At 43.9% G+C, this 70,985-nt stretch overlaps 4 protein-coding genes across 4 annotated transcripts; all 4 read left to right on the forward strand.

Annotated features, from left to right (window-relative positions):
* Positions 1–1,941: 1,941 nt before the first annotated feature.
* LOC134496818 (vomeronasal type-2 receptor 26-like) lies at positions 1,942–15,531 on the forward strand. The gene is made up of 6 exons (XM_063302531.1): positions 1,942–2,180; positions 3,214–3,511; positions 4,582–4,725; positions 9,894–10,121; positions 14,102–14,228; positions 14,630–15,531. Exons 1-6 carry the CDS (start codon positions 1,942–1,944, stop codon positions 15,529–15,531), a joined length of 1,938 nt encoding a protein of 645 aa, XP_063158601.1.
* A 3,802-nt stretch (positions 15,532–19,333) lies between these two features.
* On the forward strand, positions 19,334–32,904 carry LOC134496819 (vomeronasal type-2 receptor 26-like). The gene is made up of 7 exons (XM_063302532.1): positions 19,334–19,578; positions 20,614–20,911; positions 21,977–22,184; positions 22,617–22,822; positions 27,273–27,500; positions 31,475–31,601; positions 32,003–32,904. The coding sequence occupies exons 1-7, from the start codon at positions 19,334–19,336 to the stop codon at positions 32,902–32,904; spliced, it is 2,214 nt and encodes a 737-aa protein (XP_063158602.1).
* A 3,805-nt stretch (positions 32,905–36,709) lies between these two features.
* LOC134496821 (vomeronasal type-2 receptor 26-like) lies at positions 36,710–50,287 on the forward strand. Its single transcript, XM_063302533.1, has 6 exons — positions 36,710–36,954; positions 37,990–38,287; positions 39,336–39,479; positions 44,647–44,874; positions 48,858–48,984; positions 49,386–50,287. The coding sequence occupies exons 1-6, from the start codon at positions 36,710–36,712 to the stop codon at positions 50,285–50,287; spliced, it is 1,944 nt and encodes a 647-aa protein (XP_063158603.1).
* Positions 50,288–54,089: 3,802 nt separating this feature from the next.
* On the forward strand, positions 54,090–67,653 carry LOC134496822 (vomeronasal type-2 receptor 26-like). Its single transcript, XM_063302534.1, has 5 exons — positions 54,090–54,334; positions 55,370–55,667; positions 62,014–62,241; positions 66,224–66,350; positions 66,752–67,653. Exons 1-5 carry the CDS (start codon positions 54,090–54,092, stop codon positions 67,651–67,653), a joined length of 1,800 nt encoding a protein of 599 aa, XP_063158604.1.
* The last annotated feature ends 3,332 nt before the right edge of the window (positions 67,654–70,985 follow it).

A 70,985-nucleotide genomic window follows, 5' to 3' on the forward strand; every position in this document is an offset into this window, starting at 1 on the left:
CAATTAGACTGAAGGAGAAAAATCTATGTAATTCTCATGCCAGCTCTATCCTATTTCCATTGTCACTACCCAAAACAGATACTGAGAGACTGATAGAGGGTTTCAAATCTTCTAAAAGGCACTTCACAGTGTGCTTGTCTGATGTTTCCATTCCTTTACCTAATAGGGGTAAAATCAAATCGGTCTGAATGCCCCTGTAAACTCTGAAGGAGAGTGGTTCATGGCTGATGGTCTCTCTCTCATGAGTGCCACCGGGTGGGCCCCCTCCGTTGCTGTAATTTCACCCAAATTAACTAACCACCAAGGGGAAACATTTGACAGTCATGGAGATATTTTCTGTTTGGCCTCTGCTGCTGGCTTACTGGGCTTCCTATTGCTTACTAAGTTCCACATAACAAATCAACCTACGAGTGGGGGAAAAAAGGCTGTTAGCCGGCTCTTAAGGTCTTATCTTAAATCTCAAACCAGGTAGGTCGTGTGTACTGTACAATTCGATCTAGTTGGTTGGGTATGCTGTGGGTCCCGTCAGCCAGGGAGTGTCAGCTGGTGAGAACTAGAAGGTGGGCCTTCTCTTCCATAGCGCCTACCCTTGGAACATCCTCCCTCCAGAAACTACGATGTCCCCGACCCTGCTGGCCTTCCGTAAGGCCGTGAAGACCTGGCTTTGTGCCCGGGCCTGGGGCCTCGAGCGTGTGTATGGTCCCATCTCATGCCTGTATTGATATCCATGCATTGCTTACTTGGCAGCCATGTATATTTGTTTTGTATTTATTTTATATTTTAACTGTTTTAATTGTAATTGTTTTCATTGTTTTATAGTTTTATTGTTGTAAGCCGCCCAGAGTCACTCGCTGAGATGGGTGGCTATAGAAATCTAATAAATAAATATAAATAAATAAATAAATTCCACTGAATAACAAGGATTGACATATTAGTAGGGAGAGAAATGAACACAAGATTCTCAGTAACATCTCACCTCTGGTTTACCTTTTATTTTGGGTGCCAGGCACTTTTGTGTGGAAAAAAGGTTGCCTAACTCCCCTCTGCTTTTTTTATAAGATTTTTTCTTGGGGTCAGCAAAGGGTAAGATTTTTTCTTGGATATGAAATATGATGTCTGAAAATTTACTGTCCCTGCTCTCATATCCGAGTGAAGAGAGTTTTGGGGGAAGGGCGTGGAGTCCCCCTGTCCTGGGACTGATACTCTCCAGCCTCTGACGTCAGTGAAGATGGAGAAGAAACCAGATTCCTGATGGAAATATTAAGATAAAAAATATGAGGAGTAAAGGGAAATGACTCAGATGAGAGGAATGACATACAGAGTGCCCTTGACAGAGCGGAAAACGGGGCTGACACCAACAAATGGCTGACCAGTTGGCATCGCAGTGAGGGGTTGGAGTCGATCAATGGTGCTAACCTCACTCTCAAGAGCTAAACTTCCTGAGTCTTTTGCGAATATAAGGATGGGGCAAAAAAGAAGAAGAAGAAGGATTGCAAGGCAACAAAAAGGAATTTACACTTCCTATAGCACACCGACTATAACCCTTGCACTAGCCACATTCAGATGTCACACAAACTTCGTTTCTCTAGATCATCAGGGACTAGAGAGTTGGGAGAAGGTTGTTATTTGCTTTATAATTAGCAAAATGACTGTGTTCCATTTGTGTTTCTTTGGCAGAATCACAGCTGCACAAGGGCTGCTGGGGGAAATATGGTCAGAAGTGCTACACTTTGAAAAGAGCCCTCACAATTCCCCTTGTGCCACTGAAATCTCCGAGATTAGCAATAACAGGGAAAGGGTTGCCATTGGGCTGTCTTGACAGTTTATCCTTGTTTTTTGACCTGCGTTTTAACCAACTTCCTCCTTTTCAGGGCACATTCCCTCTAAGGTCTGTTCAAGAAGAAAAGGTCCTTGCCTTTACCATAGCTCTTTCTGTCGACCATGTACATGAGCAGATGGGATGGTGGCTCAAGACTGCTGGCCTTCAAAACACTTCTGCTCTTCCTTCCAGAGAGGGTCAGTGAGGGTTTGGAATCCATGAGCAGTCAACTCACCAACGCTCCAGCAAAACCTGCCACCTCCAGAGGGGAAATGATACTTGGGGGATTTGTTTCCCTTCTAAATATTGACGAAACCTTACAGAGTTTCACCAAAGAGCCAGAGATTTACTTATTTGGAAAGTAAGTGCATCTTTCTTCTTTGAATTATGTGCATTGCATCTTCAGAGAAAGCTGATAGAATCAAGGCAAGGGGTAGATAATGCAGGTTCAGATCCTGCACCTATCCCTTGGCTGCCACATTCAGCGGAACTAGGAATTTTGAACATGGCTCCCAGAGAGGTGCCTTTAAGTAAACATCCAGAAAACATAAAACTTGGATCGGCTTCTAAATTAATGGACCATCTTTGAGATTTATCAAACATACATTTAGCATACATTCTCAGAATACTGAGTTTCCAAGGCATACTCAAACATTTCTCCTCCACCCATCCCAAGAATCAAAGTCTCATAGAGCTCATTTAAAATAGGGCCATTGGACTCTCCATCTTTTTCCAATAGAAGAAATACTGGGGCTTTCCGCGTTTTCTCTGACTGGAAAGCAGAATTCAGAAATTGAAACGCAGGATAGTGTAATTATTTACAGGAACCCATTAGGAGCAGTATTTTAAAGGGAATAAAATTCCAAGAGAATTACTTCTGAGAAATTCACTGGAGGCACCCCTCATCAAATGGTTTATTAACTAATTCCAGTGGATGAAGACAATATTTGGAAAAGATTAAAAGATTTGAAAGTAGAGTGTGAAGATGTATCTCCATATTGAGTGTTCACATATATTGATTTAAGACTAGCTGGATGTGAATTTTTACACAGTACTAGTACCAGAAGCAGATAAAGAGATGAAAGAGTTCATCTTTCCACAGAAAGAAAGAAGGAAGTTGCAAAACATCATACAATGGGTGAACTAAAGGTTTATTTTTTATACGTGAGCATATAATTCACATATATCCCCCCAAAGTTGACTTGAAAAGTTGATATGCTGCTGAATGTGGATTTCCTGTTCACATGAAAAGTAAATCTGATTCTTGGTTTACAGTCTTTGGAAAATCCAAAATTACTCCCCTCTGCACAAATTGCTGGAATTCCCTACCTTATTAAAACTAGTTTGCTTCTATGGCTGGTATAACTATATGTCCTTGTGCACTCTCCTTTCAGCATGATGCCAAAAAACTACCAGCACATTCTTTCCATGTATTTTGCCATTCGTGAGATCAACCAGGACCTCCAGCTGTTACCCAACACCACACTAGGATTGGAGGTTTATGAAAACAGTTTCAGTGTCAGGCTGGCCAGTAAGCACCTTCTAGATCTTCTCTTTTTGAAACAAAGGAATCCCATCAACTACAACTGTGTCAGAAGGAGGAGGAGGAACCTCTTGGCTATCATTGGTGGCCTCACCTCCCCAAACTCCATCCACATGGCCCACGTCCTGAATACCTACAAGATTCCACAGGTATGAGCATTTTCCACAGATCAAGATGGAGTTTCAGAAAGAGTCTGCACAGAATAGGAAATGATGAAAAAGACAGAATGAGAATATACAATGAAGAAACAGGAAAATAATTTCTATTTTGAAAAAATGAATAGTGTCTATCAAAATAATCCAGGAAAATAGATATTGGGTAAAAATAAATGGGGGGGGGGCAAAAAAAGGATTTTATTTGGCAGAGGGAAAAAGCACACCAAATGTTGCATACAGGTACATTTGAGGAATAGGCATTTGGTATACACATTGCCATATCTGGAGGTGTATGACAGCATCTCTGACTTTACTATTTTGCCCAAAGTAGTGACATTTTTCCCTTGGTCTCCTCACAGGCTAAAATTATCCTTCCTAGATGTAACCTTACAACTGCCCAATTCCAGGAGGATTTGTAAGGAAGTGTTAAGACTATCCTGCCCTCCAACAGCTTTTGTGCCATCTTTATAGGAAAAAGTCTCCTAGGGAGTTTTCAGACAAGAAAAACTTGGTCATTGCTAAGGAAGGTTGCATCTTTATATTGAGGGAAGTGTATCTGCCCTTCCCCGTTTTATTGTAAACCTCCCTGAAGTGGAGATGGGTGGTGAATACACTTAAATAAATAAATAAATAAATAAATAAATAAATAAATAAATAAATAAATCTTAATGGTGCAAAAAAGGGTGGGCTGAAAATTATTCATAAATCATTTATTACCAGTCAAAACCTACATTAGCAGCAGTGATCTAAGAAGATCTCCGCTTCTTGCTGAATTTGAGTACCCATCAGTTTCAGCCAGTACATCCAGTGATCAGGAATGACGGAAACTGAAGTCTTCACCCTTCCCAGTTGTGAATGGGAGCCCACATTCTCAGGGTCTCATGTTGTGAACATTATGATCTTCTTCCATGTAAATCTTGATGGTAATGCTTGGTTATGTGCAATTCACTCGTAATGTTTAAGTAGAATCCAATGTTCTGGGGAGAATGGAAAAGCTTTATGTTCCTCAAGAGAAAAGGATGCACTTGTCAATTTAATTTTCAATGCCTCTTTCTCCTAAAAAGCTCAGTTATGGCTCCTCTGACCCAGTCCTGAGTGATAAAAGGCAGTTCCCTTCCTTCTTCAGCATGGTTCCCAATGAAAACTTACAGTATGAGGGGATTGTTCAGCTACTGAAGCATTTTGGATGGAACTGGATTGGCCTTTTGGTATCTGAGGATGAGAATGGGGAAACCTTTCTCCAAAATCTCCAGCCAAAGCTCTTCCAGAATGATATTTGCATTGCTTGGATGCAGTTGATCCCACTTCTGATAAATTTGAGATTAAATAAACAGTCTCTTCTTGCGACACTACACGAAATAGGAGATGCCCTCTTAGAGAAGAAAATCAATGTGTTCCTTGTCTCTGGGAGTGCCCAATCCATGGAGGGTCTACAATGGGTTCTACATTCTTCTGAATTTGTTGATATGACCCCAGTAGATCACAGAGTCTGGATCACAACATCCCAGTGGGATTTCACTGCTGTTTTATTCTCAGGGGGGAGTTTCCCAGCACAAACCTTCAATGGGTCCTTATACTTCTCACTCCACACAAATCGGGTGCCAAGATTTCAGGAGTTTCTTGAGAGCATAAACCCTTTTTCAAATCGCTTTCCTGACATGACTTGGTTCTGGGAGTCTGCATTTCGCTGTTCATTCCGCCCAGATCGCAAAGGAGCAAATCGCTGCACTGGGAGAGAAAAACTGGGGAGTCTTCCTGGCTCTGTCTTTGAAATGACCATGTCTGGAGAGAGCTACAACATCTACAATGGGGTTTACTCTGCAGCACATGCTTTGCAAGCAATGCGTTCAAGAAGAGCAAAGGCAGCTTCCCTGAGGAATCAGGATGGGGCAAATCTTTGGGAGGTTCAGCCATGGCAGGTATGTCATCAGTCACACAAATACACAGATGCTGCCAAAGATCACAAAATTTGAGCGCACAGAACTAAAATTGCTGTGGTTTGTCTCCTCAGTCTTTGTTATGGGGCCTGTCCCATTCTCATTTGGGAAACAACGTATATGTTCCTGCTAAGTAGCCCTGCTGCTCTTGCTGCAGGATTATTTATACACACATGCGTAGAGAAAAGGTTTACAGATATGCCATCATACACTTCAGCATCTGCTGCGGTAGTCATGAAGAAAGATGGTGGGCACGTGCTGTGACTGATTGAAGGGTATGTGCTGCTTGAGTAGAAAAGAAAATGAATGGTTTCACAAAATCAAAAGTTGCACCTATTATAAGTTATATATTCTCAGCAAGTTCATCACCCTGCCCGGCTTATGTGGCCTCAGAAATCAGCAGGGTTGGGCCCAGAATATACGTGGAGGAGCAACCATAAGCAAATATTATTTATTAATTTCTTAATCAAATTTATCACCACCCATCTCCCAAAAGGGACTCTGGGCAGTTTACAATAAAACATAAATAAGAAAAATATAAAACTGTGAAATACTATATAATATAGTGAAATAAATATGATAAAAACGCCAATGGCTGAAAGTTCTCTGTAATTTGCAAGCAGAGCAGGGTCCTTCTAAGAAACTAACCATCCCCAGGAATGGCTACTCTCTTTCCCGCCCCAGGCATGATAACAGAACCAGGTCTTTAGTTGTTTCCTAAAGTCCAGGAGGGAGGGAGCCAATCTCACTTCCGGGGGAAGGATATTCCAAAGGGCAGGGGCTGTTGCAGAGAAGGCCTGCCTCCTGGACCCTGCCAGATGGAATCCTAATATTGACAGGCTCCATAGCATGCCCCCTCTGCATGACCAGGAGGGACGGGTTGATCTGATGGGGAAGAGACGGTCCCATAGCTAACCTGGACCCTTGCCATGTAGGCCTTTAAAGGTGATAGCCAACACCTTGAATTGGACCCAGAAGCATCCTGGCAACCAATGCAGCTCGCAGAGCAAAGGGGTGACATGTGCTGATCTTGGGAAACTCAAGATCACCTGTGCAGCTGCCTTTTGCACCAGCTGTAGCTTCCAGCTACTCTTCAAGGGTAGCCCCATGTAGAGTGCATTGCAGTAGTCTATATGGGAGATAATCAGGGCATGAGTGACCGTTCGAAGGGCCTCTTGCTCCAGGAAGGGGCGTAACTGGCGCACAACATGAAGTTGCACAAAGGCCCTCCTAGCCACGGCTGCCACCTGCTCTTCGAGCAGGAGCCGTGAGTCCAGGAGGACACCCAAGTTATGCACTGGGTCTGTCTGGGGTAGTGCAACCCCATCCAGAACTAAAGATGACAATTTCCCAGAGATCAAGGAGACATTAATCCATAGCCACTCCATCATCCCCCGGTTCAGCTGCAACCTGTTGTCCCCCATCCAGGCCCCCCCAGCCCCCAGGCACTCAGAAAGGAGGGCCACGGCATCACTTACTTCACCCAGGATGGAGATGTATAATTGGGTATCATCTGCATATTGATGATACCTAACCCCGTAGTGACGGATGATCTCACCCAGTGGTTTCATGTAGATGTTAAAAAGGAGGGAGAGAGTACCAAACCCTGTGGCACCCCACAAAGTAGGGGCCGTGGGCCGGATCTCTCACTCCCTATCAACACTGACTGGGACCAACCCTGGAGGAAGGAGGTGAACCAGCGCAGAACCACACCACCCACCCCCAACTCCCTAAGTCGGTAGAGAAGGATACCATGGTCGATGGTATTGAAAGCCACTGAGACATCAAGAAGAGCAAGGATGGATGCGCTGCCTCCATCCCGCTCCCGCCAGAGGTCATCCATAAGTGCAACCAATGCCATTTCCGTCCCATAACCAGACCTGAAACCTGACTGAACGGGGTCTAGATAATCCGTTTCCTCCAGGACCCCCTGGAACTGCAAAGCCACCACTTTCTCAACCACCTTCCCCAATAAGGGGAGGTGGGAGACTGGGCAAAAAATTGTCCAGTATAGTAGGGTCCAGCAATGTTTTCTTGAAAAGGGGGCACACCAGCGCTTCTTTAAAGGCTGCTGGGAACACCCCCTCCCTCAAGGATGTATTTATCATCACCTGGACCCAGCCACATGTCACCTCCCGAGCTGCTTTCACCAGCCAGGAGGGGCATGGGTCTAATTGGCATGTGGTAGTCCAAAGGACCCTGTCCACTTCCTCAGGTTCAACAGGATCGAACTGGTCCCAGATAACCTGGTAAGTATGTTCCCTGGGTATCTCTTCTGACTCTGTCTCATGCTCGGAATCCAACTCAGTCCGGATCTAAGCGATCTTATCCTGCAGGTGCCCCGAAAATTACTCAGCATAGCCCTGTAGGTGGATTTCTGACTACCCTTTCCCCAAAAGGGATCGGATAACCTTAAACAGGGCCACTGGGTGGCATTCTGCAGACACAATAAGAGTCGAGAAGTACTGGCACTTTGCGGCTCTAAATGCCACAAGGTAGGACTTAATCACCGCTCTAGCTTGTGTTCGGTTGGGTTCGGCTTTTGTCTTCCTCCAGTGGCGCTCTAGGCATCTCTTAACCCTCTTCAAAACCCGCAGCTCCTCTGTAAACCACGGGGAGTGCCGGGTTTGGGTGGGCAAGTGAGGCTGCACAGGTGCAATCCTGTCCAAGGCTCCGGCCGCCTCCCTATTCCAGGCAGCAGCCAGGGCCTCCGCTGGACCATGCAGGAGAGACTTGGGTATAACCCCCAGCTCCCTCTGAAACCCAGCCGGGTCCATCAGTTATCAGGGGCAGACCAATTGAATGGGTCCTGCCTCCCTGCAGAAGGGTGTGGCATGAGAGAATCTCAAGGCCACCAGGGCATGATCTGACCATGACAAAGGGGAAAGATGTAATTCTCCCCTCAGATCAACTTGCCACTGCTCCGACAAGAAAACTAGGTCCAGGGTGAGGCCACTGTCTTGAGTCAGGTCCTGAATAATCTGAAACAGGCCCATGGCTGCCATGGTAGCCATGAACTCCCAGGCTACTTCCAAGGCCTGCCCCAGGGATGGCAGATTGAAGTCCCCCAATACCATAAGCCTGGGGAATTCCACCGCCAGCCCCGAGACGGCCTCGAGCAGCTCAGGCAGGGAGGTTGCTATGCAGCAGGGAGGCTGGTACAATAGCAACACTCCCGACTGTTTTCAGGAACCCAGCTTGAAAAATAGGGTCTCATACCCGGCCACTTGTGGATCAGGACCCCTGACAGCCACTAGGGATTCTCAGATGACAACAGCCACCTCTCCTCCCGTGCTCTGAGGTCACAGCTGATGCCAGACTCGAAACCCAGCTGGAAATATCTCCAAAAGAGCAACATCTCCTTCCATGCCCAGCCAGGTTTCCGTAATACATGCCAGGTCTGCCCCCTCTTCTGTGATCAAGTCACATATGAGGGGGGCCTTGTTGTTTATTGACCTGGCATTACAAAGAAGCAGCCAAAAGTCAGGACAACCACAAGTCTGCTATCCAGGACCAGGGAACATGCCACAGGTAACAAACACTGGGGTTGTCAGCCTCTATGATGACCCACGCTCTGGCTCCTGTCATATCATCCCTACCCGTCACCACCTCAATCACCTGCCCTGCCCTACAACAAGCAGAATCTTGAGATCCATTAGTCCCCACTCCGGGACACCTGAGATCACTGGTTAAGGATAGGGACCCCTCCATTCGTTCACACAACCACAGTTCAACTCAATCACAGGGCGATGAAGGCCCCCCACCCCAGTGCACCAGCTGATGGTCTCGGCACTAGTAGAGCCCAACCACCACCCACACTCACACACTGTGCCTCCCCTCGGCTATCACCGAAATATCACCTCTTGGTTCGACTAGCAATTTAAAAAAAGTAAGACGAGGCAATAAGAAACCATTTCAGGACTCTTGGAAAGGTACCTACATGATTGTTTAGTCCCCAGAAGATCATCTCAACTGGATGGTGCACTTACCTCTTGATATATAAAATTTCCCCTTCCAATTGGTAGGATGTATTTCCATTGTAACATTCCAGATGCATTATACGCATTATAACAGTCCGGACATATGTCACAAGAAGGATTGGAATGAGGAAGGGAAGCTTCCATGATATCCAAGAATATAAATAATAATTATTGGAGAACGTTAGGAAGCCAGATTCAATAGAAGTTCAACAATGCTGTGATTCAGGAAGAGGGGCTATATAGAGAAGCAGTGTTCCATGTCCCCTTGTGATTACCACCATATATAACAATCTGCTTGCTCCCTCCCACTTCTGGGTGGGATGGCATGTTTCCCCCTGTTCTTTAGTTTTCCAACAACTGCTGTTTTGCCCTGCTTATGTGAGAACCCTATCTTCTACTGAGAATGCTTTCTGATCTTGTTTTCTGATCTGTTCTACTTTTCTTCTCCCTCAAATCCAGCTTCATTACTTTTTGGGAAACACCCATTTTAATAACGGTGCAGGAGATGAAATCATTTTTGATGAGAAGGGGGACTTTGACCCTGGATATGACATCTTCAACATGGTCACATTCCACAACAAATCTTTCCAGAGAATTCAGATTGGAAGGATGGTCTCCAAAGCCCCCGATGGGAAGACGTTCATCATCAGTGAAAGTGCCATTCTGTGGAATCACAAGTTTCAGCAGGTGGGAAATTTGGGGGTTCCTTAATTAGTTCAGATATAAAATTATAATTTTATAATTCATAATTTTGTTGTTGTTTATTCATTCATTCACTTCCGACTCTTCGTGACATCATGGACCAGCCCACGCCAGAGCTTCCAGTCGGTCGTCAACACCCCCAATTCCCCCAGGGACAAGCCCGTCACCTCTAGGATATCATCTATCCATCTTGCCCTTGCTCGGCCCCTTTTCCTTTTGCCTTCCACTCTCCCTAGCATCAGCACCTTCTCCAGGGTGTCCTGTCTTCTCATGATGTGGCCAAAGTATTTCAATTTTGCCTTTAATATCATTCCCTCAAGTGAGCAGTCTGGCTTTATTTCCTGGAGGATGGACTGGTTGGATCTTCTTGCAGTCCAAGGCACTCTCAGAATTTTCCTCCAACACCACAGTTCAGAAGCATCTATCTCCCTTCTCTCCGCCTTCCTTATGGTCCAGCTCTTGCAGCCATATGTTACTATGGGGAACACCATTGCTTTAACTATGCGGACCTTTGTCAGTGTGATGTCTCTGCTCTTAACTATTTTATTGAGATTTGTCATTGCTCTTCTCCCAAGGATTAAGCGTCTTCTGATTTCCTGACTGCAGTCAGCATCTGCAGGAATCTTTGCACCTAGAAATACAAAGTCTTTCACTGCGTCTACATTTTCTCCCTCTATTTGCCAGTTATCAATCAAGCTGGTTGCCATAATCTTGGGTTTTTTGGAGGTTTAGCTGCAAGCCAGCTTTTGCACTTTCTTCTTTCACCTTCATCATCAGACTCCTCAGTTCCTCTTCGCTTTCAGCCATTAAAGTGGTATCATCTGCATATCTGAGATTGTTAATGTTTCTTCCAGTGATTTTAACTCCAGCCTGGGATTCCTAAAGCCCAGCATGTTGCATGATGTGTTCTGCGTACAAATTGAATTGGTAGGGTGAGAGTATACAACCCTGCCATACTCCTTTCCCAATCTTAAACCAGTCTGTTGTTCCATGTTCTGTTCTTACTGTTCCTTCTTGGTCGTTATACAGATTCTTCAGGAGGCAGACAAGATGACTTGGTATCCCCATACCGCTAAGAACTTGCCACAATTTGTTATGGTCGACACAGTCAAAGGCTTTGGAATAGTCAATAAGACAGAAATAGATGTTTTTTATTGAAACACCCTGGCTTTTTCCATTATCCAGTGGATTTGGTCCCTAGTTCCTCTGCCTTTTCTAAACCCAGCTTGAACATCTGGCAATTCTCGCTCCATGAATTGCTGAAGTCTGCCTTGCAGGATCTTGAGCATTACCTTACTGGCATGTGAAATGAGTGCCACTGTTCAATAGTTTGAACATTCTTTAGTGTTTCCCATTTTTGGTATGGGGATATAAGTTGATTTTTTCCAATCTGATGGCCATTCTTGTGTTTTCCAAATTTGCTGGCATATAGCATGCATCAAGCATGCTTGACAGCATCATCTTGCAAGATTTTGAACAGTTCAGCTGGGATGCCGTCGTCTCCTGCTGCCTTGTTATTAGCAATGCTTCTTAAGGCCCATTCAACCTCACTCTTCAGGATGTCTGGCTCTAGCTCACTGACCACACCGTCAAAGCTATCCCCGATATTGTTATCCTTCCTATACAGGTCTTCCGTATATTCTTGCCACCTTTTCTTGATCTCTTCTTCTTCTGTTAGGTCCTTGCCATCTTTGTTTTTGATCTTACCCATTTTTGCCTGGAATTTACCTCTGATGTTTCTAATTTTCTGGAAGAGGTCTCTTGTCCTTCCTATTCTATTGTCTTCTTCCACCTCCACGCATTGCTTGTTTAAAAATAATTCCTTATCTCTTCTGGCTAGCCTCTGGAATTTTGCATTGAATTGGGCATATCTCCCCCTATCGCTCTTGCCTTTTGCTTTCCTTCTTTCTTGGGCTACTTCTAGTGTCTCGGCAGACAGCCATTTTGCCTTCTTGGTTTTCTCTTTCTTTGGGATGTATTTTGTTGCTGCCTCCTGAACAATGTTGCAAACTTCTGTCCATAGTTCTTCCAGGACCCTCTCTACCAAGTCCAGTCCCTTAAATCGATTCTTCACCTCCACTGCATATTCCTTAGGAATATTAGTGAGCTCATATCTAGCTGATCTGTGGGTCTTCCCTAATCTCTTTAGTCTGATCCTAAATTGTGCAAGAAGAAGTTCATGATCTGAACTACAGTCAGCTGCAGGTCTTATTTTTACCGACTGTATAGATGTCCACCACCTTTGGCTGGAAAGGATGTAGTCAATCTGATTTCGGTGTTGTCCATCTGGTGGAGTCCATTTATAAAGGCGTCTCTTAGGTTGTTGAAAGAGAGTGTTTGTTATGCACATTGAGTTGTCTTGGCAAAATTCTATTAGCCTGCGTGCTGCTTCATTTTGTTTTCCCAGGCCATGCTTACCTGTAATTCCAGGTGTCATCTGACTGCCCACCTTAGCATCCCAGTCTCCTGTGATGAAAATAACATCTCTTTTAGGCGTGTTGTCCAGTAGATGCTGCAGATCCTCATAGAACTCATCTACTTCAGCTTCTTCAGCATCTGTGGTTGGGGTATATATTTGGATCACTTTGAAGTTAGATGGCTTGCCCTGAATTTGAATTGAGATCATTCTATTGTTTTTTGGATTGTATCCAAGCACTGCTTTAGCCACTTTACTATTAATTTTGAAGGCTACTCCATTTCTTCTGTGGTTCTCTTGTCCACAGTAGTAGATCTGGTGGTCATTTGATGTGAAGTAGCCCATTCCAGTCCATTTCAGTTCACTGATGCCCAAAATGTCTATCTTTAATCTTGACATCTCACCAATAACCACATCCAATTTGCCCTGGCTCATAGATCTTACATTCCAGGTTCCAATGGTGTGTTGATCCTTAGAACATCGGATTCACCGTTCACCACCAGCACTGGCGGCTGCTAGCCGTCCTTTCGGTTTTGAGCTAGCTGTGTCATGACGTCTGGGGCTAGTTGAACTCATAATTCATAATATCCTTGGTTAAAGACGTGAAAATCCAAGTAGAGCATAGTCATAATGTCCTGGAGTCTAGTCATTTTGCTGGATGTTTGTGTTTCTCGTCATGAAAATATTTACAAAGAGAATTTGGTTTCCTATCCTGAGTTGCATCCTGGAATGTTTTATGATATAAGGATATTTGTGTGAATCAGTGTTTTAAAATTCCTTAATATGCTACTAACTTTAAGAAGTTGTTATGGAATTTTTAAAAGAAAATTACAGAATAAATGTAAGGAGCAAATTGCTTTTAAAATGTGATGAAACTTCATAGTAAATATCTCCTATGTATAGAGAATATATATGAGTGGGATATTATTTCTCCATTCTTATAGGAAAGAATAAGCAGGCATGTGGAAAAACTGAGTGAAAGTGCTGAGGCTGGACAAAACAATACAACAATTTTTTTCAAGTGAATATTTCCCTCTTTCTCACAAAACGGAAAACTTATTTGAGAATTTCCTCTCATTTTTAAAATCTACAATATTATTTCCTTGTATAGTTTCCCCCATTTAAATTTCTTCTTAGCTTTCTTGTGGATGCAAAATTATGTCTTCTGCAACAAAGGAAGTAAAATGAGCACACTTTCTGAAAAGAAACAAGGGTTGCTACTGGTGGATGCGCTCTATGTGGCTATGACACAAAGAAACTACACATATACTCCAAATAGCAGAGGCTACCATGCTATCGCCTTTTGTGGTTGTACAATACCAAATAAGTAGGACATGGTATCGTGCAATAGAGGATGGTTGCTACAAAGGTAGAACACTTCCAACGACTATTTATATCATGGGATGTCTTGTGCTCAAAAGGGGTTGCACCCTCCTTCAATTTCGCAAACCAGTTCCCTTTCTAATTTCACTGTTTCCAAATGAAGCGGAGAATATCCAGATGTGGTTGGTGAATGCTACCCATAAACCTTACTGTTGATCATTTTCAGGTACCTCCTCTTGCCAGATGTGTGCAGAGATGCCGCCAGGGGTACAGCAAGGCTGTTCAGGAAGGGAAACAAGCTTGTTGCTACAATTGTACCAAATGCCCCGAAGGAAGAATTTCAGCTGAAATTGGCAAGTGGAAGACAAAAGAAAGAAAAGAATTATAAAGGAGGAACATCCAGAATTTTCAAGTGCATTCTTATTTCATTTTTTCCAATTTTGCTATAGTACCTAGTGAAATATTAAACTTCAGGAACATTTGTTAGCTTACATTCTGTATAAATTGATGTCCTTCACCATGTTGAGAGATGCAGTTCTTTTAAGAAAGAAACAGTGGAAAGTAGCATGGAAACACAGAAATTGAACTTTTGCATTCATGATAGCACAGAATCTTTTGCGAAAGGTTGAGAAAGGATAATTGTGTGAGTGGACTGGGGAGGGTGAATGGCATCACCAGGAGTGTTTTCTCTAAGTTAGTTGTGTACAATGTTCTGCATGTTTGGAAATGACAAGGCCTTCTTCATGTATTTCAGATGCAGACCAATGTGGGAGATGCTCAGAAGACCACTATTCCAATGCAGAAAAAGACCAGTGCCTTCCCAAAGGTTTCAGCTATTTATCCTATGGCGAACCCTTGGGAGTCGCTCTGACTTCCTTGATTCTTTTCTTTTCAGCAACCCTCATTTTAGTGGCAGTGATCTTTCTTCTGCACTGGGACACCCCCATTGTCAAAGCCAACAACAGGAACATCACATGCATCCTTCTCTCCTCTCTCCTCCTCTGCTTTCTCTGCTCCCTGTTCTTTATTGGCTGGCCTGGGGAAGTGACCTGCTTTCTCAGGCAAACTCTGTTTGGCACCATTTTCTCCATCTCGGTTTCCTGTGTCTTGGCCAAAACCATCACGGTAGTTCTGGCCTTCTTGGCCACCAAGCCAGGAAAACGGATGAGGAAGTGGCTAGGGAGAAGACTGGCAGCATCTGTCATTGTCCTTTGCTCCTTTATCCAAGCTGTTATCTGTGCAGCATGGTTGATCACCTCTCCTCCCTTCCCAGAGTTGGACATGCATTCCCTGACTGATGAGATCATTGTGCAATGTAATGAAGGCTCGGATTCCATGTTCTATGTTGTCCTGGGCTATTTGGGGCTGCTGGCCAGCATCAGTTTCACTGTGGCTTTCTTTGCAAGAAAATTGCCAGATACTTTCAATGAAGCCAAGCTGATCACCTTCAGCATGCTTGTGTTTTGCAGCGTTTGGCTGTCCTTCATTCCAGCCTATCTGAGCACCAAAGGAAAACATATGGTGGCTGTGGAGATCTTCTCCATCTTGGCCTCTACCACAGGTCTCCTGGGCTGCATCTTTCTCCCCAAGTGCTACATCATGTTGTTGAGCCCACATCTAAACACAAAAGGACATTTGAACAGGAGGATAGTATAATGACTACTCACAACATTCTATTTTCTGCATATATCAGTGACTAGAAATATCTTTAGGGGAGAGCCCAAAAGTTCTAGATGGCAGACATGGCAAAGCAACTGAAGTCCTTCCTTTTTTTCATGTTCTGGATGTATTTTCCATGGAGTAAAGGAGAAGGGTTTTGATAGCTCAGTATCCACTCTTTGTTTGACACTTTGAAAGCCCACCCCTCTCCAATGCTGCTGCTGGTGATTAAACCCCTTTTATTCTATGTTTTCTCTTCTTATTGCTGACGTACATATTTTATTATATCTCTTTCTCCATGGTTTGATTGATATATAAGTCTTGGTGATAACACTTCATGGTTATTCAGAAAAGGTCTTACTGATTCTTTATTTTCTAACATCCAAACTGTCGCACACATTTATACTGGCATGGTTTTATCATCAAACCCATCTGAGCATGTCATCATGAGAAAACAAACGAGGCTTGCACAGACACACTTACATGAGTCAGTTATAACTTGGACAAGAGACAACTGAATTTTAGCTTTGATCTTGAGCCATAGTTAATGCCTCCTCCCCACTCCTGCTCTCCAAACACAGCCCAGGCTACCCTTTCCCATGTGCTTGATCAGCACAGCCTGGCTGAAAATGCTACTAGTTTTTATTCAGGCTATTTGAGTTTTTACCTGGGCAGAATTTGCCAGGTTTCTAATTCAACAGAGAAACGGCTGGATGGTCATCAGGGAAGGAAGGGTTTTTTCAGGGATGCAGCCCCCATTAGGACATTGTCTCCCGAAGAAGACCTCTCTATCTGGACTCCAAATATTGTTTTTCCTCTGTTGTTATAGCTTTAGGTCTTCCTCTAATCCTTGTTGGGAATGCTTCTATTATGTTTCAGTAGCTGTGACTCACAAAGAGATGGTAGCTGTGAGCCACAAAAAGTTGAGTCTGTAAGATAAATAAATAATTACTGACTAAATGTTATCTTACTACCATGACAGAGAAAAAGCTAATCATAAATCTCTCATCCATGAAAGTCTTTGCCTTGCTTTGAATGTCATTCAGCCTTGAGTCAGGTGCTCCTCAACCCTGCCTATTCTAAAATGCTTCCATGGTCTCTTCTGAGAATGTGCTCCTGCTGACCTTCTCAGCATAATCAATGCTTTATTGGTTTTAGTTTTGGTGTAACTGGAGGATCCAGATTAAGTCCTCATAGAAGGACAATGGACCTTTTGATCCAGGACTTTCGAAGCCTTTTCTCCTTCATTTGGTAGATGTCCATTGGCTGGTTCTAAGGCACCGGAGGGACCAGAGCTCCTTAGGTCACAACCTCCCATCCCACTATTGGAGCTTCTTTCACTTGCAGACAGAGACCCTCCATGAAGAGGTTCTTCCAGCCACAGCAGCTGGGACTTGGGTCTAACTTTTAGTCAGATCCCATGGCCATCCACCAAAAGGTCCAAAGGGCTTCCCAGTGTGACAATGATTTATGGATTGGGATCTCCCAAGAATCAGGATGATGTAGCTTGCCATTTTAGAGAAAAGGAAAAAGTATCCAAGGAGTTTTAATTGAATAGAGCAGACAGTTCTACTTAATGGCTCTGGATGATAATTAATTACATCCAATTAATTCAAAGAAGGGAGGCCGCAGGCTCAGGCCAGTTCACCTCACAGGGACGCTACTCTTCTCCATCCTACATAATGGTGAAATGCCCTATGGTTTTTGTAATTGCCTCCTACGTTTCAGGACTAAAGGCTTGCCCTGGTGACATCTCTAATTAACTCTTTTTCCTCTCCTATACAGATTCCTGAAACTCAAAAAGGTAATATTTTAACAATAGAGCTATTATCCATAAAGTTACAGCACAATTAGACTGAAGGAAAAAAATCTATGTAATTCTCGTCCCAGCTCTATCTTATTTCCATTGTCACTACCCAAAACAGCTACTGAGAGAGTGACAGAGGGCTTCAAATCTTCTAAAAGGAACTTCACAGTGTGCTTGTCTGATGTTTCCATTTCTTTACCTAATAGGGGTAAAATCAAATCAGTCTGAATGTCCCTGTAAACTTTGAAGGAGAGTGGTGTATGGCTGATGGTCTCTCTCTCATGACCGCCACCGGGTGGGCCCCCTCCATTGCTGTAATTTCACCCAAATTAACTAACCACCAAGGGGAAACATTTGACAGTCATGGAGATATTTTCTGTTTGGCCTCTGCTGCTGGCTTACTGGGCTTCCTATTGCTTACTAAGTTCCACATAACAAATCAACCTACGAGTGGGGAAAAAAAGGCTGTTAGCCGGCTCTTAAGGTCTTATCTTAAATCTCAAACCAGGTAGGTCGTGTGTACTGTACATTTCGATCTAGTTGGTTGGGTATGCTGTGGGTCCCATCAGCCAGGGAGTGTCAGCTGGTGGGAACTAGAAGGCGGGCCTTCTCTTCAATAGCGCCTGCGCTCTGGAACATCCTCCCTCCAGAAACTAGGATGTCCCCGACCCTGCTGGCCATTCGTCAGCCATGAAGACCTGGCTTTGTGCCTGGGTCTGGGGCCTTGAGTGTGTGGATGGTCCCATCTCATGGCTGTATTAATATCCATGCATTGCTTACTTGGCAGCCATGAATGTTTTCTTTTGTATTTATTTTATATTTTAACTGTTTTAATTGTAATTGTTTTAATTGTTTTAATTGTTTTATAGTTTTATTGTTGTAAGTGCCCAGAGTCACTCACTGAGATGGGTGGCTATAGAAATCAAATAAATATAAATAAATAAATAAATGAATGAATAAATTCCACTGAATAACAAGGATTGACATAATAGTAGGGAGAGAAATGAACACAAGATTCTCAGTCACATCTCACCTCTGGTTTACCTTTTATTTTGGGTGCCAGGTACTTTTGTGTGGAAAAAAGGTTGCCTAAATCCCCTCTGCCTTTTTTATAAGATTTTTTCTTGGGCTCAGCAAAGGGTAAGATTTTTTCTTGGATATGAAATATGATGTCTGAAAGTTTACTGTCCCAGCTCTCATATCCGAGTGAAGAGAGTTTTGGGGGAAGGGCGTTGAGTCCCCCTGTCCTGGGACTGATACTCTCCAGCCTCTGACGTCAGTGAAGATGGAGAAGAAACCGGATTCCTGATGGAAATATTAAGATAAAAAATATGAGGAGTAAAGGGAAATGACTCAGATGAGAGGAATAACATACAGAGTGCCCTTGACAGAGCGGAAAACGGGGCTGACACCAACAAATGGCTGACCAGTTGGCATCGCAGTGAGGGGTTGGAGTCGATCAGTGGTGCTAACCTCACTCTCAAGAGCTAAACTTCCTGAATCTTTTGCGAATATAAGGATGAGGCAAAAAAAAAAAGAAGGATTGCAAGGCAACAAAAAGCAATTTACACTTCCTATAGCACACCGACTATAACCCTTGCACTAGCCACATTCAGATGTCACACAAACTTCGTTTCTCTAGATCATCAGGGACTAGAGAGTTGGGAGAAGGTTGTTATTTGCTTTATAATTAGCAAAATGACTGTGTTCCATTTGTGTTTCTTTGGCAGAATCACAGCTGCACAAGGGCTGCTGGGGGAAATATGGTCAGAAGTGCTACACTTTGAAAAGAGCCCTCACAATTCCCCTTGTGCCACTGAAATCTCCGAGATTAGCAATAACAGGGAAAGGGTTGCCATTGGGCTGTTTTGACAGTTTATCCTTGTATTGACCTGTGTTTTAACCAACTTCCTCCTTTTCAGGGTGCATTCCCTCTAAGGTCTGTTCAAGAAGAAAAGGTCCTTGCCTTTACCATTGCTCTTTCTGTCGACCATGTACATGAGCAGATGGGATGGTGGCTCAAGACTGCTGGCCTTCAAAACACTTCTGCTCTTCTTCATCCTTCCAGAGAGGGTCAGTGAGGGTTTGGAATCCATGAGCAGTCAACTCACCAACGCTCCAGCAAAACCTGCCACCTCCAGAGGGGAAATGATACTTGGGGGATTTGTTTCCCTTCTAAATATTGACGAAACCTTACAGAGTTTCACCAAAGAGCCAGAGATTTACTTATTTGGAAAGTAAGTGCATCTTTCTTCTTTGAATTATGTGCAATGCATCATCAGAGAAAGCTGATAGAATCAAGGCAAGGGGTAGATAATGCAGGTTCAGATCCTGCACCTATCCCTTGGCTGCCACATTCAGCGGAACTAGACATTTTGAACATGGCCCCCAGAGAGGTGCCTTTAAGTAAACATCCAGAAAACATAAAACTTGGATCGGCTTCTAAATTAATGGGCCATCTCTGAGATTTATCAAACATACATTTAGCATACATTCTCAGAATACTGAGTTTCCAAGGCATACTCAAACATTTCTCCTCCACCCATTCCAGGAATGAAAGTCTCATAGAGCTCATTTAAAACAGGGCCGTTGGACTCTCCATCTTTTTCCAATAGAAGAAATACTGGGGCTTTCCGCGTTTTCTCTGACTGGAAAGCAGAATTCAGAAATTGAAAGGCAGGATAGTGTAATTATTTACAGGAACCCATTAGGAGCAGTATTTTAAAGGGAATAAAATTCCAAGAGACTCACTTCTGAGAAATTCACTGGAGACACCCCTCATCAAATGGTTTATTAGCTAATTCCAGTGGATGAAGAGAATATTTGGAAAAGATTAAAAGATTTGAAAGTAGAGTGTGAAGATTTATCTCGATATTGAGCGTTCACATATATTGATTTAAGACTAGCTGGATGTGAATTTTTACACAGTACTAGTACCAGAAGCAGATAAAGAGATGAAAGAGTTCATCTTTCCACAAGAAAGAAAGAAGGAAGTTGCAAAACGTCACACAATGGGTGAACTAAAAGTTTATTTTTTATACGTGAGCATATAATTCACATATATCCCCCCAAAGTTGACTTGAAAAGTTGATATGCTGCTGAATGTGGATTTCCTGTTCACATGAAAAGTAAATCTGATTCTTGGTTTACAATCTTTGGAAAATCCAAAATTACTCCCCTCTGCACAAATTGCTGGAATTCCCTACATTATTTAAAACTAGTTTGCTTCTATGGCTGGTATAACGATATGTCCTTGTGCACTCTCCTTTCAGCATGATGCCAAAAAACTACCAGCACATTCTTTCCATGTATTTTGCTGTTCGTGAGATCAACCAGGACCTCCAGCTGTTACCCAACACCACACTAGGATTGGAGGTTTATGAAAACTGTTTCAGTGTCAGGCTGGCCAGTAAGCACCTCCTAGATCTTCTCTTCTTGAAACAAGGGAATCCCATCAACTACAACTGTGTCAGAAGGAGGAGGAGGAACCTCTTGGCTATCATTGGTGGCCTCACCTCCCCAAACTCCATCCACATGGCCCACGTCCTGAATACCTACAAGATTCCACAGGTATGAGCATTTTCCACAGATCAAGATGGAGTTTCAGAAAGAGTCTGCACAGAATAGGAAATGATGAAAAAGACAGAATGAGAATATACAATGAAGAAACAGGAAAATAATTTCTATTTTGAAAAAATGAATAGGGTCTATCAAAATAATCCAGGAAAATAGATATTGGGTAAAAATAAATGGGGGGGGGGGGGCAAAAAAAGGATTTTATTTGGCAGAGGGGAAAAAAACACCAAATGTTGCATACAGGTACATTTGAGGAATAGGCATTTGGTATACACATTGCCATATCTGGAGGTGTATGACAGCCTCTCTGACTTTACTATTTTGCCCACAGTAGTGACATTTTTCCCTTGGTCTCCTCACAGGCTAAAATTATCCTTCCTAGATGTAACCTTACAACTGCCCAATTCCAGGAGGATTTGTAAGGAAGTGTTAAGACTATCCTGCCCTCCAACAGCTTTTGTGCCATCTTTATAGGAAAAAGTCTCCTAGGGAGTTTTCAGACAAGAAAAACTTGGTCATTGCTAAGGAAGGTTGCATCTTTATATTGAGGGAAGTGTATCTGCCCTTCCCCGTTTTATTGTAAACCTCCCTGAAGTGGAGATGGGTGGTGAATACACTTAAATAAATAAATAAATAAATAAATAAATAAATAAATAAATCTTAATGGTGCAAAAAAGGGTGGGCTGAAAATTATTCATAAATCATTTATTACCAGTCAAAACCTGCATTAGCAGCAGTGATCTAAGAAGATCTCCGCTTCTTGCTAAATTGGAGTTCCCATCAGATTTCACCAGTACATCCAGTGATCAGGAATGACGGAAACCGAAGTCCTCACCTTTCCCAGTTGTGAATGGGAGCCCACATTCTCAGGGTCTCATGTTGTGAACATTATGATCTTCTTCCATGTAAATCTTGATGGTAATGCTTGGTTATGTGCAATTCACTCGTAATGTTTAAGTAGAATCCAATGTTCTGGGGAGAATGGAAAAGCTTTATGTTCCTCAAGAGAAAAGGATGCACTTGTCAATTTAATTTTCAATGCCTCTTTCTCCTAAAAAGCTCAGTTATGGCTCCTCTGACCCAGTCCTGAGTGATAAAAGGCAGTTCCCTTCCTTCTTCAGCATGGTTCCCAATGAAAACTTACAGTATGAGGGGATTGTTCAGCTACTGAAGCATTTTGGATGGAACTGGATTGGCCTTTTGGTATCTGAGGATGAGAATGGGGAAACCTTTCTCCAAAATCTCCAGCCAAAGCTCTTCCAGAATGGTATTTGCATTGCTTGGATGCAGTTGATCCCACTTCTGATAAATTTGAGATTAAATAAACAGTCTCTTCTTGCAACACTACACAAAATAGGAGATGCCCTCTTAGAGAAGAAAATCAATGTGTTCCTTGTCTCTGGGAGTGCCCAATCCATGGAGGGTCTACAATGGGTTCTACATTCTTCTGAATTTTTTGATATGACCCCAGTAGATCACAGAGTCTGGATCACAACATCCCAGTGGGATTTCACTGCTGTTTTATTCTCAGGGGGGAGTTTCCCAGCACAAACCTTCAATGGGTCCTTATACTTCTCACTCCACACAAATCGGGTGCCAAGATTTCAGGAGTTTCTTGAGAGCATAAACCCTTTTTCAAATCCCTTTCCTTACTTGAATTGGTTCTGGGAGTCTGCATTTCGTTGTTCATTCCGCCCAGATCGCAAAGGAGCAAATCGCTGCACTGGGAGAGAAAAACTGGGGAGTCTCCCCGGCTCTGTCTTTGAAATGACCATGTCTGGAGAGAGCTACAACATCTACAATGGGGTCTACTCTTCAGCACGTGCTTTGCAAGCAATGCGTTCAAGAAGAGCAAAGGCAGCTTCCCTGAGGAATCAGGACAGAGCAATTGTTCAGCCATGGCAGGTATGTCATCAGTCACACAAATACACAGATGCTGCCAAAGATCACAAAATTTGAGTGCACAGAACTAAAATTGCTGTGGTTTGTCTCCTCAGTCTTTGTTATGGGGCCTGTCCCATTCTCATTTGGGAAACAACGTATGTGTTCCTGCTAAGTAGCCCTGCTGCTCTTGCTGCAGGATTATTTATACACAGATGCGTAGAGAAAAGGTTTACAGATATGCCATCATACACTTCAGCATCTGCTGTGGTAGTCATGAAGAAAGATGGTGGGCACGTGCTGTGACTGATTGAAGGGGATGTGCTGCTTGAGTAGAAAAGAAAACGAATGGTTTCACAAAATCAAAAGTTGCACCTATTATAAGTTATATATTCTCAGCAAGTTCATCACCCTGCCCGGCTTATGTGGCCTCAGAAATCAGCAGGGTTGGGCCCAGAATATACGTGGAGGAGCAACCATAAGCAAATATTATTTATTAATTTCTTAATCAAATTTATCACCACCCATCTCCCAAAAGGGACTCTGGGCAGTTTACAATAAAACATAAATAAGAAAAATATAAAACTGTAAAATACTATAATATATAATGAAATAAATATGATAAAAACGCCAATGGCTGAAAGTTCTCTGTAATTTGCAAGCAGAGCAGGGTCCTTCTAAGAAACTAACCGTCCCCAGGAGTGGCTACTCTCTTTCCCGCCCCAGGCATGATAACAGAACCAGGTCTTTAGTTGTTTCCTAAAGTCCAGGAAGGAGGGAGCCAATCTCACTTCCGGGGGAAGGATATTCCAAAGGGCAGGGGCTGTTGCAGAGAAGGTCTGCCTCCTGGACCCTGCCAGATGGAATCCTCATATTGACAGGGTCCGTAGCATGCCCCCTCTGCATGACCAGGAGGGACGGGTTGATCTGATGGGGAAGAGATGGTCCCATAGCTAACCTGGACCCTTGCCATGTAGGCCTTTAAAGGTGATAGCCAACACCTTGAATTGGACCAGGAAGCATTCTGGCAACCAATGCAGCTCGCAGAGCAAAGGGGTGACATGTGCTGATCTTGGGAAACTCAAGATCACCTGTGCAGCTGCATTTTGCACCAGCTGTAGCTTCCAGCTACTCTTCAAGGGTAGCCCCATGTAGAGTGCATTGCAGTAGTCTATATGGGAGATAATCAGGGCATGAGTGACCGTTCGAAGGGCCTCTTGCTCCAGGAAGGGGCGTAACTGGCGCACAACATGAAGTTGCACAAAGGCCCTCCTAGCCACGGCTGCCACCTGCTCTTCGAGCAGGAGCCGTGAGTCCAGGAGGACACCCAAGTTATGCACTGGGTCTGTCTGGGGCAGTGCAACCCCATCCAGAACTAAAGATGACAATTTCCCAGAGATCAAGGAGACATTAATCCATAGCCACTCCATCATCCCCCGGTTCAGCTGTTGTCCCCCATCCAGGCCCCCACAGCCCCCAGGCACTCAGAAAGGAGGGCCACGGCATCACTTACTTCACCCAGGATGGAGATGTATAATTGGGTATCATCTGCATATTGATGATACCTAACCCCGTAGTGACGGATGATCTCACCCAGTGGTTTCATGTAGATGTTAAAAAGGAGGGAGAGAGTACCAAACCCTGTGGCACCCCACAAAGTAGGGGCCGTGGGCCGGATCTCTCACTCCCTATCAACACTGACTGGGACCAACCCTGGAGGAAGGAGGTGAACCAGCGCAGAACCACACCACCCACCCCCAACTCCCTAAGTCGGTAGAGAAGGATACCATGGTCGATGGTATTGAAAGCCACTGAGACATCAAGAAGACCAAGGATGGATGCGCTGCCTCCATCCCGCTCCCGCCAGAGGTCATCCATAAGTGCAACCAATGCCGTTTCCGTCCCATAACCAGACCTGAAACCTGACTGAAAGGGGTCTAGATAATCCGTTTCCTCCAGGACCCCCTGGAACTGCAAAGCCACCACTTTCTCAACCACCTTCCCCAATAAGGGGAGGTGGGAGACTGGGCAAAAATTGTCCAGTATAGTAGGGTCCAGCAATGTTTTCTTGAAAAGGGGGCACACCAGCGCTTCTTTAAAGGCTGCTGGGAACACCCCCTCCCTCAAGGATGTATTTATCATCACCTGGACCCAGCCACATGTCACCTCCCGAGCTGCTTTCACCAGCCAGGAGGGGCATGGGTCTAATTGGCATGTGGTAGTCCGAAGGACCCTGTCCACTTCCTCAGGTTCAACAGGATCGAACTGGTCCCAGATAACCTGGTAAGTATGTTCCCTGGGTATCTCTTCTGACTCTGTCTCATGCTTGGAATCCAACTCAGTCCGGATCTAAGCGATCTTATCCTGCAGGTGCCCTGAAAATTACTCAGCACAGCCCTGTAGGTGGATTTCTGACTACCCTTTCCCCAAAAGGGATCGGATAACCTTAAACAGGGCCACTGGGTGGCATTCTGCAGACACAATAAGAGTCGAGAAGTACTGGCACTTTGCGGCTCTAAACGCCACAAGGTAGGCCTTAATCACCGCTCTAGCTTGTGTTCTGTTTGGGTTCGGCTTTTGTCTTCCTCCAGTGGCACTCTAGGCATCTCTTAACCCTCTTCAAAACCCGCAGCTCCTCCGTAAACCACGGGGAGTGCCGGGTTTGGGTGGGCAAGTGAGGCTGCACAGGCGCGATCCTGTCCAAGGCTCCGGCCGCCTCCCTATTCCAGGCAGCAGCCAGGGCCTCCGCTGGACCATGCAGGAGAGACACGGGTATAACCCCCAGCTCCCTCTGAAACCCAGCCGGGTCCATCAGTTATCAGGGGCAGACCAATTGAATGGGTCCTGCCTCCCTGCAGAGGGGGGTGGCATGAGAGAATCTCAAGGCCACCAGGGCATGATCTGACCATGACAAAGGGGAAAGATGTAATTCTCCCCTCAGATCAACTTGCCACTGCTCCAACAAGAAAACTAGGTCCAGGGTGAGGCCACTGTCTTGAGTCAGGTCCTGAATAATCTGAAACAGGCCCATGGCTGCCATGGTAGCCATGAACTCCCAGGCTACTTCCAAGGCCTGCCCCAGGGATGGCAGATTGAAGTCCCCCAATACCATAAGCCTGGGGAATTCCACCGCCAGCCCCGAGACGGCCTCGAGCAGCTCAGGCAGGGAGGTTGCTATGCAGCAGGGAGGCTGGTACAATAGCAACACTCCCAACTGTTTTCAGGAACCCAGCTTGAAAAATAGGGTCTCATACCCGGCCACTTGTGGATCAGGACCCCTGACAGCCACTAGGGATTCTCAGATGACAACAGCCACCTCTCCTCCCCTGCCCTGAGGTCACAGCTGATGCCAGACTCGAAACCCAGCCGGAAATATCTCCAAAAGAGCAACATCTCCTTCCATGCCCAGCCAGGTTTCCGTAATACATGCCAGGTCTGCCCCCTCTTCTGTGATCAAGTCACATATGAGGGGGGCCTTGTTGTTTATTGACCTGGCATTACAAAGAAGCAGCCAAAAGTCAGGACAACCACAAGTCTGCTATCCAGGACCAGGGAACATGCCACAGGTAACAAACACTGGGGGTGTCTTCCTCTATGATGACCCACGCTCTGGCTCCTGTCATATCATCCCTACCCATAACCACCTCAATCACCTGCCCTGCCCTACAACAAGCAGAATCTTGAGATCCATTAGCCCCCACTCCGGGACTCCTGAGATCAGTGGTTAAGGATAGGGACCCCTCCATTCGTTCACACAACCACAGTTCAACTCAATCACAGGGCGATGAAGGCCCCCCACCCCAGTGCACCAGCTGATGGTCTCGGCACTAGTAGAGCCCAACCACCACCCACACTCACACACTGTGCCTCCCCTCGGCTATCACCGAAATATCACCTCTTGGTTCGACTAGCAATTTAAAAAAAGTAAGACGAGGCAATAAGAAACCATTTCAGGACTCTTGGAAAGGTACCTACATGATTGTTTAGTCCCCAGAAGATCATCTCAACTGGATGGTGCACTTACCTCTTGATATATAAAATTTCCCCTTCCAATTGGTAGGATGTATTTCCATTGTAACATTCCAGATGCATTATACGCATTATAACAGTCCGGACATATGTCACAAGAAGGATTGGAATGAGGAAGGGAAGCTTCCATGATATCCAAGAATATAAATAATAATTATTGGAGAACGTTAGGAAGCCAGATTCAATAGAAGTTCAACAATGCTGTGATTCAGGAAGAGGGGCTATATAGAGAAGCAGTGTTCCATGTCCCCTTGTGATTACCACCATATATAACAATCTGCTTGCTCCCTCCCACTTCTGGGTGGGATGGCATGTTTCCCCCTGTTCTTTAGTTTTCCAACAACTGCTGTTTTGCCCTGCTTATGTGAGAACCCTATCTTCTACTGAGAATGCTTTCTGATCTTGCTTTCTCATCTGTTCTACTTTTCTTCTCCCTCAAATCCAGCTTCATTACTTTTTGGGAAACACCCATTTTAATAACGGTGCAGGAGATGAAATCATTTTTGATGAGAAGGGGGACTTTGACCCTGGATATGACATCTTCAACATGGTCACATTCCACAACAAATCTTTCCAGAGAATTCAGATTGGAAGGATGGTCTCCAAAGCCCCCGATGGGAAGACGTTCATCATCAGTGAAAGTGCCATTCTGTGGAATCACAAGTTTCAGCAGGTGGGAAATTTGGGGGTTCTTTAATTAGTTCAGATATAAAATTATAATTTTATAATTCATAATTTTGTTGTTGTTTATTCATTCATTCACTTCCGACTCTTCGTGACATCATGGACCAGCCCACGCCAGAGCTTCCAGTCGGTCGTCAACACCCCCAATTCCCCCAGGGACAAGCCCGTCACCTCTAGGATATCATCTATCCATCTTGCCCCTTTTCCTTTTGCCTTCCACTCTCCCTAGCATCAGCACCTTCTCCAGGGTGTCCTGTCTTCTCATGATGTGGCCAAAGTATTTCAATTTTGCCTTTAATATCATTCCCTCAAGTGAGCAGTCTGGCTTTATTTCCTGGAGGATGGACTGGTTGGATCTTCTTGCAGTCCAAGGCACTCTCAGGATTTTCCTCCAACACCACAGTTCAGAAGCATCTATCTCCCTTCTCTCCGCCTTCCTTATGGTCCAGCTCTCGCAGCCATATGTTACTACTGGAAATACCACTGCTTTAATTATGCAGACCTTTGTTGTCAGTGTGATGTCTCTGCTCTTCACTATTTTATCGAGATTTGTCATTGCTCTTCTCCCAAGGATTAAGTGTCTTCTGATTTCCTGACTGCAGTCAGCATCTGCAGGAATCTTTGCACCTAGAAATACAAAGTCTTTCACTGCGTCTACATTTTCTCCCTCTATTGGCCAGTTATCAATCAAGCTGGTTGCCATAATCTTGGGTTTTTTTGGAGGTTTAGCTGCAAGCCAGCTTTTGCACTTTCTTCTTTCACCTTCATCATCAGACTCCTCAGTTCCTCTTCACTTTCAGCCATCAAAGTGGTATCATCTGCATATCTGAGATTGTTAATGTTTCTTCCAGTGATTTTAACTCCAGCCTGGGATTCCTCAAGCCCAGCATGTCGCATGATGTGTTCTGCGTACAAGTTGAATTGGTAGGGTGAGAGTATACAGCCCTGCCATACTCCTTTCCCAATCTTAAACCAGTCCGTTGTTCCATGTTCTGTTCTTACTGATCCTACTTGGTCGTTATACAGATTCTTCAGGAGGCAGACAAGATGACTTGGTATTCCCATACCGCTAAGAACTTGCCACAATTTGTTATGGTCGACACAGTCAAAGGCTTTGGAATAGTCAATAAGACAGAAATAGATGTTTTTTTCTGAAACACCCTGGCTTTTTCCATTATCCAGTGGATTTGGTCCCTAGTTCCTCTGCCTTTTCTAAACCCAGCTTGAACATCTGGCAATTCTCGCTCCATGAATTGCTGAAGTCTGCCTTGCAGGATCTTGAGCATTACCTTACTGGCATGTGAAATGAATGCCACTGTACAATAGTTTGAACATTCTTTAGTGTTTCCCATTTTTGGTATGGGGATATAAGTTGATTTTTTCCAATCTGATGGCCATTCTTGTGTTTTCCAAATTTGCTGGCATATAGCATGCATCAAGCATGCTTGACAGCATCATCTTGCAAGATTTTGAACAGTTCAGCTGGGATGCCGTCGTCTCCTGCTGCCTTGTTATTAGCAATGCTTCTTAAGGCCCATTCAACCTCACTCTTTCAGGATGTCTGGCTCTAGCTCACTGACCACACTGTCAAAGCTATCCCCAATATTGTTATCCTTCCTATACAGGTCTTCCGTATATTCTTGCCACCTTTTCTTGATCTCTTCTTCTTCTGTTAGGTCCTTGCCATCTTTGTTTTTGATCTTACCCATTTTTGCCTGGAATTTACCTCTGATGTTTCTAATTTTCTGGAAGAGGTCTCTTGTCCTTCCTATTCTATTGTCTTCTTCCACCTCCACGCATTGCTTGTTTAAAAATAATTCCTTATCTCTTCTGGCTAGCCTCTGGAATTTTGCATTGAATTGGGCATATCTCCCCCTATCGCTCTTGCCTTTTGCTTTCCTTCTTTCTTGGGCTACTTCTAGTGTCTCGGCAGACAGCCATTTTGCCTTCTTGGTTTTCTCTTTCTTTGGGATGTATTTTGTTGCTGCCTCCTGAACAATGTTGCAAACTTCTGTCCATAGTTCTTCCAGGACCCTCTCTACTAAGTCCAGTCCCTTAAATCGATTCTTCACCTCCACTGCATATTCCTTAGGAATATTAGTGAGCTCATATCTAGCTGATCTGTGGGTCTTCCCTAATCTCTTTAGTCTGATCCTAAATTGTGCAAGAAGAAGTTCATGATCTAAACTACAGTCAGCTGCAGGTCTTATTTTTACCGACTGTATAGATGTCCACCACCTTTGGCTGCAAAGGATGTAGTCAATCTGATTTTGGTGTTGTCCATCTGGGGAAGTCCATGTATAAAGGTGTCTCTTAGGTTGTTGGAAGAGAGTGTTTGTTACGCAGACTGAGTTGTCTTGGCAAAATTCTATTAGCCTGTGTCCTGCTTCATTTTGTTCTCCCAGGCCATGCTTACCTGTAATTCCAGGTGTCATCTGACTGCCCACCTTAGCATCCCAGTTTCCTGTGATGAAAATAACATCTCTTTTAGGCACGTTGTCCAGTAGATGCTGCAGATCCTCATAGAACTCATCTACTTCAGCTTCTTCAGCATCTGTGGTTGGGGCGTATATTTGGATCACTGTGATGTTAGATGGCTTGCCCTGAATTCGAATTGAGATCATTCTATTGTTTTTTGGATTGTATCCAAGCACTGCTTTAGCCACTTTACTATTAATTTTGAAGGCTACTCCATTTCTTCTGTGGTTCTCTTGTCCACAGTAGTAGATCTGGTGGTCATTTGATGTGAAGTAGCCCATTCCAGTCCATTTCAGTTCACTGATGCCCAAAATGTCTATCTTTAATCTTGACATCTCACCAATAACCACATCCAATTTGCCCTGGCTCATAGATCTTACATTCCAGGTTCCAATGGTGTGTTGATCCTTAGAACATCGGATTCACCGTTCACCACCAGCACCGACGGCTGCTAGCCGTCCTTTCGGTTTTGAGCTAGCTGTGTCATGACGTCTGGGGCTAGTTGAACTCATAATTCATAATATCCTTGGTTAAAGACGTGAAAATCCAAGTAGAGCATAGTCATAATGTCCTGGAGTCTAGTCGTTTTGCTGGATGTTTGTGTTTCTCGTCATGAAAATATTTACAAAGAGAATTTGGTTTCCTATCCTGAGTTGCATCCTGGAATGTTTTATGATATAAGGATATTTGTGTGAATCAGTGTTTTAAAATTCCTTAATATGCTACTAACTTTAAGAAGTTGTTATGGAATTTTTAAAAGAAAATTACAGAATAAATGTAAGGAGCAAATCACTTTTAAAATGTGATGAAACTTCATAGTAAATATCTCCTATGTATAGAGAATATATATGAGTGGGATATTATTTCTCCATTCTTATGGGAAAGAATAAGCAGGCATGTGGAAAAACTGAGTGAAAGTGCTGAGGCTGGACAAAACAATACAACAATTTTTTTCAAGTGAATATTTCCCTCTTTCTCACAAAATGGAAAACTTATTTGAGAATTTCCTCTCATTTTTAAAATGTACAATATTATTTCCTTGTATAGTTTCCCCCATTTAAATTTCTTCTTAGCTTTCTTGTGGATGCAAAATTATGTCTTCTGCAACAAAGGAAGTAAAATGAGCACACTTTCTGAAAAGAAACAAGGGTTGCTACTGGTGGATGCGCTCTATGTGGCTATGACACAAAGAAACTACACATATACTCCAAATAGCAGAGGCTACCATGCTATCACCTTTTGTGGTTGTACAATATCAAATAAGTAGGACATGGTATCGTGCAATACAGGATGGTTGCTACAAAGGTAGAACACTTCCAACGACTATTTATATCATGGGATGTCTTGTGCTCAAAAGGGGTTGCACCCTCCTTCAATTTCGCAAACCAGTTCCCTTTCTAATTTCACTGTTTCCAAATGAAGCGGAGAATATCCAGATGTGGTTGGTGAATGCTACCCATAAACCTTACTGTTGATCATTTTCAGGTACCTCCTTTTGCCAGATGTGTGCAGAGATGCCGCCAGGGGTACAGCAAGGCTGTTCAGGAAGGGAAACAAGCTTGTTGCTACAATTGTACCAAATGCCCCGAAGGAAGAATTTCAGCTGAAATTGGCAAGTGGAAGAGAAAAGAAAGAAAAGAATTATAAAGGAGGAACATCCAGAATTTTCAAGTGCATTCTTATTTCATTTTTTCCAATTTTGCTATAGTACCTAGTGAAATATTAAACTTCAGGAACATTTGTTAGCTTACATTCTGTATAAATTGATCTCCTTCACCATGTTGAGAGATGCAGTTCTTTTAAGAAAGAAACAGTGGAAAGTAGCATGGAAACACAGAAATTGAACTTTTGCATTCATGATAGCACAGAATCTTTTGCGAAAGGTTGAGAAAGGATAATTGTGTGAGTGGACTGGGGAGGAGGAATGGCATCACCAGGAGTGTTTTCTCTAAGGTAGTTGTGTACAATGTTCTGCATGTTTGGAAATGACAAGGCCTTCTTCATGTATTTCAGATGCAGACCAATGTGGGAGATGCCCAGAAGACCACTATTCCAATGCAGAAAAAGACCAGTGCCTTCCCAAAGGTTTCAGCTATTTATCCTATGGCGAACCCTTGGGAGTCGCTCTGACTTCCTTGATTCTTTTCTTTTCAGCAACCCTCATTTTAGTGGCAGTGATCTTTCTTCTGCACTGGGACACCCCCATTGTCAAAGCCAACAACAGGAACATCACATGCATCCTTCTCTCCTCTCTCCTCCTCTGCTATCTCTGCTCCCTGCTCTTTATTGGCTGGCCTGGGGAAGTGACCTGCTTTCTCAGGCAAACTCTGTTTGGCACCATTTTCTCCATCTCGGTTTCCTGTGTCTTGGCCAAAACCATCACGGTAGTTCTGGCCTTCTTGGCCACCAAGCCAGGCAACCGGATGAGGAAGTGGCTAGGGAGAAGACTGGCAGCATCTGTCATTGTCCTTTGCTCCTTTATCCAAGCTGTTATCTGTGCAGCATGGTTGATGACCTCTTCTCCCTTCCCAGAGTTGGACATGCATTCCCTGACTGATGAGATCATTGTGCAATGTAACGAAGGCTCGGATTCCATGTTCTATGTTGTCCTGGGCTATTTGGGGCTGCTGGCCAGCATCAGTTTCACTGTGGCTTTCTTTGCAAGAAAATTGCCAGATACTTTCAATGAAGCCAAGCTGATCACCTTCAGCATGCTTGTGTTTTGCAGCGTTTGGCTGTCCTTCATTCCAGCCTATCTGAGCACCAAAGGAAAACACATGGTGGCTGTGGAGATCTTCTCCATCTTGGCCTCTACCACAGGTCTCCTGGGCTGCATCTTTCTCCCCAAGTGCTACATCATGTTGTTGAGCCCACATCTAAACACAAAAGGACATTTGAACAGGAGGATAGTATAATGACTACTCACAACATTCTATTTTCTGCATATATCAGTGACTAGAAATATCTTTAGGGGAGAGCCCAAAAGTTCTAGATGGCAGACATGGCAAAGCAACTGAAGTCCTTCCTTTTTTTCATGTTCTGGATGTATTTTCCATGGAGTAAAGGAGAAGGGTTTTGATAGCTCAGTATCCACTCTTTGTTTGACACTTTGAAAGCCCACCCCTCTCCAATGCCGCTGCTGGTGATTAAACCGCTTTTATTCTATGTTTTCTGTTCTTATTGCTGAAGTACATCTTTTATTATATCTCTTTCTCCATGGTTTGATTGATATATAAGTCTTGGTGATAACACTTCATAGTTATTCAGAAAAGGTCTTACTGATTCTTTATTTTCTAACATCCAAATTGTCGCACACATTTATATTGGCATGGTTTTATCATCAAACCCATCTGAGCATGTCATCATGAGAAAACAAACGAGGCTTGCACAGACACACTTACATGAGTCAGTTCTAACTTGGACAAGAGACAACTGAATTTTAGCTTTGATCTTGAAACATAGTTAATGCCTCCTCCCTGCTTCTGCTCTCCAAACACAGCCCAGGCTACCCTTTCCCATGTGCTTGATCAGCACAGCCTGGCTGAAAATGCTACTAGTTTTTATTCAGGCTAGTTGAGTTTTTACCTGGGCAGAATTTGCCAGGTTTCTAATTCAACACAGAAACGGCTGGATGGTCATCAGGGAAGGAAGGGTTTTTTCAGGGATGTAGCCCCCATTAGGACATTGTCTCCCGAAGAAGACCTCTCTATCTGGACTCCAAATATTGTTTTTCCTCTGTTGTTATAGCTTTAGGTCTTCCTCTAATCCTTGTTGGGAATGCTTCTATTATGTTTCAGTAGCTGTGACTCACAAAGAGATGGTAGCTGTGAGCCACAAAAAGTTGAGTCTGTAAGATAAATAAATAATTACTGACTAAATGTTATCTTACTACCATGACAGAGAAAAAGCTAATCATAAACCTCTCATCCATGAAAGTCTTTGCCTTGCTTTGAATGTCATTCAGCCTTGAGTCAGGTGCTCCTCAACCCTGCCTATTCTAAAATGCTTCCATGGGTCTCTTCTGAGAATGTGCTCCTGCTGACCTTCTCAGCATAATCAATGCTTTATTGGTTTTAGTTTTGGTGTAACTGGAGAATCCATATTAAGTCCTCATAGAAGGACAATGGACCTTTTGATCCAGGACTTTTGAAGCCTTTTTTCCTTCATTTGGTAGATGTCCATTGGCTGGTTCTAAGGCACCGGAGGGACCAGAGCTCCTTAGGTCACAACCTCCCATCCCACTATTGGAGCTTCTTTCACTTGCAGACAGAGACCCTCCATGAAGAGGTTCTTCCAGCCACAGCAGCTGGGACTTGGGTCTAACTTTTAGTCAGATCCCATGGCCATCCACCAAAAGGTCCAAAGGGCTTCCCAGCGTGAGAATGATTTATGGATTGGGATCTCCCAAGAATCAGGATGATGTAGCTTGCCATTTTAGAGAAAAGGAAAAAGTATCCAAGGAGTTTTAAACGAATAGAGCAGACAGTTCTACTAAATGGCTCTGGATGATAATTAATTACATCCAATTAATTCAAAGAAGGGAGGCCGCAGGCTCAGGCCAGTTCACCTCACAGGGACGCTACTCTTCTCCACCCTACATAATGGTGAAATGCCCTATGGTTTTTGTAATTGCCTCCTACGTTTCAGGACTAAAGGCTTGCCCTGGTGACATCTCTAATTAACTCTTTTTCCTCTCCTATACAGATTCCTGAAACTCAAAAAGGTAATATTTTAACAATAGAGCTATTATCCATAAAGTTACAGCACAATTAGACTGAAGGAAAAAAATCTATCTAATTCTCGTCCCAGCTCTATCTTATTTCCATTGTCGCTACCCAAAACAGCTACTGAGAGAGTGACAGAAGGCTTCAAATCTTCTAAAAGGAACTTCACAGTGTGCTTGTCTGATGTTTCGATTTCTTTACCTAATAGTGGTAAAATCAAATCGGTCTGAATGTCCCTGTAAACTTTGAAGGAGAGTGGTGTATGGCTGATGGTCTCTCTCTCATGACCGCCACCGGGTGGGCCCCCTCCGTTGCTGTAATTTCACCCAAATTAACTAACCACCAAGGGGAAACATTTGACAGTCATGGAGATATTTTCTGTTTGGCCTCTGCTGCTGGCTTACTGGGCTTCCTATTGCTTACTAAGTTCCACATAACAAATCAACCTACGATTGGGGAAAAAAAGGCTGTTAGCCGGCTCTTAAGGTCTTATCTTAAATCTCAAACCAGGTAGGTCGTGTGTACTGTACAATTCGATCTAGTTGGTTGGGTATGCTGTGGGTCCCGTCAGCCAGGGAGTGTCAGCTGGCGGGAACTAGAAGGCGGGCCTTCTCTTCCATAGCGCCTGCGCTCTGGAACATCCTCCCTCCAGAAACTAGGATGTCCCCGACCCTGCTGGCCATTCATCAGCCATGAAGACCTGGCTTTGTGCCTGGGTCTGGGGCCTCGAGTGTGTGGATGGTCCCATCTCATGGCTGTATTAATATCCATGCATTGCTTACTTGGCAGCCATGAATGTTTTCTTTTGTATTTATTTTATATTTTAACTGTTTTAATTGTAATTGTTTTAATTGTTTTAATTGTTTTATAGTTTTATTGTTGTAAGTGCCCGGAGTCACTCACTGAGATGGGTGGCTATAGAAATCAAATAAATATAAATAAGTAAATAAATAAATGAATAAATTCCACTGAATAACAAGGATTGACATATTAGTAGGGAGAGAAATGAACACAAGATTCTCAGTCACATCTCACCTCTGGTTTACCTTTTATTTTGGGTGCCAGGCACTTTTGTGTGGAAAAAAGGTTGCCTAACTCCCCTCTGCTTTTTTTATAAGATTTTTTCTTGGGGTCAGCAAAGGGTAACATATTTTCTTGGATATGAAATATGATGTCTGAAAGTTTACTGTCCCTGCTCTCATATCCGAGTGAAGAGAGTTTTGGGGGAAGGGCGTGGAGTCCCCCTGTCCTGGGACTGATTCTCTCCAGCCTCTGACGTCAGTGAAGTTGGAGAAGAAACCGGATTCCTGATGGAAATATTGAGATAAAAAATATGAGGAGTAAAGGGAAATGACTCAGAAGAGAGGAATAACATACAGAGTGCCCTTGACAGAGCAGAAAACTGGGCTGACACCAACAAATGGCTGACCAGTCAGCATCGCAGTGAGGGGTTGGAGTCGGTCAATGGTGCTAACCTCACTCTCAAGAGCTAAACTTCCTGAATCTTTTGCGAATATAAGGATGAGGCAAAAAAAAAAAGAAGGACTGCAAGGCAACAAAAAGCAATTTACACTTCCTATAGCACACCGACTATAACCCTTGCACTAGCCACATTCAGATGTCACCCAAACATCATTTCTCTAGATCATCAGGGACTAGAGAGTTGGGAGAAGGTTGTTATTTGCTTAATAATTAGCAAAATGACTGTGTTCCATTTGTGTTTCTTTGGCAGAAACACAGCTGCACAAGGGCTGCTGGGGGAAATATGGTCAGAAGTGCTACACTTTGAAAAGAGCCCTCACAATTCCCCTTGTGCCACTGAAATCTCCGACATTTGCAAAAACAGGGAAAGGGTTGCCATTGGGCTGTCTTGACAGTTTATCCCTGTATTTTGACCTGTGTTTTAGCCAACTTCCTCCTTTTCAGGGTGCATTCCCTCTAAGGTCTGTTCAAGAAGAAAAGGTTCTTGCCTTTACCATTGCTCTTTCTGTCGACCATGTACATGAGCAGATGGGATGGTGGCTCAAGACTGCTGGCCTTCAAAACACTTCTGCTCTTCTTCATCCTTCCAGAGAGGGTCAGTGAGGGTTTGGAATCCATGAGCAGTCAACTCACCAACGATCCAGCAAAACCTGCCACCTCCAGAGGGGAAATGATACTTGGGGGATTTGTTTCCCTTCTAAATATTGACGAAACCTTACAGAGTTTCACCAAAGAGCCAGAGATTTACTTATTTGGAAAGTAAGTGCATCTTTCTTCTTTGAATTATGTGCATTGCATCTTCAGAGAAAGCTGATAGAATCAAGGCAAGGGGTAGATAATGCAGGTTCAGATCCTGCACCTATCCCTTGGCTGCCACATTCAGCGGAACTAGGAATTTTGAACATGGCCCCCAGAGAGGTGCCTTTAAGTAAACATCCAGAAAACATAAAACTTGGATCGGCTTCTAAATTAATGGACCATCTTTGAGATTTATCAAACATACATTTAGCATACATTCTCAGAATACTGAGTTTCCAAGGCATACTCAAACATTTCTCCTCCACCCATCCCAAGAATCAAAGTCTCATAGAGCTCATTTAAAATAGGGCCATTGGACTCTCCATCTTTTTCCAATAGAAGAAATACTGGGGCTTTCCACGTCTTCTCTAACTGGAAAGCAGAATTCAGAAATTGAAAGGCAGGATAGTGTAATTATTTACAGGAACACATTAGGAGCAGTATTTTAAAGGGAATAAAATTCCAAGAGACTCACTTCTGAGAAATTCACTGGAGACACCCCTCATCCAATGGTTTATTAGCTAATTCCAGTGGATGAAGAGAATATTTGGAAAAGATTAAAAGATTTGAAAGTAGAGTGTGAAGATGTATCTCCATATTGAGTGTTCACATATATTGATTTAAGACTAGCTGGATGTGAATTTTTACACAGTATTAGTACCAGAAGCAGATAAAGAGATGAAGGAGTTCATCTTTCCACAAGAAAGAAAGAAGGAAGTTGCAAAACATCATACAATGGGTGAACTAAAAGTTTATTTTTTATACGTGAGCATATAATTCACATATATCCCCCCAAAGTTGACTTGAAAAGTTGATATGCTGCTGAATGTGGATTTCCTGTTCACATGAAAAGTAAATCTGATTCTTGGTTTACAGTCTTTGGAAAATCCAAAATTACTCCCCTCTGCACAAATTGCTGGAATTCCCTACATTATTTAAAACTATTTTGCTTCTATGGCTGGTATAACGATATGTCCTTGTGCACTCTCCTTTCAGCATGATGCCAAAAAACTACCAGCACATTCTTTCCATGTATTTTGCTGTTCGTGAGATCAACCAGGACCTCCAGCTGTTACCCAACACCACACTAGGATTGGAGGTTTATGAAAACTGTTTCAGTGTCAGGCTGGCCAGTAAGCACCTCCTAGATCTTCTCTTCTTGAAACAAAGGAATCCCATCAACTACAACTGTTTCAGAAGGAGGAGGAGGAACCTCTTGGCTATCATTGGTGGCCTCACCTCCCCAAACTCCATCCACATGGCCCACGTCCTGAATACCTACAAGATTCCACAGGTATGAGCATTTTCCACAGATCAAGATGGAGTTTCAGAAAGAGTCTGCACAGAATAGGAAATGATGAAAAAGACAGAATGAGAATATACAATGAAGAAACAGGAAAATAATTTCTATTTTGAAAAAATGAATAGGGTCTATCAAAAAAATCCAGGAAAATAGATATTGGGTAAAAATAAATGGGGGGGGGGGGGAAAAAGGATTTTATTTGGCAGAGGGGGAAAAAACACCAAATGTTGCATACAGGTACATTTGAGGAATAGGCATTTGAAATACACATTGCCATATCTGGAGGTGTATGACAGCCTCTCTGACTTTACTATTTTGCCCAAAGTAGTGACATTTTTCCCTTGGTCTCCTCACAGGCTAAAATTATCCTTCCTAGATGTAACCTTACAACTGCCCAATTCCAGGAGGATTTGTAAGGAAGTGTTAAGACTATCCTGCCCTCCAACAGCTTTTGTGCCATCTTTATAGGAAAAAGTCTCCTAGGGAGTTTTCAGGCAAGAAAAACTTGGTCATTGCTAAGGAAGGTTGCATCTTTATATTGAGGGAAGTGTATCTGCCCTTCCCCGTTTTATTGTAAACCTCCCTGAAGTGGAGATGGGTGGTGAATACATTTATAAATAAATAAATAAATAAATAAATCTTAATGGTGCAAAAAAGGGTGGGCTGAAAATTATTCATAAATCATTTATTACCAGTCAAAACCTACATTAGCAGCAGTGATCTAAGAAGATCTCCGCTTCTTGCTGAATTTGAGTACCCATCAGTTTCAGCCAGTACATCCAGTGATCAGGAATGACGGAAACTGAAGTCCTCACCTTTCCCAGTTGTGAATGGGAGCCCACATTCTCAGGGTCTCATGTTGTGAACATTATGATCTTCTTCCATGTAAATCTTGATGGTAATGCTTGGTTATGTGCAATTCACTCGTAATGTTTAAGTAGAATCCAATGTTCTGGGGAGAATGGAAAAGCTTTATGTTCCTCAAGAGAAAAGGATGCACTTGTCAATTTAATTTTCAATGCCTCTTTCTCCTAAAAAGCTCAGTTATGGCTCCTCTGACCCAGTCCTGAGTGATAAAAGGCAGTTCCCTTCCTTCTTCAGCATGGTTCCCAATGAAAACTTACAGTATGAGGGGATTGTCCAGCTACTGAAGCATTTTGGATGGAACTGGATTGGCCTTTTGGTATCTGAGGATGAGAATGGGGAAACCTTTCTCCAAAATCTCCAGCCAAAGCTCTTCCAGAATGATATTTGCATTGCTTGGATGCAGTTGATCCCACTTCTGATAAATTTGAGATTAAATAAACAGTCTCTTCTTGCAACACTACACAAAATAGGAGATGCCCTCTTAGAGAAGAAAATCAATGTGTTCCTTGTCTCTGGGAGTGCCCAATCCATGGAGGGTCTACAATGGGTTCTACATTCTTCTGAATTTTTTGATATGACCCCAGTAGATCACAGAGTCTGGATCACAACATCCCAGTGGGATTTCACTATAGTGTTAAGTGAAAGGGGGAGTTTCCCAGCACAAACCTTCAATGGGTCCTTATACTTCTCACTCCACACAAATCGGGTGCCAAGATTTCAGGAGTTTCTTGAGAGCATAAACCCTTTTTCAAATCGCTTTCCTGACATGACTTGGTTCTGGGAGTCTGCATTTCGCTGTTCATTCCGCCCAGATCTCAAAGGAGCAAATCGCTGCACTGGGAGAGAAAAACTGGGGAGTCTTCCTGGCTCTGTCTTTGAAATGACCATGTCTGGAGAGAGCTACAACATCTACAATGGGGTTTACTCTGCAGCACATGCTTTGCAAGCAATGCGTTCAAGAAGAGCAAAGGCAGCTTCCCTGAGGAATCAGGATGGGGCAAATATTTGGGAGGTTCAGCCATGGCAGGTATGTCATCAGTCACACAAATACACAGATGCTGCCAAAGATCACAAAATTTGAGCGCACAGAACTAAAATTGCTGTGGTTTGTCTCCTCAGTCTTTGTTATGGGGCCCGTCCCATTCTCATTTGGGAAACAACGTATATGTTCCGGCTAAGTAGCCCTGCTGCTCTTGCTGCAGGATTATTTATACACACATGCGTAGAGAAAAGGTTTACAGATATGCCATCATACACTTCAGCATCTGCTGCGGTAGTCATGAAGAAAGATGGTGGGCACGTGCTGTGACTGATTGAAGGGTATGTGCTGCTTGAGTAGAAAAGAAAATGAATGGTTTCACAAAATCAAAAGTTGCACCTATTATAAGTTATATATTCTCAGCAAGTTCATCACCCTGCCCGGCTTATGTGGCCTCAGAAATCAGCAGGGTTGGGCCCAGAATATACGTGGAGGAGCAACCATAAGCAAATATTATTTATTAATTTCTTAATCAAATTTATCACCACCCATCTCCCAAAAGGGACTCTGGGCAGTTTACAATAAAACATAAATAAGAAAAATATAAAACTGTGAAATACTATAATATATAGTGAAATAAATATGATAAAAACGCCAATGGCTGAAAGTTCTCTGTAATTTGCAAGCAGAGCAGGGTCCTTCTAAGAAACTAACCATCCCCAGGAATGGCTACTCTCTTTCCCGCCCCAGGCATGATAACAGAACCAGGTCTTTAGTTGTTTCCTAAAGTCCAGGAGGGAGGGAGCCAATCTCACTTCCGGGGGAAGGATATTCCAAAGGGCAGGGGCTGTTGCAGAGAAGGCCTGCCTCCTGGACCCTGCCAGATGGAATCCTCATATTGACAGGCTCCATAGCATGCCCCCTCTGCATGACCAGGAGGGACGGGTTGATCTGATGGGGAAGAGACGGTCCCATAGCTAACCTGGACCCTTGCCATGTAGGCCTTTAAAGGTGATAGCCAACACCTTGAATTGGACCAGGAAGCATTCTGGCAACCAATGCAGCTCGCAGAGCAAAGGGGTGACATGTGCTGATCTTGGGAAACTCAAGATCACCTGTGCAGCTGCATTTTGCACCAGCTGTAGCTTCCAGCTACTCTTCAAGGGTAGCCCCATGTAGAGTGCATTGCAGTAGTCTATATGGGAGATAATCAGGGCATGAGTGACCGTTCGAAGGGCCTCTTGCTCCAGGAAGGGGCGTAACTGGTGCACAACATGAAGTTGCACAAAGGCCCTCCTAGCCACGGCTGCCACCTGCTCTTCGAGCAGGAGCCGTGAGTCCAGGAGGACACCCAAGTTATGCACTGGGTCTGTCTGGGGCAGTGCAACCCCATCCAGAACTAAAGATGACAATTTCCCAGAGATCAAGAAGACATTAATCCATAGCCACTCCATCATCCCCCGGTTCAGCTGCAACCTGTTGTCCCCCATCCAGGCCCCCACAGCCCCCAGGCACTCAGAAAGGAGGGCCACGGCATCACTTACTTCACCCAGGATGGAGATGTATAATTGGGTATCATCTGCATATTGATGATACCTAACCCCGTAGTGACGGATGATCTCACCCAGTGGTTTCATGTAGATGTTAAAAAGGAGGGAGAGAGTACCAAACCCTGTGGCACCCCACAAAGTAGGGGCCGTGGGCCGGATCTCTCACTCCCTATCAACACTGACTGGGACCAACCCTGGAGGAAGGAGGTGAACCAGCACAGAACCACACCACCCACCCCCAACTCCCTAAGTCGGTAGAGAAGGATACCATGGTCGATGGTATTGAAAGCCACTGAGACATCAAGAAGACCAAGGATGGATGCGCTGCCTCCATCCCGCTCCCGCCAGAGGTCATCCATAAGTGCAACCAATGCCATTTCCGTCCCATAACCAGACCTGAAACCTGACTGAACAGGGTCTAGATAATCCGTTTCCTCCAGGACCCCCTGGAACTGCAAAGCCACCACTTTCTCAACCACCTTCCCCAATAAGGGGAGGTGGGAGACTGGGCAAAAATTGTCCAGTATAGTAGGGTCCAGCAATGTTTTCTTGAAAAGGGGGCACACCAGCGCTTCTTTAAAGGCTGCTGGGAACACCCCCTCCCTCAAGGATGTATTTATCATCACCTGGACCCAGCCACATGTCACCTCCCGAGCTGCTTTCACCAGCCAGGAGGGGCATGGGTCTAATTGGCATGTGGTAGTCCGAAGGACCCTGTCCACTTCCTCAGGTTCAACAGGATCGAACTGGTCCCAGATAACCTGGTAAGTATGTTCCCTGGGTATCTCTTCTGACTCTGTCTCATGCTCGGAATCCAACTCAGTCCGGATCTAAGCGATCTTATCCTGCAGGTGCCCCGAAAATTACTCAGCATAGCCCTGTAGGTGGATTTCTGACTACCCTTTCCCCAAAAGGGATCGGATAACCTTAAACAGGGCCACTGGGTGGCATTCTGCAGACACAATAAGAGTCGAGAAGTACTGGCACTTTGCGGCTCTAAACGCCACAAGGTAGGCCTTAATCACCGCTCTAGCTTGTGTTCGGTTGGGTTCGGCTTTTGTCTTCCTCCAGTGGCGCTCTAGGCATCTCTTAACCCTCTTCAAAACCCGCAGCTCCTCTGTAAACCACGGGGAGTGCCGGGTTTGGGTGGGCAAGTGAGGCTGCACAGGTGCAATCCTGCCCAAGGCTCCGGCCGCCTCCCTATTCCAGGCAGCAGCCAGGGCCTCCGCTGGACTGTGCAGGAGAGACTCGGGTATAACCCCCAGCTCCCTCTGAAACCCAGCCGGGTCCATCAGTTATCAGGGGCAGACCAATTGAATGGGTCCTGCCTCCCTGCAGAAGGGGGTGGCATGAGAGAATCTCAAGGCCACCAGGGCATGATCTGACCATGACAAAGGGGAAAGATGTAATTCTCCCCTCAGATCAACTTGCCACTGCTCCGACAAGAAAACTAGGTCCAGGGTGAGGCCACTGTCTTGAGTCAGGTCCTGAATAATCTGAAACAGGCCCATGGCTGCCATGGTAGCCATGAACTCCCAGGCTACTTCCAAGGCCTGCCCCAGGGATGGCAGATTGAAGTCCCCCAATACCATAAGCCTGGGGAATTCCACCGCCAGCCCCGAGACGGCCTCGAGCAGCTCAGGCAGGGAGGTTGCTATGCAGCAGGGAGGCTGGTACAATAGCAACACTCCCGACTGTTTTCAGGAACCCAGCTTGAAAAATAGGGTCTCATACCCGGCCACTTGTGGATCAGGACCCCTGACAGCCACTAGGGATTCTCAGATGACAACAGCTACCCCTCCTCCCCTGCCCTGAGGTCACAGCTGATGCCAGACTCGAAACCCAGCCGGACATATCTCCAAAAGAGCAACATCTCCTTCCATGCCCAGCCAGGTTTCCGTAATACATGCCAGGTCTGCCCCCTCTTCTGTGATCAAGTCACATATGAGGGGGGCCTTGTTGTTTATTGACCTGGCATTACAAAGAAGCAGCCAAAAGTCAGGACAACCACAAGTCTGCTATCCAGGACCAGGGAACATGCCACAGGTAACAAACACTGGGGGTGTCTTCCTCTATGATGACCCACGCTCTGGCTCCTGTCATATCATCCCTACCCGTCACCACCTCAATCACCTGCCCTGCCCTACAACAAGCAGAATCTTGAGATCCATTAGTCCCCACTCCGGGACTCCTGAGATCACTGGTTAAGGATAGGGACCCCTCCATTCGTTCACACAACCACAGTTCAACTCAATCACAGGGCGATGAAGGCCCCCCACCCCAGTGCACCAGCTGATGGTCTCGGCACTAGTAGAGCCCAACCACCACCCACACTCACACACTGTGCCTCCCCTCGGCTATCACCGAAATATCACCTCTTGGTTCGACTAGCAATTTAAAAAAAGTAAGACGAGGCAATAAGAAACCATTTCAGGACTCTTGGAAAGGTACCTACATGGTTGTTTAGTCCCCAGAAGATCATCTCAACTGGATGGTGCACTTACCTCTTGATATATAAAATTTCCCCTTCCAATTGGTAGGATGTATTTCCATTGTAACATTCCAGATGCATTATACGCATTATAACAGTCCGGACATATGTCACAAGAAGGATTGGAATGAGGAAGGGAAGCTTCCATGATATCCAAGAATATAAATAATAATTATTGGAGAACGTTAGGAAGCCAGATTCAATAGAAGTTCAACAATGCTGTGATTCAGGAAGAGGGGCTATATAGAGAAGCAGTGTTCCATGTCCCCTTGTGATTACCACCATATATAACAATCTGCTTGCTCCCTCCCACTTCTGGGTGGGATGGCATGTTTCCCCCTGTTCTTTAGTTTTCCAACAACTGCTGTTTTGCCCTGCTTATGTGAGAACCCTATCTTCTACTGAGAATGCTTTCTGATCTTGCTTTCTCATCTGTTCTACTTTTCTTCTCCCTCAAATCCAGCTTCATTACTTTTTGGGAAACACCCATTTTAATAACGGTGCAGGAGATGAAATCATTTTTGATGAGAAGGGGGACTTTGACCCTGGATATGACATCTTCAACATGGTCACGTTCCACAACAAATCTTTCCAGAGAATTCAGATTGGAAGGATGGTCTCCAAAGCCCCCGATGGGAAGACGTTCATCATCAGTGAAAGTGCCATTCTGTGGAATCACAAGTTTCAGCAGGTGGGAAATTTGGGGGTTCTTTAATTAGTTCAGATATAAAATTATAATTTTATAATTCATAATTTTGTTGTTGTTTATTCATTCATTCACTTCCGACTCTTCATGACTTCATGGACCAGCCCACTCCAGAGCCTCCAGTCGGTCGTCAACACCCCCAATTCCCCCAGGGACAAGCCCGTCACCTCGAGGATATCATCTATCCATCTTGCCCTTGCTCGGCCCCTTTTCCTTTTGCCTTCCACTCTCCCTAGCATCAGCACCTTCTCCAGGGTGTCCTGTCTTCTCATGATGTGGCCAAAGTATTTCAATTTTGCCTTTAATATCATTCCCTCAAGTGAGCAGTCTGGCTTTATTTCCTGGAGGATGGACTGGTTGGATCTTCTTGCAGTCCAAGGCACTCTCAGAATTTTCCTCCAACACCACAGTTCCAAAGCATCTATCTCCCTTCTCTCCGCCTTCCTTATGGTCCAGCTCTCGCAGCCATATGTTACTACTGGAATTACCACTGCTTTAATTATGCAGACCTTTGTTGTCAGTGTGATGTCTCTGCTCTTCACTATTTTATCGAGATTTGTCATTGCTCTTCTCCCAAGGATTAAGTGTCTTCTGATTTCCTGACTGCAGTCAGCATCTGCAGGAATCTTTGCACCTAGAAATACAAAGTCTTTCACTGCGTCTACATTTTCTCCCTCTATTGGCCAGTTATCAATCAAGCTGGTTGCCATAATCTTGGGTTTTTTGGAGGTTTAGCTGCAAGCCAGCTTTTGCACTTTCTTCTTTCACCTTCATCATCAGGCTCCTCAGTTCCTCTTCGCTTTCAGCCATCAAAGTGGTATCATCTGCATATCTGAGATTGTTAATGTTTCTTCCAGTGATTTTAACTCCAGCCTGGGATTCCTCAAGCCCAGCATGTTGCATGATGTGTTCTGCGTACAAGTTGAATTGGTAGGGTGAGAGTATACAACCCTGCCATACTCCTTTCCCAATCTTAAACCAGTCCGTTGTTCCATGTTCTGTTCTTACTGTTCCTACTTGGTCGTTATACAGATTCTTCAGGAGGCAGACAAGATGACTTGGTATCCCCATACCGCTAAGAACTTGCCACAATTTGTTATGGTCGACACAGTCAAAGGCTTTGGAATAGTCAATAAGACAGAAATAGATGTTTTTTTCTGAAACACCCTGGCTTTTTCCATTATCCAGTGGATTTGGTCCCTAGTTCCTCTGCCTTTTCTAAACCCAGCTTGAACATCTGGCAATTCTCGCTCCATGAATTGCTGAAGTCTGCCTTGCAGGATCTTGAGCATTACCTTACTGGCATGTGAAATGAGTGCCACTGTTCAATAGTTTGAACATTCTTTAGTGTTTCCCATTTTTGGTATGGGGATATAAGTTGATTTTTTCCAATCTGATGGCCATTCTTGTGTTTTCCAAATTTGCTGGCATATAGCATGCATCAAGCATGCTTGACAGCATCATCTTGCAAGATTTTGAACAGTTCAGCTGGGATGCCGTCGTCTCCTGCTGCCTTGTTATTAGCAATGCTTCTTAAGGCCCATTTAACCTCACTCTTCAGGATGTCTGGCTCTAGCTCACTGACCACACTGTCAAAGCTATCCCCAATATTGTTATCCTTCCTATACAGGTCTTCCGTATATTCTTGCCACCTTTTCTTGATCTCTTCTTCTTCTGTTAGGTCCTTGCCATCTTTGTTTTTGATCTTACCCATTTTTGCCTGGAATTTACCTCTGATGTTTCTAATTTTCTGGAAGAGGTCTCTTGTCCTTCCTATTCTATTGTCTTCTTCCACCTCCACGCATTGCTTGTTTAAAAATAATTCCTTATCTCTTCTGGCTAGCCTCTGGAATTTTGCATTGAATTGGGCATATCTCCCCCTATCACTGTTGCCTTTTGCTTTCCTTCTTTCTTGGGCTACTTCTAGTGTCTCGGCAGACAGCCATTTTGCCTTCTTGGTTTTCTCTTTCTTTGGGATGTATTTTGTTGCTGCCTCCTGAACAATGTTGCAAACTTCTGTCCATAGTTCTTCCAGGACCCTCTCTACCAAGTCCAGTCCCTTAAATCGATTCTTCACCTCCACTGCATATTCCTTAGGAATATTAGTGAGCTCATATCTAGCTGATCTGTGGGTCTTCCCTAATCTCTTTAGTCTGATCCTAAATTGTGCAAGAAGAAGTTCATGATCTGAACTACAGTCAGCTGCAGGTCTTATTTTTACCGACTGTATAGATGTCCACCACCTTTGGCTGGAAAGGATGTAGTCAATCTGATTTCGGTGTTGTCCATCTGGTGGAGTCCATTTATAAAGGTGTCTCTTAGGTTGTTGAAAGAGAGTGTTTGTTATGCACATTGAGTTGTCTTGGCAAAATTCTATTAGCCTGCGTGCTGCTTCATTTTGTTCTCCCAGGCCATGCTTACCTGTAATTCCAGGTGTCATCTGACTGCCCACCTTAGCATCCCAGTCTCCTGTGATGAAAATAACATCTCTTTTAGGCGTGTTGTCCAGTAGATGCTGCAGATCCTCATAGAACTCATCTACTTCAGCTTCTTCAGCATCTGTGGTTGGGGTGTATATTTGGATCACTTTGATGTTAGATGGCTTGCCCTGAATTTGAATTGAGATCATTCTATTGTTTTTTGGATTGTATCCAAGCACTGCTTTAGCCACTTTACTATTAATTTTGAAGGCTACTCCATTTCTTCTGTGGTTCTCTTGTCCACAGTAGTAGATCTGGTGGTCATTTGATGTGAAGTAGCCCATTCCAGTCCATTTCAGTTCACTGATGCCCAAAATGTCTATCTTTAATCTTGACATCTCACCAATAACCACATCCAATTTGCCCTGGCTCATAGATCTTACATTCCAGGTTCCAATGGTGTGTTGATCCTTAGAACATCGGATTCACCGTTCACCACCAGCACCGGCGGCTGCTAGCCGTCCTTTCGGCTTTGAGCTAGCTGTGTCATGACGTCTGGGGCTAGTTGAACTCATAATTCATAATATCCTTGGTTAAAGACGTGAAAATCCAAGTAGAGCATAGTCATAATGTCCTGGAGTCTAGTCATTTTGCTGGATGTTTGTGTTTCTCGTCATGAAAATATTTACAAAGAGAATTTGGTTTCCTATCCTGAGTTGCATCCTGGAATGTTTTATGATATAAGGATATTTGTGTGAATCAGTGTTTTAAAATTCCTTAATATGCTACTAACTTTAAGAAGTTGTTATGGAATTTTTAAAAGAAAATTACAGAATAAATGTAAGGAGCAAATCGCTTTTAAAATGTGATGAAACTTCATAGTAAATATCTCCTATGTATAGAGAATATATATGAGTGGGATATTATTTCTCCATTCTTATGGGAAAGAATAAGCAGGCATGTGGAAAAACTGAGTGAAAGTGCTGAGGCTGGACAAAACAATACAACAATTTTTTTCAAGTGAATATTTCCCTCTTTCTCACAAAACGGAAAACTTATTTGAGAATTTCCTCTCATTTTTAAAATGTACAATATTATTTCCTTGTATAGTTTCCCCCATTTAAATTTCTTCTTAGCTTTCTTGTGGATGCAAAATTATGTCTTCTGCAACAAAGGAAGTAAAATGAGCACACTTTCTGAAAAGAAACAAGGGTTGCTACTGGTGGATGCGCTCTATGTGGCTATGACACAAAGAAACTACACATATACTCCAAATAGCAGAGGCTACCATGCTATCGCCTTTTGTGGTTGTACAATACCAAATAAGTAGGACATGGTATCATGCAATACAGGATGGTTGCTAGAAAGGTAGAACACTTCCAACGACTATTTATATCATGGGATGTCTTGTGCTCAAAAGGGGTTGCACCCTCCTTCAATTTCGCAAACCAGTTCCCTTTCTAATTTCACTGTTTCCAAATGAAGCGGAGAATATCCAGATGTGGTTGGTGAATGCTACCCATAAACCTTACTGTTGATCATTTTCAGGTACCTCCTCTTGCCAGATGTGTGCAGAGATGCCGCCAGGGGTACAGCAAGGCTGTTCAGGAAGGGAAACAAGCTTGTTGCTACAATTGTACCAAATGCCCCGAAGGAAGAATTTCAGCTGAAATTGGCAAGTGGAAGAGAAAAGAAAGAAAAGAATTATAAAGGAGGAACATCCAGAATTTTCAAGTGCATTCTTATTTCATTTTTTCCAATTTTGCTATAGTACCTAGTGAAATATTAAACTTCAGGAACATTTGTTAGCTTACATTCTGTATAAATTGATCTCCTTCACCATGTTGAGAGATGCAGTTCTTTTAAGAAAGAAACAGTGGAAAGTAGCATGGAAACACAGAAATTGAACTTTTGCATTCATGATAGCACAGAATCTTTTGTGAAAGGTTGAGAAAGGATAATTGTGTGAGTGGACTGGGGAGGAGGAATGGCATCACCAGGAGTGTTTTCTCTAAGTTAGTTGTGTACAATGTTCTGCATGTTTGGAAATGACAAGGCCTTCTTCATGTATTTCAGATGCAGACCAATGTGGGAGATGCCCAGAAGACCACTATTCCAATGCAGAAAAAGACCAGTGCCTTCCCAAAGGTTTCAGCTATTTATCCTACGGCGAACCCTTGGGAGTCGCTCTGACTTCCTTGATTCTTTTCTTTTCAACAACCCTCATTTTAGTGGCAGTGATCTTTCTTCTGCACTGGGACACCCCCATTGTCAAAGCCAACAACAGGAACATCACATGCATCCTTCTCTCCTCTCTCCTCCTCTGCTTTCTCTGCTCCCTGTTCTTTATTGGCTGGCCTGGGGAAGTGACCTGCTTTCTCAGGCAAACTCTGTTTGGCACCATTTTCTCCATCTCGGTTTCCTGTGTCTTGGCCAAAACCATCACGGTAGTTCTGGCCTTCTTGGCCACCAAGCCAGGAAAACGGATGAGGAAGTGGCTAGGGAGAAGACTGGCAGCATCTGTCATTGTCCTTTGCTCCTTTATCCAAGCTGTTATCTGTGCAGCATGGTTGATCACCTCTCCTCCCTTCCCAGAGTTGGACATGCATTCCCTGACTGATGAGATCATTGTGCAATGTAATGAAGGCTCGGATTCCATGTTCTATGTTGTCCTGGGCTATTTGGGGCTGCTGGCCAGCATCAGTTTCACTGTGGCTTTCTTTGCAAGAAAATTGCCAGATACTTTCAATGAAGCCAAGCTGATCACCTTCAGCATGCTTGTGTTTTGCAGCGTTTGGCTGTCTTTCATTCCAGCCTATCTGAGCACCAAAGGAAAACATATGGTGGCTGTGGAGATCTTCTCCATCTTGGCCTCTACCACAGGTCTCCTGGGCTGCATCTTTCTCCCCAAGTGCTACATCATGTTGTTGAGCCCACATCTAAACACAAAAGGACATTTGAACAGGAGGATAGTATAATGACTACTCACAACATTCTATTTTCTGCATATATCAGTGACTAGAAATATCTTTAGGGGAGAGCCCAAAAGTTCTAGATGGCAGACATGGCAAAGCAACTGAAGTCCTTCCTTTTTTTCATGTTCTGGATGTATTTTCCATGGAGTAAAGGAGAAGGGTTTTGATAGCTCAGTATCCACTCTTTGTTTGACACTTTGAAAGCCCACCCCTCTCCAATGCTGCTGCTGGTGATTAAACCGCTTTTATTCTATGTTTTCTCTTCTTATTGCTGACGTACATATTTTATTATATCTCTTTCTCCATGGTTTGATTGATATATAAGTCTTGGTGATAACACTTCATAGTTATTCAGAAAAGGTCTTACTGATTCTTTATTTTCTAACATCCAAACTGTCGCACACATTTATACTGGCATGGTTTTATCATCAAACCCATCTGAGCATGTCATCATGAGAAAACAAACGAGGCTTGCACAGACACACTTACATGAGTCAGTTATAACTTGGACAAGAGACAACTGAATTTTAGCTTTGATCTTGAAACATAGTTAATGCCTCCTCCCTGCTTCTGCTCTCCAAACACAGCCCAGGCTACCCTTTCCCATGTGCTTGATCAGCACAGCCTGGCTGAAAATGCTACTAGTTTTTATTCAGGCTATTTGAGTTTTTACCTGGGCAGAATTTGCCAGGTTTCTAATTCAACACAGAAACGGCTGGATGGTCATCAGGGAAGGAAGGGTTTTTTCAGGGATGCAGCCCCCATTAGGACATTGTCTCCCGAAGAAGACCTCTCTATCTGGACTCCAAATATTGTTTTTCCTCTGTTGTTATAGCTTTAGGTCTTCCTCTAATCCTTGTTGGGAATGCTTCTATTATGTTTCAGTAGCTGTGACTCACAAAGAGATGGTAGCTGTGAGCCACAAAAAGTTGAGTCTGTAAGATAAATAAATAATTACTGACTAAATGTTATCTTACTACCATGACAGAGAAAAAGCTAATCATAAATCTCTCATCCATGAAAGTCTTTGCCTTGCTTTGAATGTCATTCAGCCTTGAGTCAGGTGCTCCTCAACCCTGCCTATTCTAAAATGCTTCCATGGTCTCTTCTGAGAATGTGCTCCTGCTGGCCTTCTCAGCATAATCAATGCTTTATTGGTTTTAGTTTTGGTGTAACTGGAGGATCCAGATTAAGTCCTCATAGAAGGACAATGGACCTTTTGATCCAGGACTTTCGAAGCCTTTTCTCCTTCATTTGGTAGATGTCCATTGGCTGGTTCTAAGGCACCGGAGGGACCAGAGCTCCTTAGGTCACAACCTCCCATCCCACTATTGGAGCTTCTTTCACTTGCAGACAGAGACCCTCCATGAAGAGGTTCTTCCAGCCACAGCAGCTGGGACTTGGGTCTAACTTTTAGTCAGATCCCATGGCCATCCACCAAAAGGTCCAAAGGGCTTCCCAGTGTGACAATGATTTATGGATTGGGATCTCCCAAGAATCAGGATGATGTAGCTTGCCATTTTAGAGAAAAGGAAAAAGTATCCAAGGAGTTTTAATTGAATAGAGCAGACAGTTCTACTTAATGGCTCTGGATGATAATTAATTACATCCAATTAATTCAAAGAAGGGAGGCCGCAGGCTCAGGCCAGTTCACCTCACAGGGACGCTACTCTTCTCCATCCTACATAATGGTGAAATGCCCTATGGTTTTTGTAATTGCCTCCTACGTTTCAGGACTAAAGGCTTGCCCTGGTGACATCTCTAATTAACTCTTTTTCCTCTCCTATACAGATTCCTGAAACTCAAAAAGGTAATATTTTAACAATAGAGCTATTATCCATAAAGTTACAGCACAATTAGACTGAAGGAAAAAAATCTATGTAATTCTCGTCCCAGCTCTTTCTTATTTCCATTGTCACTACCCAAAACAGCTACTGAGAGAGTGACAGAGGGCTTCAAATCTTCTAAAAGGCACTTCACAGTGTGCTTGTCTGATGTTTCCATTTCTTTACCTAATAGGGGTAAAATCAAATCGGTCTGAATGTCCCTGTAAACTTTGAAGGAGAGTGGTGTATGGCTGATGGTCTCTCTCTCATGACCGCCACCGGGTGGGCCCCCTCCGTTGCTGTAATTTCACCCAAATTAACTAACCACCAAGGGGAAACATTTGACAGTCATGGAGATATTTTCTGTTTGGCCTCTGCTGCTGGCTTACTGGGCTTACTATTGCTTACTAAGTTCCACATAACAAATCAACCTATGAGTGGGGAAAAAAAGGCTGTTAGCCGGCTCTTAAGGTCTTATCTTAAATCTCAAACCAGGTAGGTCGTGTGTACTGTACATTTCGATCTAGTTGGTTGGGTATGCTGTGGGTCCCGTCAGCCAGGGAGTGTCAGCTGGTGGGAACTAGAAGGCGGGCCTTCTCTTCAATAGCGCCTGTGCTCTGGAACATCCTCCCTCCAGAAACTAGGATGTCCCCGACCCTGCTGGCCATTCGTCAGCCATGAAGATCTGGCTTTGTGCCTGGGTCTGGGGCCTCGAGTGTGTGGATGGTCCCATCTCATGGCTGTATTAATATCCATGCATTGCTTACTTGGCAGCCATGAATGTTTTCTTTTGTATTTATTTTATATTTTAACTGTTTTAATTGTAATTGTTTTAATTGTTTTAATTGTTTTATAGTTTTATTGTTGTAAGTGCCCAGAGTCACTCACTGAGATGGGTGGCTATAGAAATCAAATAAATATAAATAAATAAATAAATGAATGAATAAATTCCACTGAATAACAAGGATTGACATAATAGTAGGGAGAGAAATGAACACAAGATTCTCAGTCACATCTCACCTCTGGTTTACCTTTTATTTTGGGTGCCAGGCACTTTTGTGTGGAAAAAAGGTTGCCTAAATCCCCTCTGCTTTTTTTATAAGATTTTTTTTTGGGGTCAGCAAAGGGTAAGATTTTTTCTTGGATATGAAATATGATGTCTGAAAGTTTACTGTCCCTGCTCTCATATCCGAGTGAAGAGAGTTTTGGGGGAAGGGCGTGGAGTCCCCCTGTCCTGGGACTGATACTCTCCAGCCTCTGACGTCAGTGAAGATGGAGAAGAAACCGGATTCCTGATGGAAATATTAAGATAAAAAATATGAGGAGTAAAGGGAAATGACTCAGAAGAGAGGAATAACATACAGAGTGCCCTTGACAGAGCAGAAAACGGGGCTGACACCAACAAATGGCTGACCAGTTGGCATCGCAGTGAGGGGTTGGAGTCGATCAGTGGTGCTAACCTCACTCTCAAGAGCTAAACTTCCTGAGTCTTTTGCGAATATAAGGATGAGGCAAAAAAAAAAAGAAGGATTGCAAGGCAACAAAAAGCAATTTACACTTCCTATAGCACACCGACTATAACCCTTGCACTAGCCACATTCAGATGTCACCCAAACATCATTTCTCTAGATCATCAGGGACTAGAGAGTTGGGAGAAGGTTGTTATTTGCTTTATAATTAGCAAAATGACTGTGTTCCATTTGTGTTTCTTTGGCAGAATCACAGCTGCACAAGGGCTGCTGGGGGAAATATGGTCAGAAGTGCTACACTTTGAAAAGAGCCCTCACAATTCCCCTTGTGCCACTGAAATCTCCGAGATTAGCAATAACAGGGAAAGGGTTGCCATTGGGCTGTTTTGACAGTTTATCCTTGTATTGACCTGTGTTTTAACCAACTTCCTCCTTTTCAGGGTGCATTCCCTCTAAGGTCTGTTCAAGAAGAAAAGGTTCTTGCCTTTACCATTGCTCTTTCTGTCGACCATGTACATGAGCAGATGGGATGGTGGCTCAAGACTGCTGGCCTTCAAAACACTTCTGCTCTTCTTCATCCTTCCAGAGAGGGTCAGTGAGGGTTTGGAATCCATGAGCAGTCAACTCACCAACGCTCCAGCAAAACCTGCCACCTCCAGAGGGGAAATGATACTTGGGGGATTTGTTTCCCTTCTAAATATTGACGAAACCTTACAGAGTTTCACCAAAGAGCCAGAGATTTACTTATTTGGAAAGTAAGTGCATCTTTCTTCTTTGAATTATGTGCATTGCATCTTCAGAGAAAGCTGATAGAATCAAGGCAAGGGGTAGATAATGCAGGTTCAGAGTCTGCACCTATCCCTTGGCTGCCACATTCAGCGGAACTAGGAATTTTGAACATGGCTCCCAGAGAGGTGCCTTTAAGTAAACATCCAGAAAACATAAAACTTGGATCGGCTTCTAAATTAATGGGCCATCTCTGAGATTTATCAAACATACATTTAGCATACATTCTCAGAATACTGAGTTTCCAAGGCATACTCAAACATTTCTCCTCCACCCATTCCAGGAATGAAAGTCTCATAGAGCTCATTTAAAACAGGGCCGTTGGACTCTCCATCTTTTTCCAATAGAAGAAATACTGGGGCTTTCCGCGTTTTCTCTGACTGGAAAGCAGAATTCAGAAATTGAAAGGCAGGATAGTGTAATTATTTACAGGAACCCATTAGGAGCAGTATTTTAAAGGGAATAAAATTCCAAGAGACTCACTTCTGAGAAATTCACTGGAGACACCCCTCATCAAATGGTTTATTAGCTAATTCCAGTGGATGAAGAGAATATTTGGAAAAGGTTAAAAGATTTGAAAGTAGAGTGTGAAGATTTATCTCGATATTGAGCGTTCACATATATTGATTTAAGACTAGCTGGATGTGAATTTTTACACAGTACTAGTACCAGAAGCAGATAAAGAGATGAAAGAGTTCATCTTTCCACAAGAAAGAAAGAAGGAAGTTGCAAAACGTCACACAATGGGTGAACTAAAAGTTTATTTTTTATACGTGAGCATATAATTCACATATATCCCCCCAAAGTTGACTTGAAAAGTTGATATGCTGCTGAATGTGGATTTCCTGTTCACATGAAAAGTAAATCTGATTCTTGGTTTACAGTCTTTGGAAAATCCAAAATTACTCCCCTCTGCACAAATTGCTGGAATTCCCTACATTATTTAAAACTAGTTTGCTTCTATGGCTGGTATAACGATATGTCCTTGTGCACTCTCCTTTCAGCATGATGCCAAAAAACTACCAGCACATTCTTTCCATGTATTTTGCTGTTCGTGAGATCAACCAGGACCTCCAGCTGTTACCCAACACCACACTAGGATTGGAGGTTTATGAAAACTGTTTCAGTGTCAGGCTGGCCAGTAAGCACCTCCTAGATCTTCTCTTCTTGAAACAAAGGAATCCCATCAACTACAACTGTTTCAGAAGGAGGAGGAGGAACCTCTTGGCTATCATTGGTGGCCTCACCTCCCCAAACTCCATCCACATGGCCCACGTCCTGAATACCTACAAGATTTCACAGGTATGAGCATTTTCCACAGATCAAGATGGAGTTTCAGAAAGAGTCTGCACAGAATAGGAAATGATGAAAAAGACAGAATGAGAATATACAATGAAGAAACAGGAAAATAATTTCTATTTTGAAAAAATGAATAGGGTCTATCAAAAAAATCCAGGAAAATAGATATTGGGTAAAAATAAATGGGGGGGGGGGAAAGGATTTTATTTGGCAGAGGGGGAAAAAACACCAAATGTTGCATACAGGTACATTTGAGGAATAGGCATTTGAAATACACATTGCCATATCTGGAGGTGTATGACAGCCTCTCTGACTTTACTATTTTGCCCAAAGTAGTGACATTTTTCCCTTGGTCTCCTCACAGGCTAAAATTATCCTTCCTAGATGTAACCTTACAACTGCCCAATTCCAGGAGGATTTGTAAGGAAGTGTTAAGACTATCCTGCCCTCCAACAGCTTTTGTGCCATCTTTATAGGAAAAAGTCTCCTAGGGAGTTTTCAGACAAGAAAAACTTGGTCATTGCTAAGGAAGGTTGCATCTTTATATTGAGGGAAGTGTATCTGCCCTTCCCCGTTTTATTGTAAACCTCCCTGAAGTGGAGATGGGTGGTGAATACATTTATAAATAAATAAATAAATAAATAAATCTTAATGGTGCAAAAAAGGGTGGGCTGAAAATTATTCATAAATCATTTATTACCAGTCAAAACCTACATTAGCAGCAGTGATCTAAGAAGATCTCCGCTTCTTGCTGAATTTGAGTACCCATCAGTTTCAGCCAGTACATCCAGTGATCAGGAATGACGGAAACTGAAGTCCTCACCTTTCCCAGTTGTGAATGGGAGCCCACATTCTCAGGGTCTCATGTTGTGAACATTATGATCTTCTTCCATGTAAATCTTGATGGTAATGCTTGGTTATGTGCAATTCACTCGTAATGTTTAAGTAGAATCCAATGTTCTGGGGAGAATGGAAAAGCTTTATGTTCCTCAAGAGAAAAGGATGCACTTGTCAATTTAATTTTCAATGCCTCTTTCTCCTAAAAAGCTCAGTTATGGCTCCTCTGACCCAGTCCTGAGTGATAAAAGGCAGTTCCCTTCCTTCTTCAGCATGGTTCCCAATGAAAACTTACAGTATGAGGGGATTGTCCAGCTACTGAAACATTTTGGATGGAACTGGATTGGCCTTTTGGTATCTGAGGATGAGAATGGGGAAACCTTTCTCCAAAATCTCCAGCCAAAGCTCTTCCAGAATGATATTTGCATTGCTTGGATGCAGTTGATCCCACTTCTGATAAATTTGAGATTAAATAAACAGTCTCTTCTTGCAACACTACACAAAATAGGAGATGCCCTCTTAGAGAAGAAAATCAATGTGTTCCTTGTCTCTGGGAGTGCCCAATCCATGGAGGGTCTACAATGGGTTCTACATTCTTCTGAATTTTTTGATATGACCCCAGTAGATCACAGAGTCTGGATCACAACATCCCAGTGGGATTTCACTGCTGTTTTATTCTCAGGGGGGAGTTTCCCAGCACAAACCTTCAATGGGTCCTTATACTTCTCACTCCACACAAATCGGGTGCCAAGATTTCAGGAGTTTCTTGAGAGCATAAACCCTTTTTCAAATCGCTTTCCTGACATGACTTGGTTCTGGGAGTCTGCATTTCGCTGTTCATTCCGCCCAGATCGCAAAGGAGCAAATCGCTGCACTGGGAGAGAAAAACTGGGGAGTCTTCCTGGCTCTGTCTTTGAAATGACCATGTCTGGAGAGAGCTACAACATCTACAATGGGGTTTACTCTGCAGCACATGCGTTGCAAGCAATGCATTCAAGAAGAGCAAAGGCAGCTTCCCTGAGGAATCAGGACAGAGCAATTGTTCAGCCATGGCAGGTATGTCATCAGTCACACAAATACACAGATGCTGCCAAAGATCACAAAATTTGAGCGCACAGAACTAAAATTGCTGTGGTTTGTCTCCTCAGTCTTTGTTATGGGGCCCGTCCCATTCTCATTTGGGAAACAACGTATATGTTCCTGCTAAGTAGCCCTGCTGCTCTTGCTGCAGGACTATTTATACACGCATGCATAGAGAAAAGGTTTACAGATATGCCATCATACACTTCAGCATCTGCTGCGGTAGTCATGAAGAAAGATGGTGGGCACGTGCTGTGACTGATTGAAGGGGATGTGCTGCTTGAGTAGAAAAGAAAACGAATGGTTTCACAAAATCAAAAGTTGCACCTATTATAAGTTATATATTCTCAGCAAGTTCATCACCCTGCCCGGCTTATGTGGCCTCAGAAATCAGCAGGGTTGGGCCCAGAATATACGTGGAGGAGCAACCATAAGCAAATATTATTTATTAATTTCTTAATCAAATTTATCACCGCCCATCTCCCAAAAGGGACTCTGGGCAGTTTACAATAAAACATAAATAAGAAAAATATAAAACTGTAAAATACTATAATATATAATGAAATAAATATGATAAAAACGCCAATGGCTGAAAGTTCTCTGTAATTTGCAAGCAGAGCAGGGTCCTTCTAAGAAACTAACCATCCCCAGGAATGGCTACTCTCTTTCCCGCCCCAGGCATGATAACAGAACCAGGTCTTTAGTTGTTTCCTAAAGTCCAGGAGGGAGGGAGCCAATCTCACTTCCGGGGGAAGGATATTCCAAAGGGCAGGGGCTGTTGCAGAGAAGGCCTGCCTCCTGGACCCTGCCAGATGGAATCCTAATATTGACAGGCTCCATAGCATGCCCCCTCTGCATGACCAGGAGGGACGGGTTGATCTGATGGGGAAGAGACGGTCCCATAGCTAACCTGGACCCTTGCCATGTAGGCCTTTAAAGGTGATAGCCAACACCTTGAATTGGACCCAGAAGCATCCTGGCAACCAATGCAGCTCGCAGAGCAAAGGGGTGACATGTGCTGATCTTGGGAAACTCAAGATCACCTGTGCAGCTGCCTTTTGCACCAGCTGTAGCTTCCAGCTACTCTTCAAGGGTAGCCCCATGTAGAGTGCATTGCAGTAGTCTATATGGGAGATAATCAGGGCATGAGTGACCGTTCGAAGGGCCTCTTGCTCCAGGAAGGGGCGTAACTGGCGCACAACATGAAGTTGCACAAAGGCCCTCCTAGCCACGGCTGCCACCTGCTCTTCGAGCAGGAGCCGTGAGTCCAGGAGGACACCCAAGTTATGCACTGGGTCTGTCTGGGGTAGTGCAACCCCATCCAGAACTAAAGATGACAATTTCCCAGAGATCAAGGAGACATTAATCCATAGCCACTCCATCATCCCCCGGTTCAGCTGCAACCTGTTGTCCCCCATCCAGGCCCCCACAGCCCCCAGGCACTCAGAAAGGAGGGCCACGGCATCACTTACTTCACCCAGGATGGAGATGTATAATTGGGTATCATCTGCATATTGATGATACCTAACCCCGTAGTGACGGATGATCTCACCCAGTGGTTTCATGTAGATGTTAAAAAGGAGGGAGAGAGTACCAAACCCTGTGGCACCCCACAAAGTAGGGGCCGTGGGCCGGATCTCTCACTCCCTATCAACACTGACTGGGACCAACCCTGGAGGAAGGAGGTGAACCAGCGCAGAACCACACCACCCACCCCCAACTCCCTAAGTCGGTAGAGAAGGATACCATGGTCGATGGTATTGAAAGCCACTGAGACATCAAGAAGACCAAGGATGGATGCGCTGCCTCCATCCCGCTCCCGCCAGAGGTCATCCATAAGTGCAACCAATGCCATTTCCGTCCCATAACCAGACCTGAAACCTGACTGAACGGGGTCTAGATAATCCGTTTCCTCCAGGACCCCCTGGAACTGCAAAGCCACCACTTTCTCAACCACCTTCCCCAATAAGGGGAGGTGGGAGACTGGGCAAAAATTGTCCAGTATAGTAGGGTCCAGCAATGTTTTCTTGAAAAGGGGGCACACCAGCGCTTCTTTAAAGGCTGCTGGGAACACCCCCTCCCTCAAGGATGTATTTATCATCACCTGGACCCAGCCACATGTCACCTCCCGAGCTGCTTTCACCAGCCAGGAGGGGCATGGGTCTAATTGGCATGTGGTAGTCCGAAGGACCCTGTCCACTTCCTCAGGTTCAACAGGATCGAACTGGTCCCAGATAACCTGGTAAGTATGTTCCCTGGGTATCTCTTCTGACTCTGTCTCATGCTCGGAATCCAACTCAGTCCGGATCTCAGCGATCTTATCCTGCAGGTGCCCCAAAAATTGCTCAGCATAGCCCTGTAGGTGGATTTCTGACTACCCTTTCCCCAAAAGGGATCAGATAACCTTAAACAGGGCCACTGGGTGGCATTCTGCAGACACAATAAGAGTCGAGAAGTACTGGCACTTTGCGGCTCTAAATGCCACAAGGTAGGCCTTAATCACCACTCTAGCTTGTGTTCGGTTGGGTTCGGCTTTTGTCTTCCTCCAGTGGTGCTCTAGGCATCTCTTAACCCTCTTCAAAACCCGCAGCTCCTCTGTAAACCACGGGGAGTGCCGGGTTTGGGTGGGCAAGTGAGGCTGCACAGGTGCAATCCTGTCCAAGGCTCCGGCCGCCTCCCTATTCCAGGCAGCAGCCAGGGCCTCCGCTGGACTGTGCAGGAGAGACTCGGGTATAACCCCCAGCTCCCTCTGAAACCCAGCCGGGTCCATCAGTTATCAGAGGCAGACCAATTGAATGGGTCCTGCCTCCCTGCAGAAGGGGGTGGCATGAGAGAATCTCAAGGCCACCAGGGCATGATCTGACCATGACAAAGGGGAAAGATGTAATTCTCCCCTCAGATCAACTTGCCACTGCTCCGACAAGAAAACTAGGTCCAGGGTGAGGCCACTGTCTTGAGTCAGGTCCTGAATAATCTGAAACAGGCCCATGGCTGCCATGGTAGCCATGAACTCCCAGGCTACTTCCAAGGCCTGCCCCAGGGATGGCAGATTGAAGTCCCCCAATACCATAAGCCTGGGGAATTCCACCGCCAGCCCCGAGACGGCCTCGAGCAGCTCAGGCAGGGAGGTTGCTATGCAGCAGGGAGGCTGGTACAATAGCAACACTCCCGACTGTTTTCAGGAACCCAGCTTGAAAAATAGGGTCTCATACCCGGCCACTTGTGGATCAGGACCCCTGACAGCCACTAGGAATTCTCAGATGACAACAGCCACCTCTCCTCGCCTGCCCTGAGGTCACAGCTGATGCCAGACTCGAAACCCAGCCGGACATATCTCCAAAAGAGCAACATCTCCTTCCATGCCCAGCCAGGTTTCCGTAATACATGCCAGGTCTGCCCCCTCTTCTGTGATCAAGTCACATATGAGGGGGGCCTTGTTGTTTATTGACCTGGCATTACAAAGAAGCAGCCAAAAGTCAGGACAACCACAAGTCTGCTATCCAGGACCAGGGAACATGCCACAGGTAACAAACACTGGGGTTGTCAGCCTCTATGATGACCCACGCTCTGGCTCCTGTCATATCATCCCTACCCGTCACCACCTCAATCACCTGCCCTGCCCTACAACAAGCAGAATCTTGAGATCCATTAGCCCCCACTCCGGGACTCCTGAGATCACTGGTTAAGGATAGGGACCCCTCCATTCGTTCACACAACCACAGTTCAACTCAATCACAGGGCGATGAAGGCCCCCCACCCCAGTGCACCAGCTGATGGTCTCGGCACTAGTAGAGCCCAACCACCACCCACACTCACACACTGTGCCTCCCCTCGGCTATCACCGAAATATCACCTCTTGGTTCGACTAGCAATTTAAAAAAAGTAAGACGAGGCAATAAGAAACCATTTCAGGACTCTTGGAAAGGTACCTACATGGTTGTTTAGTCCCCAGAAGATCATCTCAACTGGATGGTGCACTTACCTCTTGATATATAAAATTTCCCCTTCCAATTGGTAGGATGTATTTCCATTGTAACATTCCAGATGCATTATACGCATTATAACAGTCTGGACATATGTCACAAGAAGGATTGGAATGAGGAAGGGAAGCTTCCATGATATCCAAGAATATAAATAATAATTATTGGAGAACGTTAGGAAGCCAGATTCAATAGAAGTTCAACAATGCTGTGATTCAGGAAGAGGGGCTATATAGAGAAGCAGTGTTCCATGTCCCCTTGTGATTACCACCATATATAACAATCTGCTTGCTCCCTCCCACTTCTGGGTGGGATGGCATGTTTCCCCCTGTTCTTTAGTTTTCCAACAACTGCTGTTTTGCCCTGCTTATGTGAGAACCCTATCTTCTACTGAGAATGCTTTCTGATCTTGCTTTCTCATCTGTTCTACTTTTCTTCTCCCTCAAATTCAGCTTCATTACTTTTTGGGAAACACCCATTTTAATAACGGTGCAGGAGATGAAATCATTTTTGATGAGAAGGGGGACTTTGACCCTGGATATGACATCTTCAACATGGTCACATTCCACAACAAATCTTTCCAGAGAATTCAGATTGGAAGGATGGTCTCCAAAGCCCCCGATGGGAAGACGTTCATCATCAGTGAAAGTGCCATTCTGTGGAATCACAAGTTTCAGCAGGTGGGAAATTTGGGGGTTCTTTAATTAGTTCAGATATAAAATTATAATTTTATAATTCATAATTTTGTTGTTGTTTATTCATTCATTCACTTCCGACTCTTCGTGACTTCATGGACCAGCCCACTCCAGAGCTTCCAGTCGGTCGTCAACACCCCCAATTCCCCCAGGGACAAGCCCGTCACCTCTAGGATATCATCTATCCATCTTGCCCTGGCTCAGCCCCTTTTCCTTTTGCCTTCCACTCTCCCTAGCATCAGCACCTTCTCCAGGGTGTCCTGTCTTCTCATGATGTGGCCAAAGTATTTCAATTTTGCCTTTAATATCATTCCCTCAAGTGAGCAGTCTGGCTTTATTTCCTGGAGGATGGACTGGTTAGATCTTCTTGCAGTCCAAGGCACTCTCAGAATTTTCCTCCAACACCACAGTTCCAAAGCATCAATCTCCCTTCTCTCAGCCTTCCTTATGATCCGGCTCTGGCAGCCATATGTTACTACAGGGAACACCATTGCTTTAATTATGCAGACCTTTGTTGTCAGTGTGATGTCTCTGCTCTTCACTATTTTATCGAGATTTGTCATTGCTCTTCTCCCAAGGATTAAGTGTCTTCTGATTTCCTGACTGCAGTCAGCATCTGCAGGAATCTTTGCACCTAGAAATACAAAGTCTTTCACTGCGTCTACATTTTCTCCCTCTATTGGCCAGGTATCAATCAAGCTGGTTGCCATAATCTTGGGTTTTTTTGAGGTTTAGCTGCAAGCCAGCTTTTGCACTTTCTTCTTTCACCTTCATCATCAGGCTCCTCAGTTCCTCTTCGCTTTCAGCCATCAAAGTGGTATCATCTGCATATCTGAGATTGTTAATGTTTCTTCCAGTGATTTTAACTCCAGCCTGGGATTCCTCAAGCCCAGCATGTCACATGATGTGTTCTGCGTACAAGTTGAATAGGTAGGGTGAGAGTATACAACCCTGCCATACTCCTTTCCCAATCTTAAACCAGTCCATTGTTCCGTGGTCTGTTCTTACTGTTCCTACTTGGTCGTTATACAGATTCTTCAGGAGGCAGACAAGATGACTTGGTATCCCCATACCGCTAAGAACTTGCCACAATTTGTTATGGTCGACACAGTCAAAGGCTTTGGAATAGTCAATAAGACAGAAATAGATGTTTTTTCTGAAACACCCTGGCTTTTTCCATTATCCAGTGGATTTGGTCCCTAGTTCCTCTGCCTTTTCTAAACCCAGCTTGAACATCTGGCAATTCTCGCTCCATGAATTGCTGAAGTCTGCCTTGCAGGATCTTGAGCATTACCTTACTGGCATGTGAAATGAGTGCCACTGTTCGATAGTTTGAACATTCTTTAGTGTTTCCCTTTTTTGGTATGGGGATATAAGTTGATTTTTTCCAATCTGATGGCCATTCTTGTGTTTTCCAAATTTGCTGGCATATAGCATGCATCAAGCATGCTTGACAGCATCATCTTGCAAGATTTTGAACAGTTCAGCTGGGATGCCGTCGTCTCCTGCTGCCTTGTTATTAGCAATGCTTCTTAAGGCCCACTCAACCTCACTCTTCAGGATGTCTGGCTCTAGCTCACTGACCACGCCGTCAAAGCTATCCCCAATATTGTTATCCTTCCTATACAGGTCTTCCGTATATTCTTGCCACCTTTTCTTGATCTCTTCTTCTTCTGTTAGGTCCTTGCCATCTTTGTTTTTGATCTTACCCATTTTTGCCTGGAATTTACCTCTGATGTTTCTAATTTTCTGGAAGAGGTCTCTTGTCCTTCCTATTCTATTGTCTTCTTCCACCTCCACGCATTGCTTGTTTAAAAATAATTCCTTATCTCTTCTGGCTAGCCTCTGGAATTTTGCATTGAATTGGGCATATCTCCCCCTATCGCTCTTGCCTTTTGCTTTCCTTCTTTCTTGGGCTACTTCTAGTGTCTCGGCAGACAGCCATTTTGCCTTCTTGGTTTTCTCTTTCTTTGGGATGTATTTTGTTGCTGCCTCCTGAACAATGTTGCAAACTTCTGTCCATAGTTCTTCCAGGACCCTCTCTACCAAGTCCAGTCCCTTAAATCGATTCTTCACCTCCACTGCATATTCCTTCGGAATATTAGTGAGCTCATATCTAGCTGATCTGTGGGTCTTCCCTAATCTCTTTAGTCTGATCCTAAATTGTGCAAGAAGAAGTTCATGATCTGAACTACAGTCAGCTGCAGGTCTTATTTTTTCTGACTGTATAGATGTCCACCACCTTTGGCTGGAAAGGATGTAGTCAATCTGATTTCGGTGTTGTCCATCTGGTGGAGTCCATTTATAAAGGCCTCACTTAGGTTGTTGAAAGAGAGTGTTTGTTATGCACATTGAGTTGTCTTGGCAAAATTCTATTAGCCTGTGTGCTGCTTCATTTTGTTCTCCCAGGCCATGCTTACCTGTAATTCCAGGTGTCATCTGACTGCCCACCGTAGCATTCCAGTCTCCTGTGATGAAAATAACATCTCTTTTAGGCGTGTTGTCCAGTAGATGCTGCAGATCCTCATAGAACTCATCTACTTCAGCTTCTTCAGCATCTGTGGTTGGGGTGTATATTTGGATCACTTTGATGTTAGATGGCTTGCCCTGAATTTGAATTGAGATCATTCTATTGTTTTTTGGATTGTATCCAAGCACTGCTTTAGCCACTTTACTATTAATTTTGAAGGCTACTCCATTTCTTCTGTGGTTCTCTTGTCCACAGTAGTAGATCTGGTGGTCATTTGATGTGAAGTAGCCCATTCCAGTCCATTTCAGTTCACTGATGCCCAAAATGTCTATCTTTAATCTTGACATCTCACCAATAACCACATCCAATTTGCCCTGGCTCATAGATCTTACATTCCAGGTTCCAATGGTGTGTTGATCCTTAGAACATCGGATTCACCGTTCACCACCAGCACCGGCGGCTGCTAGCCGTCCTTTCGGCTTTGAGCTAGCTGTGTCATGACGTCTGGGGCTAGTTGAACTCATAATTCATAATATCCTTGGTTAAAGACGTGAAAATCCAAGTAGAGCATAGTCATAATGTCCTGGAGTCTAGTCATTTTGCTGGATGTTTGTGTTTCTCGTCATGAAAATATTTACAAAGAGAATTTGGTTTCCTATCCTGAGTTGCATCCTGGAATGTTTTATGATATAAGGATATTTGTGTGAATCAGTGTTTTAAAATTCCTTAATATGCTACTAACTTTAAGAAGTTGTTATGGAATTTTTAAAAGAAAATTACAGAATAAATGTAAGGAGCAAATCACTTTTAAAATGTGATGAAACTTCATAGTAAATATCTCCTATGTATATAGAATATATATGAGTGGGATATTATTTCTCCATTCTTATGGGAAAGAATAAGCAGGCATGTGGAAAAACTGAGTGAAAGTGCTGAGGCTGGACAAAACAACACAATAATTTTTTTCAAGTGAATATTTCCCTCTTTCTCACAAAACGGAAAACTTATTTGAGAATTTTCTCTCATTTTTAAAATGTACAATATTATTTCCTTGTATAGTTTCCCCCATTTAAATTTCTTCTTAGCTTTCTTGTGGATGCAAAATTATGTCTTCTGCAACAAAGGAAGTAAAATGAGCACACTTTCTGAAAAGAAACAAGGGTTGCTACTGGTGGATGCGCTCTATGTGGCTATGACACAAAGAAACTACACATATACTCCAAATAGCAGAGGCTACCATGCTATCGCCTTTTGTGGTTGTACAATACCAAATAAGTAGGACATGGTATCGTGCAATAGAGGATGGTTGCTAGAAAGGTAGAACACTCCCAACGAATATTTATATCATGGGATGTCTTGTGCTCAAAAGGGGTTGCACCCTCCTTCAATTTCGCAAACCTGTTCCCTTTCTAATTTCACTGTTTCCAAATGAAGCGGAGAATATCCAGATGTGGTTGGTGAATGCTACCCATAAACCTTACTGTTGATCATTTTCAGGTACCTCCTTTTGCCAGATGTGTGCAGAGATGCCGCCAAGGGTACAGCAAGGCTGTTCAGGAAGGGAAACAAGCTTGTTGCTACAATTGTACCAAATGCCCCGAAGGAAGAATTTCAGCTGAAATTGGCAAGTGGAAGAGAAAAGAAAGAAAAGAATTATAAAGGAGGAACATCCAGAATTTTCAAGTGCATTCTTATTTCATTTTTTCCAATTTTGCTATAGTACCTAGTGAAATATTAAACTTCAGGAACATTTGTTAGCTTACATTCTGTATAAATTGATCTCCTTCACCATGTTGAGAGATGCAGTTCTTTTAAGAAAGAAACAGTGGAAAGTAGCATGGAAACACAGAAATTGAATTTTTGCATTCATGATAGCACAGAATCTTTTGTGAAAGGTTGAGAAAGGATAATTGTGTGAGTGGACTGGGGAGGAGGAATGGCATCACCAGGAGTGTTTTCTCTAAGTTAGTTGTGTACAATGTTCTGCATGTTTGGAAATGACAAGGCCTTCTTCATGTATTTCAGATGCAGACCAATGTGGGAGATGCCCAGAAGACCACTATTCCAATGCAGAAAAAGACCAGTGCCTTCCCAAATGTTTCAGCTATTTATCCTATGGTGAACCCTTGGGAGTCGCTCTGACTTCCTTGATTCTTTTCTTTTCGGCAACCCTCATTTTAGTGGCAGTGATCTTTCTTCTGCACTGGGACACCCCCATTGTCAAAGCCAACAACAGGAACATCACATGCATCCTTCTCTCCTCTCTCCTCCTCTGCTTTCTGTGCTCCCTGCTCTTTATTGGCTGGCCTGGGGAAGTGACCTGCTTTCTCAGGCAAACTCTGTTTGGCACCATTTTCTCCATCTCAGTTTCCTGTGTCTTGGCCAAAACCATCACAGTAGTTCTGGCCTTCTTGGCCACCAAGCCAGGCAACCGGATGAGGAAGTGGCTAGGGAGAAGACTGGCAGCATCTGTCATTGTCCTTTGCTCCTTTATCCAAGCTGTTATCTGTGCAGCATGGTTGATCACCTCTCCTCCCTTCCCAGAGTTGGACATGCATTCCCTGACTGATGAGATCATTGTGCAATGTAATGAAGGCTCGGATTCCATGTTCTATGTTGTCCTGGGCTATTTGGGGCTGCTGGCCAGCATCAGTTTCACTGTGGCTTTCTTTGCAAGAAAATTGCCAGATACTTTCAATGAAGCCAAGCTGATCACCTTCAGCATGCTTGTGTTTTGCAGCATTTGGCTCTCCTTCATCCCAGCCTATCTGTGCACCAAAGGAAAACATATGGTGGCTGTGGAGATCTTCTCCATCTTGGCCTCTACCACAGGTCTCCTGGGCTGCATCTTTCTCCCCAAGTGCTACATCATGTTGTTGAGCCCACATCTAAACACAAAAGGACATTTGAACAGGAGGATAGTATAATGACTACTCACAACATTCTATTTTCTGCATATATCAGTGACTAGAAATATCTTTAGGGGAGAGCCCAAAAGTTCTAGATGGCAGACATGGCAAAGCAACTGAAGTCCTTCCTTTTTTTCATGTTCTGGATGTATTTTCCATGGAGTAAAGGAGAAGGGTTTTGATAGCTCAGTATCCACTCTTTGTTTGACACTTTGAAAGCCCACCCCTCTCCAATGCTGCTGCTGGTGATTAAACCGCTTTTATTCTATGTTTTCTCTTCTTATTGCTGACGTACATATTTTATTATATCTCTTTCTCCATGGTTTGATTGATATATAAGTCTTGGTGATAACACTTCATAGTTATTCAGAAAAGGTCTTACTGATTCTTTATTTTCTAACATCCAAACTGTCCCACACATTTATACTGGCATGGTTTTATCATCAAACCCATCTGAGCATGTCATCATGAGAAAACAAACGAGGCTTGCACAGACAAACTTACATGAGTCAGTTATAACTTGGACAAGAGACAACTGAATTTTAGCTTTGATCTTGAGCCATAGTTAATGCCTCCTCCCCGCTCCTGCTCTCCAAACACAGCCCAGGCTACCCTTTCCCATGTGCTTAATCAGCACAGCCTGGCTGAAAATGCTACTAGTTTTTATTCAGGCTATTTGAGTTTTTACCTGGGCAGAATTTGCCAGGTTTCTAACTCAACAGAGAAACGGCTGGATGGTCATCAGGGAAGGAAGGGTTTTTTCAGGGATGCAGCCCCCATTAGGACATTGTCTCCCGAAGAAGACCTCTCTATCTGGACTCCAAATATTGTTTTTCCTCTGTTGTTATAGCTTTAGGTCTTCCTCTAATCCTTGTTGGGAATGCTTCTATTATGTTTCAGTAGCTGTGACTCACAAAGAGATGGTAGCTGTGAGCCACAAAAAGTTGAGTCTGGAAGGTAAATAAATAATTACTGACTAAATGTTATCTTACTACCATGACAGAGAAAAGGCTAATCATAAATCTCTCGTCCATGAATGTCTTTGCCTTGCTTTGAATGTCATTCAGCCTTGAGTCAGGTGCTCCTCAACCCTGCCTGTTATAAAATGCTTCCATGGTCTCTTCTGGGAATGTGCTCCTGCTGGCCATCTCACCATAATCGATGCTTTATGGTTTTAGTTTTGGTGTAACTGGAGGATCCAGATTAAGTCCTCATAGAAGTACAGTGGACCTTTTGATCCAGGACTTTCGAAGCCTTTTCTCCTTCATTTGGTAGATGTCCATTTGCTGGTTCTAAGGCACCAGAGGGATCAGAGCTCCTTAGGTCACAACCTCCCATCCCACTAATGGAGCTTTTTTCACCTTGCAGACTGAGACCCTCCACGAAGAGGCTACTGTAGGAACAACAGCCGGGATTTGGGATCTAACTTTTAGTCAAATTTTGTTGCTGTCCACAAAAAGGTCCAAAGGGTTTCCCAGTGAGGCAATGATTGATCGATTGGGATCCACCAAGTATCAGTATGATTCAGCTTGCCATTTTAGTGAGAAGAAAAAAGTATCCAAGGAGTTTTAAATGAGTAGAGCAGAAAATTCTACTTAATGGCTCTGATGATAATTAATTACATCCAATTAATTCAAAAATAGGCCCTGGGCTCAGGCTAATTCACCTCTCAGGGATGCTATTCTTCTCCAGCCTACATAATGGGGAAATGCCACGTGGTTTTTATAATTGCCTCCTACCTTTCAGGACTGCAGGCTTTCTCTAGTGACATCTCTAATGTCCCTTTGGAACATCTTGCCCCCAGAGGTAAGATTAGACCCATCGCTTTTAGCCTTCCGGAGGAAGTTGAAGACCTGGCTCTGCCACCGGGCTTGGGGCAGGGAGGAAAATTGACATACTTGGGGTTGGCTGGTGCCTTGAAGTGCCCCTCCTACATGACGGTTGAAGAGATCATAGCCATCTGGATTTTATGAGCTGGGTAGTTAAGAAATTGTTTTGGTTTTTAATGGGATTTTATTGGAATTTTACTCTTTTTATTTGAGTTTTTATTGTATATTTATTCTCTGTTGTAAACCACCCAGAGTCCCTCTGGTCGGAGGAGATGGGCGGTGACAAATTTGATAAACAAATAAATAAAGAAATACATTCTTTTTCCTATCCTGTTAAAAAAAAGGGATGCCCCAAAGTAGAACAGGATGGAAATGTTGCAGTGGACAGCAGCTCACCATCAGTGGCTAGGCCAAGTTATCTTTACTCTTTCAATGTCCAGGATAAAATAAGGAGACAGACAGACAGACAGAAAAAAAGGGACAAAGCTACAACCCTGGGTCTAAGACTTCCGAAGTGGGAGAAGGTAGTGGTGTAATAGTATCTTGACCCTAAAAATGCAACCCAAGTAATTCTCAACAGCATAATATCTTAGCATTAAATCTATAACCTACACCCAAATCTCCAAAAGGGGTACCCTCTCACAGCCCAGCCAGGTGTCAGTAATACCCACCAGGTCAACCCTCTCATCCATGATCAAATTACAGGTGTGGGTGGCCTTATCACAGACCAACCTGGTGTTCAGCAGCAACAGTTCAAAGCCAGGGCCCTTGAAGGTCTGCTGACTGGTGCCCCAGCTGAGACCAGGGGGCTGGAACGTACCACAAGAACAACATCTGAAGGATGAGTTTCCCAAGAGCAGCCCACCCCTGTCTCCCATTACAACTCCCCTACCCATTGTGTCATGTCCCCTGTTGCGATGTATACATACATCACAATGGGGATCATGCCTTTCTGGTGAAGGGAATGGGGGAGGAAAGAATTAGTGCTAATCCCATAAGCACTGAAAGACAATACAGATAAAGGACAAAGGAGCCATTCCTTTGCCCTGACCCGGGAAACCATCATCCTATCTCCCTGACATTTCTGCATTACCACGGGGGACACACCTGCTCTGGACACAGGAAGAGGACAGAGGTAATCAGTGCTAATCCCCCTGATCACCCATTGAGTCTCCGGAATCACCCCCTGATCGCCCATCGAGACTCCGGGTTCACCGTCGGTCAGGACTGTGGGACAATGGGGGTGGGGAAGGATCAGGTCCACACCACGGGTATTTACCGGCTACATTGCACGCCATGTGCTCATTCCCATCTTTCTCCATGTCTGCATTCTATTCTTAATAAACCAGATATCCTTAGCCCTGGCTGGTGAGTCTGTGTTTTTTCTGAATAAGGCAACCATCACATAAAGACGGGAATCAAAAAATTTTTTTTCCGCTAGCACCATTCCAGATTTCGTCTGTGAGGGATCAAAGCTGGTGATGGAAAGACTCAACCCACAAAGATGTGGCTACCAGAGGA

This window comes from Candoia aspera, chromosome 4 (genome assembly GCF_035149785.1).
Source record: "Candoia aspera isolate rCanAsp1 chromosome 4, rCanAsp1.hap2, whole genome shotgun sequence".
NCBI classification, from domain to species: domain Eukaryota; kingdom Metazoa; phylum Chordata; class Lepidosauria; order Squamata; family Boidae; genus Candoia; species Candoia aspera.

Bases quoted from the DNA above. Each gene is read 5' to 3' on its own strand.
- LOC134496818 (XM_063302531.1), top strand. From the start codon at position 1,942: ATGTACATGAGCAGATGGGATGGTGGCTCAAGACTGCTGGCCTTCAAA. The intron at 3,512-4,581 runs GTATGAGCATTT...TCTCCTAAAAAG, and splicing joins ATACCTACAAGATTCCACAG to CTCAGTTATGGCTCCTCTGA. The intron at 4,726-9,893 runs GTATCTGAGGAT...CCTCAAATCCAG, and splicing joins GGAACTGGATTGGCCTTTTG to CTTCATTACTTTTTGGGAAA.
- LOC134496822 (XM_063302534.1), top strand. From the start codon at position 54,090: ATGTACATGAGCAGATGGGATGGTGGCTCAAGACTGCTGGCCTTCAAA. The intron at 54,335-55,369 runs GTAAGTGCATCT...CTCTCCTTTCAG, and splicing joins GAGATTTACTTATTTGGAAA to CATGATGCCAAAAAACTACC. The intron at 55,668-62,013 runs GTATGAGCATTT...CCTCAAATTCAG, and splicing joins ATACCTACAAGATTTCACAG to CTTCATTACTTTTTGGGAAA.
- LOC134496821 (XM_063302533.1), top strand. From the start codon at position 36,710: ATGTACATGAGCAGATGGGATGGTGGCTCAAGACTGCTGGCCTTCAAA. The intron at 36,955-37,989 runs GTAAGTGCATCT...CTCTCCTTTCAG, and splicing joins GAGATTTACTTATTTGGAAA to CATGATGCCAAAAAACTACC. The intron at 48,985-49,385 runs GCAAGTGGAAGA...CATGTATTTCAG, and splicing joins AAGAATTTCAGCTGAAATTG to ATGCAGACCAATGTGGGAGA.
- LOC134496819 (XM_063302532.1), top strand. From the start codon at position 19,334: ATGTACATGAGCAGATGGGATGGTGGCTCAAGACTGCTGGCCTTCAAA. The intron at 19,579-20,613 runs GTAAGTGCATCT...CTCTCCTTTCAG, and splicing joins GAGATTTACTTATTTGGAAA to CATGATGCCAAAAAACTACC. The intron at 20,912-21,976 runs GTATGAGCATTT...TCTCCTAAAAAG, and splicing joins ATACCTACAAGATTCCACAG to CTCAGTTATGGCTCCTCTGA.